General features: G+C 32.7%; 1 protein-coding gene across 1 annotated transcript; it reads right to left on the minus strand.

Moving 5' to 3' along the window:
- Positions 1 to 675: 675 nt before the first annotated feature.
- On the minus strand, positions 676 to 33163 carry LOC126773598 (atrial natriuretic peptide receptor 2). The gene is made up of 12 exons (XM_050494574.1): positions 33049 to 33163; positions 22091 to 22204; positions 20736 to 20861; positions 18888 to 19016; positions 16620 to 16749; positions 10290 to 10412; positions 8751 to 8840; positions 5265 to 5388; positions 2940 to 3028; positions 2129 to 2258; positions 1885 to 1976; positions 676 to 834 (listed from the first exon to the last, which is right to left on the minus strand). The coding sequence occupies exons 1-12, from the start codon at positions 33144 to 33146 to the stop codon at positions 676 to 678; spliced, it is 1404 nt and encodes a 467-aa protein (XP_050350531.1). The 5' UTR covers positions 33147 to 33163.
- Positions 33164 to 53743: the final 20580 nt, after the last annotated feature.

The following is a 53743-nucleotide window of genomic DNA, read 5'->3' on the forward strand; positions in this document are numbered from 1 at the left end:
TTTTTATTTCTTTAATACTATTTAAATGATTATTTTACGTCACAAACACTGATGGTACCTACTGTTAGTATTAGAGCCATCGTCGAAAAAAAAACTAAAATATTCCTTTCTTTATTTACAGATTACATAAACTTAAAATTAAACTAACGAAAAAACCCCAGACGACTTGAAGCGTCGTGCCTGAGAAGAGCGGCCAAGTCCGCGTATGAAAGCATCATCACATTTTAAAGATTGTATTTATTAATATTGATGGAAGTTATCTTTTGTTTGTATATATATTAAAATTATTTTGAGAAATGTAGATACGCGTTATCTTGTATATATAAGTTGTATTCATGTAAATACTATATTTATGTTAATTTATTGTAAATGTACAGTTTTTATTGTCAATGTGTTTTCTAATTACAATGTTTATTACTCCATCTTTAAGGCTGATTTTTGCTCAAAAAGTCAATAAAAGTCGCGTTTCATATATCTCTGTTTTTTCATTAAAAACAACCATTTATACAAACCGAGGCTTTACGTACATTCTGAGGCACAGGAGAGTTAGAACTACCGATCTCGCTATTAAGGGAGATTTTCAAGGGAGAGAATCCAATATCACCTAATAAAAGTGAAATCAAACAAAACATTTTGTCCATTGAATTTAATGTGTCCTTTTAAAAAGTAAGCAATTTAGTGATTTTTCATATCGGGCTGGTATCTTGGAGAATTTCGGCCCTTGGAGTGAATCCTGGAGAGGAAACTGGGTGTGCAGTTCAGGGAGGCTGTTGGCCTCACTGGCGATGGTCCGTTCCGACCTTCTAACCAATAAGTCGTCATTTCGCCTTTCCCCTGGATTCATAATTTGATTAATTACATATTTATTTATAATTTTTCAGCAGTGATGCTGTTACATTATTCTTATTTATGCTGTCTTTACTAATTACTTTATATGCGAAAGTGTCTACAACGCTTTCACGGATAAACCGATGCTCACAAAATTACTTTTAAAAACAAATTTAACTTTTAAAGTTATAACCCTAAAATTAAAATATATTAAATTAGACTGGTGATTTTGAGGAATTGAAATACGAATATTTTAACAATGCTAAGGCTTTACAGGGTAATCATAAGCGCACGCATGATATTTGTCAATTAATTCTATAAATATTACGTCGACTATTTATTAATAAATATATTAAACCTGTGTTATTTTTTATGTTAATCCATGTATGTAATCACGCCTAGTAATACTGCGATATTATTTTAATTAATATTGGATATTATTTTAATTAATATTTATAGCCGAGATGGCCCTGTGGTAAGAACGCGTGAATCTTAACCGATGATCGTGGGTTCAAACCCGGGCAAGCACCACTGAATTTTCATGTGCTTAATTTGTGATTATAATTCATCTCGTGCTTTACGGTGAAGGAAAACATCGTGAGGAAACCTGCATGTGTCTAATTTCACTGAAATTCTGCCACATGTGAATTCTACCAACCCGCATTGGAGCAGCGTGGTGGAATAAGCTCCAAACCTTCTCCTCAAAAAGAGGAGAGGAGGCCTTTAGCCCAGCAGTGGGACATTCACAGGCTGTTACAGTTTAATTAATTGTAATAATATAATTTGTAATTCATAACATATAAATTTAGTCAATTGTGAACACATAAATAATGACCTGGCTTAATTTTTAAAATATCAATATAAGTTCTTAACCTTTTAGTATCTTATAGAATCATACTAATTTAGCATCTTATTTAGTAGTATAGTAATAGTGCCTGAATTTGAATAAGAAAGAGATCTAGCATGTTGCAGTAAGCCGTTTTCCTAATAATATAAAGTGACTTTTTTATGGAACAATTAAGAACATTAATGTAGATAAGGTCCTTGGAACCATACCTTAACATCAACTACTCCTCGTGGCACCGTAATGAAGAGTCCGGTCTTGTCTAGAGCTCGCTTTACGTCTTCTGATATTTGAATCCTCATTGCTGAAGAAGATAATACATATAATTAGTATGCGTTGTTTTAAATATACTTTATTTGAGAATAATTTATTTATATTCTTGGAAATATTAAATGTTAAAAAAAATAGAATAGTTGGGATGTTAATGAGTTGGTAATAATATATATATAATATAACGTTCTCCCGTGCTCTCCATCCTGCTGGCAGTATTGATGGTGTCCCCGAAAAGGCAGTAGCGCGGCATCTTCGTCCCAACGATGCCAGCAACGCATGGACCGGTATGGATACCACTTCGCATACAGAGTGTCTAAGATAAAAAATAGAATAAGATTTTATGTTTTGATATAAAATGTCTGATTATATGATTGGTGCAATTTAAAGCGAATCTAACATCGATATAGCGCATGCATTTTACAATAAAAGTTTACTTGGTGGTAGGGCTTAGTGCGAGCCCTTTTGGGTAGGTACCACCCCACTCATCACATATTCTACCGTAAGCAGCAATATTTAGTATTATTGTGTTCTGGTTGGAAGTGTGAGTGACTCACACGGGTCATAACACCTCAGTTTTCAAGGCTGGCGGCGCATTGGTGATGTAAGCAATGGTTAATATTTCTTACGGCGCTAATGGCTATGGGAGATGGTGACCACTTACCATTAAGTGAGTAAAACATAATAAGGATAATGTGTCATGTATCGAATGAAATTCTGCTACATGTTTATCCACCGAACCACAATGGAGCAGCGTGATTAATGTAGCTCCAAACCTTCTCTCGCTCGAGAGAACAGAAGCCAGAAATGGGACTTTTACAGGAAGTTACTATATTCACTATTGTCAAGTTTACATTAGAAATAATTGAGCCCATCTTTTTTACGATATGTATGTACATTGGAAATCATTACATAATATGTTGTTGTTTTGTATTTAAAATGACATGTATAAGCTTGGCACTAAGCGTAGACACAGAGACGAATATTACCTAAGTACCTGATCGGGGCGGTGCGGCAATCGGCACATTGACGTAGCTTCCAGTAATTCTAGTGCCATACTAGCAATTTCTGTCGCATGCTTGTTACCTGCAACGATATCATTCTATTATTTAGAGCTATATTTGCGCACATACTTGTGCACTATAATATCTCCTGCGCAGTTGGCTAATCTCTCTAGACATTGGCCACCGTAGCCGAAATCTGTCTGGAGGACATTATTATTATTATTATTTGGACATATATGTCCAATAGATGCCAGAATTCAAAAGCTTCCTTATAAAATGTTAACGGTATAATAGTTGATATCATAATACTTGCGTGGAAGCCCCTACTATTTCTTATATAATCAGCTTGCATTAAGATATCTCGATTAAAAAATGACAAAGTCAATGTATAAACAAAATTTAAATTAAATCTAGATTATCTTTTAAGAACACCATTTTACATATTGTTCAAGTTCAGCGTATATAAATATGGGGAAAACAAGCGTTTGTACGAGCCGGATTCTGGTTGCTTTGGTAATGTTTCTGTTTCTCCATATTTTCTTCAGCCACTCCATTGCAGTTCTCGTAATTGCGATACGTCACTATGCATCCGTCGTTATTCGATATTAAAGCTCCCAGATATATATAGGATTAGACGACCTCAAAGTAGCAATCTGAGTGATCTTGGGCGAGTTTCTTTTCGCCCGGTCTACTTTCATCATCTTCGTCTTACTGCGGTTAAGCTTTAATCCGAATTCTTGACATATGCGCTCCATTTTAAGAAGCAATTCTTCCATATGATATAATCTTGCGCCAACCAACTGCAACACCGTCACTCCAGTTCTCAAGCGCAATGCGCATTACCAGTTCTGTGTAAGCATTGAACAAGAGCGATATTATGCATCCTTGGCGGACTCCAGCGCCATTGGATGAAAGTGTTCAGATAAACGCCTAAGAAGATGGACTGAGTGTTTCGGTGTACCCATGTCCAGCAACACCCTCCATAGTTTGGGCCATTTTGTTGAGTCAAATGCTTTTGAGAAGTCAACAGAGCAAATATAAGTAGGCTTGTTAAACTCTGGTGCCTTCTCTATTATCTTGCGAACAATGAGGATCTGCTCACGTGTTCCTTTTACAAAACCGGCTTGTTCTGGTGCAATTTCCTTAGATAGAAAGTTCTTCAGTCGTTCATTGAGTATGTGTAGCAGGATTTTACTAGGATAAGATATGACAGCTATAAGGCGGTAGTTGCTACACTTCTTAGTTGAACCTTTCTTGTACAAAGGAATGAAAACAGTGTGAGATCATTCTGTTGGCCATGTTCCTGAAAGCCATATCTTGTTGCATATGTTGTGGAAGATATTGACACCTATGGCGCCTAAGGCTCTTATCGTTTCGATCGGTATTGCATCTCTTCCTGTGGCTTTCCTCTTCTTTAGATGCATAATGGCGACTTTTACTTCCGATCAAAGAATGTCTGGCTCTTGGCTTTCATTTCCGGGCTCTGTATCAGGAAAGTTTTTTGACTGGTTGTCCAGAAACAAGGACTGGCAGTATCTCTTCCAAACGTCAGTTTTGTGGAATAGCTCATTGACTACTCTACCATCGCTATCTTCAGTAGCCCAGGTCTTGGAAGGAAGTGTCTTTGTGATGGATCGAATTTTATGATAGAGATCTCTAGACTCATGTCTATTTGCATGAGCATCGATTTCGTCACATATTTTGCAAAGATAGGCATTGTTATCCTTCCTAAATCCTGCTTGAATTTGTGCTGACAGTTTTTTCAAGTCAGTAACGCCTGCACCTGTTGACTTTAGCGTAGCGTAGTAATTAAAGTTAAAAGCGGCTTGAAGTCACCAAAAGCAGAGGAGAATTGAAGTTCAGGACAACTCAAAGTTTTACGCTGCTGCAAATCGGAACTGGGTAGAATGGGCGAATGCAGACTTTGCCCGAGTGGTTGTGGGACCGAACCAAAAAACTAATAATAGACTCTATTCTTATCATCAACTGCAACATATAAGCGACAGCACTGAATGCCAGATAATACCTTAGAACTAGTCGAACGGAGACGTATACGCAGGTATAACAACAGGCAACAGGTACGCTAATCAATGTAGAATTAAGAATAAGTTTATATTAGTTTTAGTAGCAGAAAATATTAAAACAAATTCTTGAATGACTTTGCAGACAAAAACAATTTGTAATGTAGTGTGTGTAAGACAATAACTTCTAATAAACTGTTCCTTGTACCCAGTTTATAGAAATCGGTAACAATAATGTTATCTAAATCAATTTACCATAGATTTTCATCACCAGAAATAAAATACGTGTGAACGAACCATTTCTCACAGGCAATCCCGAAGCCACCATGTACGAGTCACCAATAGTTTCAATCTTGTAGACGTCATAGCATTCAATTCTTTCATCAAACAACTTGTACACGGAGTTCAAGAAGCTAATCACCTTAAAAAAATAAAGAAAAAAACATGACACACAGCTATTTATACATGCTATTAAAAAACTTTTTTTTTATGTAAGAGCGGGCAAATGGGCAAAAGGCTCATCTGATGGTAAGTAAATAAGCTATGGATATCTGCAATAGCTTGCAAGTACGTTGCCGGGCATTAAGGAACGAAATGAATGTTTTGATTGGATGTATTTTCAACCACGTTCAGAAGACATTCTATTCATTCGGATTTCTAATTAAATTTGTCATAGACATACTAGTAGATTTGGTATGGGACATATAACGTTTTTTAACTGACGGTAAAAAGGAAGAGGTTCTTTGCAGCTATATGTAATTTAACGATTTCTTCGCTAATAATGGACCAAATATATTTTTTTGTTTGAAAGGGTGACTCTCGAAGTGATCCCAAAGTTACCGTTACGTCAGAATCTGATGAGTCTGTATGTACAGTGAGTTACTTAGACTCTCTTAAATCAAATTAAATCTAATAATGAATCAGTTGTCTGAGTTTGAGCCATCACTTCAAGCTACTGATCTACTGAATTGTTAGGAGTTAGTTAATAGTTAGTAATCTTTGGATAGCTGTAGACATGTACGACAATCGTCTTTATCTTTCAATTTCTCGTAATGTAATGTAACGGAACAAGGCTTTTTGTCGAAAGAGCTTCTAATATTTGTTCAGCAACAAAACTGCTTATCAACCTATATTTACACAAAAAATGGTAAAATAAGGCCACTTAAAAAATCAACTGACTTCCACACACAGATTTTATCCAAATACAAACAACAACAACAATATTGCACAAGTTAGTTCAATGCCCTACCTCCTAGTAAAGTGAATCATCAATAGTATACATCAAAATATATTACATTTTAATTTTAATCTAGCGAATCTTGTGGTTACATCAGCAGCTCGTATTTTAATTAGCATAATAACTATAATTAGTTGTTTATTGATATTGTTTTTTCCAATAAATGTTTTTGTTTTGAATAATTTAATCGAAGTTACTATTAAGTATTACACCAAAGCAATGTTATCTGTTTTGTTTACAAACAAACAACAAATAAATTATGTTTGTAATTAAATATCAAATCTTCAAACGTTTGAAACAGTAAAAAAGTACTAATAATTAAACATTAATAATTTTAGTTTTAAAAATAACGGTCTTATATTTTTCAATAGCAATATGTATATAAATGTATATTGGAATATAAATTTCGAATGTTTTAGACATTTAAAACATAAACATATAGTCATTTTAATGATAAACTAAAACATAAAGATCAATATTTGACAAATATTGCCGATAGATTGCGATATGCACCTATATATGACGCATGATTATTGGACACGACCATATAATATATAGATGATTTTTTTTATATGCGCCGGGATGACAAATGACTCTACTCCACCTGATGGTAAGTGGTAGTAGAGTCCAAACGCGACGACGGCCAGTACAGTCGGGAAGAATGTTCTGTACTAGCCGTCCCCGCCTTGCCAGCCCGCAAGATGCCTCTTCACGCCTCGTTTGAAGGAACCCGGGTTGTAAGAGGAGGGGAACACGTGAGTTGGTAAGGAATTCCATTTTTTGGAAGTGCGACAAAGAAATGAGTTGCCAAATTTCTTTGTGCGCGATGGAATTGATGTCACAGTTAGGCGGTGACATCGAGAGCCAGCACGCGTAGACTTATGATGGAAGGGGGAAGCAGGAATTAGAGAGAATAATTCCTCAGAGCACTCGCCGTGATACAGTCGATAGACAGCGCTCAGCGCTGCTGTCTCTCGACGCAATTGGCTCGAGGGTGTTTGTGACCTTTACATCGCCAATAATGCGGACTGCACATCGCTGCAACCGGTCCAAGGCCTCCAGTAGGTACTTAATGGAGCCATCCCAAAGGTTCGAGCAATATTCAACGAATGACCGTACCTGTGTTTTGTATAACAGGCACAGTTGTTGTAGCGTGAAAAAACGCCGCACCTTGTTCAGAACTCCGAGTTTCCTTGAAGCTGTTTTTATAACAGCCTCGATGCAATCCCTTGGACTAAGGTCGCAGCAAACGTCCATCCCCAGCATGGCGATTTTGCTTTGTATCACCAGCGGTGTGCCACAAAGGGAAGAAAGAGGGGAAAATGGTGACTTTTTCGCTGTGAGAGCGCATACCTGTGTTTTCTTGACATTAAACTCAACAAGATTATCAGAACCCCATTTGGCGATGAGCTCTAACGTCCTATCGAGTTCAATGACAAGATTCTATGATATATAAGTTATTGACGGTCGTCTTATAATTTGTCTGAAAAAAATGTATTCATAATGTTCTTCGTCTATATGAAAATAATATAGGACACAGTGAGAAATTTAATCATAATAATACCAATAGCCGAACTAATACGCGATAGAATATCAAGAATTTGTTTGTGTAATGACACGTTAAAAATCATGTCACTTAAAGTTATTGTGTGTTTAATTAGTAATTAATCGTGTGCTCGGTAACGAAGCCACACCACTGTGAAGCTTAATGGTCGTTTTATAACCCTTTACCTTGACAAAGAGGGCATCGTTGCCCAGCCGTGGATGGTATGGCCAGCTGTATTTTAAAAAGTATGTTAAAAAGATTATTAAAATATATATAGTAAAGTAACAGCCTGTTAATGTCTCACTGCCGGGCTAAGGCCTCCTCTCCCTTTGAGGAACTTATTCCACCCCGCTGTTCTAATGCGCTTTGGTGGACAAATAAAAAATAAATTAATAAGACACATGCAGGCTTCCACATAATGTTTATATTCATCACCGAGCACAAAAAAAATATAAACATAGGTAAATTAAGCACGGGTTTCCCTGTACCCCGGGAACCCCATAGATATTTAAGGCCCGCATAGGTTGGCCAACCGTCGGGCCGTCATGGTAGCATGCGGCCCCTTGGTGCATCCCAGTAGACGGAGTGGACGCGTAAACACATTTTTACAGCGAGAAAAAAGAAGGTTACCGCGTACCCCACAAACATATAATGTAGAAAGGCCGAGGACTAATGCGAGAGATATAAAGAAGTCTATGTGGGCGGTGCAGCTAAATTTATATAAATTATTATTTAGGTAATAGTTTTTAACCAATTAATTTTTATATATTGATTTCGAAGCTTTTATGTTTTCTATTCAAAAATCATAACACAATAATTAGGAAAAAATGTAGGGAAAATGGAATTCGTGCTAACCATACAGGGTCAAATCCACATACAAATGGGGATAATTCCAATATGTTAGGGCCTGTATGTAAAGATATTATTAAAAAAAATGTTTTTAAGCGAAGGTATTTCGAACTAAATTTCCATATGATAGAAGTATTTTAAAATATTTTACCTGGTATGGCGTAGAAACGGCCGCGATGGCGGTAAACCCAACGATGTCACTAAAATATACTGTCACAGATGCAAAGAACTCCGCCGGTACCTATAAAATACCAATTTATCTTTCTAAATTATTTTATACAATATAATTTATACTTTTTTTATAGGGTAGGAAGTCGGACGAGCATATGGGCCACCATATATGGTATATAGATCTTAAGTAGCCACCAACGCCTATAGACATTAGCATTGTGAGAAATATTAACCATCGCTTACATAGTCAATGCGCCACCAACCTTGGGAAACCTTGTGTGATAATTAAAAGACGGGCCAGTTGGCATGGTTGGCGCCGAAGGTTGTGGGTTCGATTCCTACCCAGGACAGACATTTAAATGTTAAAATAAAATGTAATGACTAATATACATATTACTATCGAATCAATTAAAAAGTTAAAATGAATTTATCATCATTGGGTAATCCCAATGATGATAAATTCATTTTAACTTTGAACAATGGCCGCAACAATATATACAAACAATATATTGTTGTATTAAATTATTTTGTATAAAGTTAAGAGACTTATTTGTTTCCTATTAAGTCTTATTTCTTCTAAGAAATTTAAACCATTATTGGACAAAGGAAATCTTTCAAAGTTTTCACAACTTAAGATCGATGACTTACACTTTATAAAATTAAATTAAATTAAGAGTACGTTGACTTGACAATTTTGATACTTTACTGTTTTGTAAAAATCAAAAGCAATTATGCAATTATTGAGTCTCAATTGTTACGATTGAACTCTAATTTCTTTGTTAATTTAAAAATTTGTTACTTTTTTTATATTAACTATATGTATTCATAGCAATTATAGTAATTATTACTAATTCCGGTTTATTAACGGAGTTATGTATGAAAGGTTCAATGTACCGGAAAGAGCATTGTTCCCGTCGCAAAGGCAAAACAGTGACGTAACATCGACTTCGCAGACTTGTGCTTCGTCAAACATAACAAAAATTTCTCAAAAACAATGTATGAAAGTAAAATCAGAATAGGTTATAGTAATATGAAATAGTATGGTTACTCGTTTTTCTAATTCTTGATAGTAAGTGGTAATCACAGGCCATAGACGCCCTACCACCAAGTAAAAGAAAAGATATGAAGAATAGCTTACTGGTGGTAGAGCCAGTGTGAGTACAGGCACAAGGGACATAACATCTTAGTTCCCAAGGTTGGTGGCGCATTGGTGATGTAAGCTATGGTTAACATTTCTTACAATACCAATGTCTATGGGCGTTGGTGACCACTTACCATCAGGTGGCCCTCCAGGTACCACCAGGTATGCTCGTCCACCTTCCTACTCTATAAATATGTATATGATCTAAAATAACTAATTAATATTCAGTATTAATTGGTATGGCGGTGGTGACTCACTATCAAGTAGCCTATTTGCTCATCTAACCTATTAAGAAAATCACTAATATTATCTGCCCGCGCGAGTGAAGTCAAGACACATCAAATTGAAAATTAGACAATTTAATGAATATGTGATTACCTGTTGAGTTTGTTTCAATTGCTTGGCAACGCTCGCCGGTAACATTTGGTAGAGCAACGAATCACTCAACTCCTTCTCGTACTCCAGCTCTCTCGCCTTTTCTGATAGATTACGAGCGTATACCTGAAATAAAAGAAAAAAAATCATGTAAAGGCCGATAAATAAAATTGAAGTGTCTGTCTGCGATTTGGAACTAATTGTCTCATTTTAATATTTGACCAAACAAAACCAAAACTGAACTTCACGCTGGTCAAGCCAAAAAATTTGCTAGTATTACAAAACTGTTTGGTATATTTGATAATATCAATATATGTTCCTACTAAAATAAGTAAATAAGAAAAAAATATTAAGTTTTAAGCTGCACTTATATAATATATTCTTGAAAAGAAACTTACACATACTTTAGGATAAAAAAAGCAATTGTCTCATGAATATGTCTTATATTGCCTTAATACGATCTTGATGTCTGTTATTTCGTAATTATTATGTTAATATGTGATCGAATATGGCAAGAACTAATAGTTGATTTAAAGTCTGTTTTTGAGAAGTTTATGAGAATATTAGAGGTAAATTTATATGTGAATAGCAAAATAATTACAGTCGCGAACTTCCTTACGATATCCATTGCCGAACGATGGCGGTTTATAGATTAAATGATGACTTCATTTAATCTATAAAACCCCATCGTTCGGCAATGACCTTGACCTTTCATGTAACGGATGACCACGTAATAAATCATAATTTTAGGTTTATTAGAAACAGCCCACTGCTGGGCTAAGGCCTCCTCTCCCTTTTGAGGAGAAGGTTTGGAGCTTATTCCACCACGCTGCTCCAATGCGGGTTGGTAGAATACACATGTGGCAGAATTTCAATGAAATTAGACACATGCAGGTTTCCTCACAATGTTTTCCTTCACCGTTAAGCACGAGATGAATTATAAACACAAATTAAGCACATGAAAATTCAGTGGTGCTTGCCCGGGTTTGAATCCACGATCATAGGTTAAGATTCACGCCTTCTAACCACTGAGCCATATCGCTTATACACTATTTAAATGCATTAATAATTATTAAGACACAATAATTATTAAGATATTTCATTTTTATATTATTCGTTCCAAGAATAGCTGATGAAAATTTACTTTTAAGCCGGTTTGTCAAGTTTACATACACACTGTTAATAGAATTGCTTATAATATGTTCATTTATTAAGAAGGAGTCTTTGCAAGATATTCTACTGGCAAACATCAATACTTAACTTTGTCGTATTACTGTTTGAAGGATTAAGATAACTAGTCAGAAAGGGGGAGACATACTTCTTAGTTCCCAAGATTGATCAAAATAATGCTTCATACTTCTTACAACGCTAATGTCTGTCAGTTGGTGATCCAATCGGGTCGGAAAGGTCCAATTCACCAACATATAAAAAAAAGGAAAGTTAATATTATTCCCCATAAAAATATTCCCCGATGAGAGAAAAAGAGATGAATATAGGCAAATACGCAACATTTTAGCTTTAGATGTTTCCTGGATACAGAATCGTGACTGCAATTTAGATTATTTTCGTAAAACTGGTTCTCAGAATTCAAAGGTCGTCTTTTGCTATTTCAGATGCAATTATCGCGTCCTATATTAAAATAATAAAACATGTTTATTTAGAAAAATAATTGGTACAATGTACGTCCGAATAATATATGGAATCCTCCTGAGTGATTTCAGCCACAAAGAACATCCTCTTGTGAGATTAACATACGCATAACGTGTGTGTCGGAGTATCAATCTTAACTATATATACCCTAGCTTACATATATTTAAATAAATGAGGCATTATTCTTACTAAAAATAGTCGTTAGGCTATTTCTTATTAAACATAACCTTTATATTTAAAGAAGACCCTCGTAGTAATGAAGAGTGCAAAGAGAAAAAAAAATGCCAAATATATAGGTCATGAACCCTCTAATCTTTAACTTCATGACTAAATAATATCTATTCATTAGCAGAATTGCAAGCACTGCTACTCAAATCGTTGATTTCAGTTCAAAGTTCAAATGTATATTTCGTAATATTTATATTTCTTTAATTCATTCATTTTATGATTAATATTCAATAAAAAAAAATAACTCATAACATAACATAGTAAAAATACAATAGCCCCGGTTGTTGATGCACGTACAAGTCTTATCAGATTGGCACTTTATCAAACATTAAAAAGTTGACCTCGTTCTTACACTTACTGCTAGTGCAATTATTATTAATCAATGAAAAGAATCAGATGCTGAGCAAAATTTATGAATATTGAGCTTCCTAAATACGATTACATTTTTCTTAATTTAGGAATTAACAGAGTAAGTTTGGAAACCTTTCCGAGTCGCTTCCTTCCTTTATTTAGGATAACTGCCCTGACTACAATTACACTTTCCTTTTTAATACCTTCCTAAATGGAGGCTCTGAAGTGAGGAAAATGTAATAATTCTTTAATACTATCGACATAAAATGGTGAATTGTGGAGAAGACACTCCATAATTCACCATTTTTTAAACATTATTGACGGTTTAAAGAACTTTAAGGTTATAAGGTAGCGCACATTTAACCGTCGTCGATCGATAAAATACACAAACGAGTAAGATAATTATTTAAAATAAATATATAAGTTGACAAGACTAAAAGTAAATATATACAGAACAAATATAAATAATATTTAATAAAAAATATTTAAAGTTATACACGAATATTAGAAAATGGTTTCGAAAATCTATCTTAGATTGTTAATCAATATAATTAGTGCTCCGCGCGGTTCACCCGCGTTAAACGTGATTGAACTCCTGGTGTGCTTTTATATAATAGTATATAATCCTCCTTTATAAATGGAGAATTAAAACGCCAACTGTTAGTATAAAATTCGATTGTTAAACCCACTCAACATCAATATTCTAGTACATAAATACCAAACAAGCATTTAACAATTTATCGAAATAGATTATATTATATTGGTAATCATACGTTTTTTTATTATAATCGTTATAGTACCGAGATGGCCTAGTGGTAAGAACGCGTGAATCTTAACCGATGATGGGTTCAAACCGGGCAAGCACCACTGAGTTTTTATGTGCTGAATTTGTGTTTATAATTCATATCTTGCTTGTCGGTGAAGGAATACATCGTGAGAAAACCTGGATTTGTCTAATTTCACTGAAATTCTGTCACATGTGCATTGCACCAATCCACATTGGAACAGCGTGGTGAAATAAGCTCCATACTTTCTCAAAAGGGAGAGGAGGCCTTAGCCCAGCAGTGGGACATTCACAGGCTGTTACTAATCGTTTAATCTATTTAAGCCTTTAATACTCAATTCATTCAAAACACAATACTATATATTATGTTCTGCTACGTAATATAAAACAGGCTTTTTACGTTAAATTTAAGTGATAATATACTTTCGATTTATAAATAACATTAAAAATGAAAAAAAAAAGATATATTTATAGGACTGTATAATTTTATAGTATTAAGTAAAGTACAGTTTCGTTAAATCGTTTCATTACTCACCAGTGAAATACACTTTTTTGATGCGTGCATTCTTGAAATATTATATATTTATTATGGTCGATATTCAATATCACTTTCTGATATTTCACGACCGTTTTCTGTGGCGATTTTTCACTTGTTCTTACAGAATTGGTTTTAGGGATTATGCAAAAATTTTTTACCCTAGGTTCGTTTGTAATTTAAAAACTGTGAATAAAAGTATTGCAAACAAGTATGAAATCTTTCAAGTATTTTATTTATTTTAAGAGATAAAAGGAAAAGTTAAACGCATAAATCAAAGTTGGATTGAAAAATGAGTGAACCGTCGTGTTTAATTTTAAGAAACCATTACATCGGTGCAACTTTGATGAGATGAGTGATGAGAAAAAAAAAACTTTTAACTTTAGAAATATCTTTCATCTGAACGAAGAATCAAATTACAAAATGTAATAAAGATTTATTGATGGTATATAAGATTATATTTAATACTGTAAATGTTATATAAGTTAGTGCATGTGCACATGCAAAGGCGATAGTACAAATATACGGTACTATACCCATACGGTACGGTATAACTATCAGTATACAGGCCTTATTGGTATAATCATCATGTAGATCTAGGGCAAATAGCTAGTTTTTGATATGTTGAGATCACGTGGCCACATACTTAAGCAAATGATGCTGCGCTTTAACTCTTTTCGATCGTGTCAAATATGCTGTCATATTAGATTATGTGAGTAAGCCAATAGATAGTATACTTGAGTTTGCACCTAAGCTTGTGCACTATATATCTTGTACAGTTAGCTCTTGAGAAGCAGCTGTGATCTAAGTCAGTTAGGAAGATATAGTCATAAAGCAATTGCTTTATATTGAAATTGAAAATAAAAGAACTGACTGTGAAGTTTAGGCATCACCTCTGTGAAATTATGGCACCGCAGCTGCATAGGCATTACGTGTACTTACATAGTAAATTTCCGCTTTAATTATGAATCACACTACACTAAGGTAACTTAATTGTAACCGTGCTTAGCTTTGTTTTAAATAAATATATTATATATTCGAAATGAAACTTACGTGTGTCGAATGTTACTGAGTCCTTTTTTATTTGTAATAGATAGGTAGACTGGCGAATGAGCCACTTGATGGTAGGTGGTCACCGCCGACCATAAACATTACACCACTAACCCTACATGTATATATGATAACAATGAAGTTATATATCTTGTGTCACGCTTCAAACCGGCAAACAACCGTATAAAGTTAAAGCGAACTGTACTGGTAGAATTAGTGAAATGGTGGTGGTGGTACCTACCCAGACGGGTTTTCACATCCGTCAAGTAGATGAGTATTTACATAGGACCAAACCTTTATGAGTACAGTACATGTATTCTTATTTATTTTAGCGATTAATTTCTCCGACTTTGGCTACGAACAGACCTTTTTAATAAAATTCATGTTTACTTTCCCTTCCAGATATTGATATTAAACACATATTTCTGGATATAAACCGCCAAATTTCCAAGTGCCATTCAAATCCTATGGTTTACAAAGAAAAACACACATCTCTTCAAATTGAATCTTAATTGTTTAAAAAAAGATACATTACTAATGATTAAAATATCTGTATACAAACATTAAGGTCATGGGTGTGTCAAGTTTAGTTTTGCGGATTTTTCCAAAACAACGCATTTCGGGTGTCGTCATGTAACCTTGATAGAGCAAAGGATTCAGGACCTGAATTAAGAGAAAGTGCAACCTTTAGATGGGTTCATTGTCATTAGGAAAGACCAAGAAATATGCAAACAAGAATTGCATCACGGTCTTTTTTTTAAATATTAATATAAATTATTATAACCTTAGCAAAGGAAATGTTATAATAATCTTTATCTTTATAATACACTAGTTAATCGTCCCGACTTCGCACGGGTAGATAAGAAGAAAAATGTATTTTGGATAGGATTTTCGTTTCCGTTTTTAGTGAGCGTCTACGTCGGGGAACGAGCAACTATGGCAAATTTCAAGTCAATCGGGTGGATAGTTTAGGAGATCTCGTGATGAGTGGTGTTTCGCTTATATTTATAAAGATAAATAAAACACGGTGTGCGTGTATTCGTTATTATTTTTAGCTTCACCGATTTTGATAAAATCATGAGTCACTTCTTAGCATGGCATATTCGAACCCGGTAGTGCTAGTTGCTAACACACTTTTTTTTATATTCCCAACAATTTTATTTTATCATTATGTTCACATATTTTTTTTAGTCAATCATATTTATCAGCCTTATATTTTATTCATTCTATATGACTCATTTCCTCTCAATTGCTAAAAATATTTCGGAGTTTAAAAAAATTTTTACCAGTACGAAGTCAGGATGGGTTACTTAAAAGTAAATAACGTAATCGTATTGAGTTGTTACAATTTATTTTAATAATTCATTTTTATTTAGGTTAGGTACCATTACGGTCTATGTTTCATACGATTTTTTTATAGAATATGAAGGCGAACGAGCATATGGGCCACCTAATGGTAAGTGGTCACCAACGCCCTTAGACATTGGCATTGTAAGAAATGTTAACCATCGCTTACATCACCAATGCGCCACCAATCTTGGGAACTAAGATGTTATGTCCCTTGTGCCTGTAATTACACTGTCGCACTCACCCTTCAACCCGGAACACAACAATAAATAAATATTTAGTAAGTTATGCATTTACAAGAACCTTGTCATCATATATTAGGTAGGAGTATGTTTTTGTAGTTATTAAATAAACTATTACGTAGTTGGTTTTTTTGTTTTATATTTACCTGAATAGTGTTGACCGCATTTCGCACCAAAGCAATGATGATGGGTGATATCACGCAGACTAGAACCAGGATGCCAGCGCAAACCGCCTCACTCCTTCGTGCCTCTCGAAGGCTTTCTGTTACACCCTCTCTATAAAATTAATATATTGCAGTTATTTAGTTATATCGTTTTTAACTGGTAAATATGATATAGATGGAAAATTCGGAAATCATTATTTTCGATTGTTGATAAAATCCATATATCGTACACTTTAAAATTTACAAAACAGTTGCATTTCTTATAATTTCATAACTATAATAATATTACATTACATAGACAATTATATACAATTAAATCTATACGTCATCAACTATTAAAAGGTTTTTATCATGTATTTACTGGGCTAAGGCCTCCTCTCCCTTTTAGACACATGCAGGTTTCCTCACGATGTTTTCCTTCACCATAAAGCACGAGATGAATTATAATCACAAATTAAGCACATGAAAATTCAGTGTTGCTTGCTCGGGTTTGAACCCACGATCATCGGTTAAGATTCACGCGTTCTTACCACTGAGCCAACTCATCATCTAATTTATTTTAATATTCCTGTTCTAGGTGCTGCCCGCGGCTTCACTCGCGCTTATTCTGTATCTATACTCATAGTATAAAGAGGTAAAATTTGTTATTTTTAATGAATAAACTATATTTTATATATAAAAATAATTGACAACGTTACCGTTCTCATCTGGGTAGGTACCACCCACTCATCAGATATTCTACCGCAAAACAGCAATACTTAGTATTGTTGTGTTCCGGTTTGAAAGGTGAGTGAGCCAGTGTAATTACAACAATTACAGCCAGAAGGGACATAACATCAAAATTTTAGTCGTAACGTTTATTAAATCCGTAGTATTATGTTGTACTCTACTTATTTAATGAATGTCATTAAGCTCCCCCCCACACTCTTTGCTAGTGCGTACGTCAGCACAAGTCCATCCCGACTACCGTCGTACTTAAGGCCATCTAAAATAGAATACACGAGGCCCATACCTCACGCATCCACAGCCCCAGGTTTACAACCTTATCTAATCTTATACACCTTTATCTTAGACCACTTCAAGAGCATTGGAACCAAGACGGTCTCACAGAAGGAGGCAACGGCCCTCCACGCCGATCCGCTGTAGACCAGCCTAGACGATCGCTCTTCGCTTGCGATCTTACACAGGTATTCTCCAAAACAACCTTGACATTTGAAGTCGGAAGGTGACTCGTAGATATCGTCCCACCCAATTGTATTACAGATCTAGTTGATGGTATTTAATGAGCAACATAATTATGTGAATATAATTACAATAAGTGCCAAAAAGATTTGAGCATACATTTGTGTTAAAATAAAACCCACTTATTTAATTTATATAAATATCCATTAATCTGGAACATCTAAGTTAAAGAATATCTAATCTAGATTTATTAGCAAAGCCAAGCTAGCTCAGTCACGTTTCGAATAAAACTCTCACTGTTTGCTTCCAACCGATTGCGAAGAAATGCAATGAGAAGGAATTTAAAGGAGATTTTAATCTATAAAACGTATCTCACTAGCTACCCGCCCCGGCTTCGCACGAGTAAAATAACTACATAAAACGTTTAGATATTAGTCTAATGGCTTACGTCAGTAAAGCTCCCAGTCGGCGTGATTTTTTTCCGACATCTTCAAACTTTTCATCGTATTTCAGTCAATTTACACAAAATATCATTTATATGTATATAAATGATATTCTATATACATATATATAGTATATATATGTATATAATATAAACAAATAAAATATATATACCTTAACATTTCTCATGAATCACTCCGTCCATTAGTGAAAACCTTATCAAAATCCGTTTGGTATATTTTGAGTTTATCGCGTTCAAACAGACAGACGCGGTGACGGACTTTGCGTTATAATATTTAGTGGTTTAAAACTTCCAAGGTTACTACACTAGACATAGTATATATATATAGTTAAATAATTGTCTTTAAACATATACTGTCCTAAAAATTATTAATTTCAATTACACACAATATTTTAATTTAATAAAGACTTTCAACTTTTATGTTCCAAATTATTTATTGCTTATTTAAAAAAATATATCGAATAACATTGATATATTAATGTTTCAAATTACCTATTAAAATTGAATAACCTATTAGTATTGTTGCATATACCCGACAAATTTATAAAATAAATTTATAATATAAATAAATTTAAAAGACTTTGGAAAATATACTCCTTTCTTACCTGATATATTCTCGCAGCTGTTTCTGGACGGCTCTCAGCTTCCCTAGTAGTGTTGCGGTCTGGTCGAAATATTCTATCGCCTCGATCACGCTGCCTCCTTGTGGCCTGTTATCTACTATTTGCTGATTCCTAGGAACATAAATACTCCAAGTTAATTATACTTTTTTATGCAAGTCTTTAACTAGAAAGAAGCTGAGACTATTTTATAAAAAAATTGGTCCAGTGGCTTCAACACCTACATGCTTTTTTTTCTCGCTGGAAAGACGCTCATCCATATGTTTGTAATGAGGGGTGTATATGGGACCCACTGGTACTGAGTGCACCGGAATACCCACTAAAAAACCAGTGGGACCCTCTTCGTCTGTTCGGGGGCGTCCTGCCTATACGTGCCTTCATTTCTAAGGGGATTACCGGGGGTTGTACAACGTATTTGGCTTAAAGTGATTATTAATAACTAATTTAATTATCAAGAAAATTAAAATATTTACTAACTATTCTTTGCTTCTAGTTAAGTTAACATTTCTCCGTAATCCGTAATCCGTAACAGCCTGTGAATGTCCCACTGCTGGGCTAAAGGCCTCCTCTCCTCTTTTTGAGGAGAAGGTTTGGAGCTTATTCCACCACGCTGCTCCAATGCGGGTTGGTAGAATTCACATGTGGCAGAATTTCAGTGAAATTAGACACATGCAGGTTTCCTCACGATGTTTTCCTTCACCGTAAAGCACGAGATGAATTATAATCACAAATTAAGCACATGAAAATTCAGTGGTGCTTGCCCGGGTTTGAACCCACGATCATCGGTTAAGATTCACGCGTTCTTACCACAGGGCTTACATCTCGGCTTACATTTCTCGAAGCTCACGAATTCAATCTGATTATTTATAGTCAGAGAGAGATTGGTCCATGCTTTGAATTAATGTGTTTGTTTGTCCCATTTCCACGTGCGAATAGATCTGACATGCTTACGAGTACTCTATTGTATTGGAATTTAACTATCCGTTAATAGCTTAATAAAATTAACGTCATAGATGTTTTTATTTTCGCTTATTATTCAATTAAATTTTCACTTTTATATAATTATTGTAATTACAGTAACAGCCTGTTAATGTCCCACTGCTGGGCTAAGGCCTCCTCTCCCTTTTGAGGAGAAGGTTTGGAGCTTATTCCACCACGCTGCTCCAATGCGGGTTGGTAGAATACACATGTGGCATAATTTCAATGAAATTAGACACATGCAGGTTTCCTCACGATGTTTTCCTTCACCGTCAAGCACGAGATGAATTATAATCACAAATTAAGCACATGAAAATTCAGTGGTGCTTGCCCGGGTTTGAACCCACGATCGTCAGTTAAGATTCACGCGTTCTAACCACTAGGCCATCTCGGCTTTTTTTTTATTATTGTAATTATATCGAATCAATGTAAAATTAATAAGTATGCAAGGTAATAAAATTATATTTATGTCGTTTTTTATTAAGTCACATTTGAATATATTTAACATATATTACTAATTTTAAAAATAAAGAAAACAACTAGTATTTCATTTTTATTGTTATATTTAAAGATATGAACTTAGCTGTTTTTCATATAGATAAATAAAAATAGCAATTTATTAATATACATAAAACTGTATCTTCTTAATAATAAACGCAAAAATGAGTGTTATAAAAATGATTTCTCTTCGTCTTTTGAATATGAAAATACTAATAAAATAAATACAGTAATCGGTGTTTAACTTACCCACCCTATTTTTTATATTTTTATTAATTATTATATTAATATATATTAATTATTTTTTTATAGTTAGATAAAAAAATATCTATGTCATTGCTAGGATTTTGTACTTACTTTTTTTCCAGAACTTGGTATTCTGGACTATCTTCCTTGATGTCCATGTGCAGTGGTATCAGTGATGGTACCAGGTTTAGAGTATTGTCCAGAAGATCTCGACCCAGTACCATATGGCTTATGTACCTTTAATGAAATGGCATATAAGATCATTGCAATATTTTTACTTTACTGGTTTTCGCACGTGACTTCCTCCACGTTTTAGGAAAGGTGTTAGGTGCCTTATGACATTTTCTATACGCCTGACACCAAGTTTGCAAAATTTGAACATTGGTTCGGTAGTTAAAGCGTTATAAGCAAAAAAACAAACAAACAAACTAACTTGCGTATTTTTAATATTAGTAAGGCTTTAAGTAAGACTTAATAATAATCTTTTACAGGACACGGGATTATATTTAATGTAATCGTATAACCGGAAAGTAGATTATGTAGCAAGAAATTGTTCAAAATTTGAGTAGTTACTCTTTTTTCAAATTAAATTACATATTATTTTTAATTCTATTTTGAAGACTTAGTTACTTAAATGGAAAGCAATACAAAATGCCGTATCTATTATGTAAAATATATATCATTATATATACAATTATATATATAACTTCTCACGTTTTTATTAAAATTTTTGTGCTGATAAAAATATAATTGAATATAAAAAATATATTGATTTCAGTATATGGTAAATAAATAATCGTTTTTATTTTAACTTAAATATATACTTTTTATAATACTAATTTACTTGGAAAGAAGCGATTTATTTTTAAGACTTATTTTACTTAGGCTTACATTAATTTTTTCATATACAAAGACATCCATTTACATATTAATCTTTTATTTAGTTTAAAATAATATCTCGAAGAATATATTTAAGAATTAATATTTTATTATAGAAGTATATATATACGTACAAATAACAAACACTAATGTGTTCAGAAAAACTTTAAAATCGATGAGAAAAATATAAAAAGGAATTTCATAATTGGTATATATGACAGATGTTTGATAAACACTTCATATGCAAAGCGCCATAATATCATTGAAAATGTAAGCAATCATTTACTGGTGGTAGGGCTTTGTGCAAGCTCGTCTGGGTAGGTACCACCCACTCATCAGATATTCTACCGCAAAACAGCAATACTTGATATTGTTGTGTTCCGGTTTGAAGGGTGAGTGAGCCAGTGTAATTACAGGCACAAGGGACATAAAAACTTAGTTCCCAAGGTTGTTGGTGCATTGGCTATAAGCGATGGTTGACATTTCTTACAATGCCAATATCTAAGAGCGTTTGGTGACCACTTACCATCAGGTGGCCCATATGCTCGTCCACCTTCCTATTCTATATATATAAAAAAAAATCGTACCTTATATGAGCTCTTGGTTGGAGATAGCCGCGGGCAAAATAATTGATGCCTAGAACAGATGCAATTCCTTTGCACTCAATACTGCGTAGAAGATTTTTGAATCCAACGAGATATCTGGTTTTAAAGAAAAATACATTTGTAACAACACATACATATTTTTAATTCATTTAAAGAAGTTGGAGTTACTCAATTCAGTAGATAATTTCGTAATAATGAAGGTTTTTTTTTTCATAATCATTTATATATCACTTGCTAGTAGGGCTTTATGTAAGCCCGTCTAGTAAGGTACCAACCACACATATTCTACTACCAAAGATCAATACGTTGTGTTGTTGTGTTCCTTTCTGATGTGTGAGTGAGCCATTACAACTACAGGCAATATTTCTTACAGCGTCAATGTCTATAGAGGAAGCCCAGTTGTTCGTCCGCCTATTTTATATATAAAAAAAAGGTATATCAAGAACATAACGGCTATTACTTTTTTGAGCACATTCATATTAGAAATTTTCGATTCTTTGTCATCCAATATAATTTAAGTTACCAAAACCTTACCCTCTCTAATATTAAATCATTAAAAATACTTCAAAGCTTAGCCGAAAATCAACAATAGATACGTTTTTATGTCCTAAATATGTAAATGGTTGACTTGATTCAGCGTACTGGCCTAAAATGTTCTAGATCTGAAGATCTTGGGTTGGAACCTAGGCAAGCACCATCGAATACTCATGTGTTTAGGTTCATAATTAATCTCGTGCTCGGCGGTGAAGGAAACATACACGTGTTGGGCGAAAATCTATCACGTGTGTATCGGAATTGGAGCAGCGTAGTGGAATAAGCTTTAACCTTCTCCTCAAATGGAGATTAGGCCTTAAGCCAGGCTTAGGCCTTAAGCCAGCCTTTATTTACAGGCTATTAATATATGATACTTTTCGATATGCAATTAAAATTCACGAACATATGAATATAAATAGGATTCTAAGTGACATGTTGACTTGCCCGGTAAAAAATTTAAATCTTATGTTAAAAAAAAAATTATGAACTAAGGCTTGTTATAGTAAAAGATGATTAAAAAGCAGGTTCGTATTAATTCATTTCCATATAGGATATCTTACAATATTTATTGAGCAATTCTTGTGTTTATATTTATTTCGCGTATATAAATACAAAATATACGTGAAATCGAAAATATGAGTTTGTTTTAGTTTTTAAGTGTACAATTTATATATATGTGTCCTTCCTAAAAGAACACAATTTTCACAGAAAAAAGAACATTTTTTATAACATACTGTAGTGGAAGCTGGGTCGCCCAGGTCAAATATAAATTTAAGAAAAGTAATTTGTTTGAGAAAAATGCATTCTAAAATTCTTGTCGGTTCTTGCTAGACTTGATTTTTCGAATATTTTCAGTAGATTAACATCTAAAATTGTTTATGAGATTTTAAATTAAGAATAATTATATTGATTTTTATTTTTATTGTATCTTTTAATCAAACGGAGAAACCAAAAAAAAAATTCAAATTTATCATTGGATCAGATGCCTTACTATAAATCAATGTAAAAATAATGTTACAAAATAAGCTGAAGCTTATAAACTTAATGTTCCGAAATTATAATATGTTAAAAAATATATTTAAATGCTTATCATTATTTTGTTATCTCCTCGTGCACTTTATATCATCAAATTAAGAAAGTAAATTTTAGAGTATATAATATATAATCGAAAACATACAATGGACGAAAATTCAAGTAAATTAAGTAAGGTGGCGAACACAACATTAATTAAAATTTATGTTAGACTTATTATCAATTACGTATTTTTATTATCAAATGCTACAATGATTTACAATCTACGTAAGACACATGTCATGCTTTTATTCACCACTTGAAAAGCAATTGTTATTAAAACGCGTTGACTAATCGTATTTTGTGACCAATTTTTTATCATCATTTGTAACTAAATCAAACAGTACTGTGAATATGCTATTGTACGACACGGCTACGACGCGATTATTACTGGATGCAACTTGGTACGCTTTTAAATATCTTAATACAAAGATTTTTTTTATATATGACAAGATAGATGACTAGCGTTTTACCTTCGACTTCGCTCGCGTTCATTTTATAATCATTTTACCAATTTCCATAGCTCTTTTTTCTCTTTTATCTCTAAGTTAGGGGCTAAATTTTCTAAAATCTGTGCGTAATATATCAATCAGTTATACTTTTCTATATTTCACTATTCTATATAAAAATAATAATAATAATAACGTTGACGATCTCTCTCTCACTCTCTTTCTCTCTCTATGTCTACCTTATTCTAAGCTATATTTAGTTATTATATAACATTGAACTTAGATATATACATATACACTTCTATCTCGAAAAAACTTTTTTTTAACGTAGGTAGACGCGCAAATGTGGTGCAACACCCACCAACATATAAGTTAATAATGCCTACGCAGCTGATTAGTCAATAGGGCAATAAAAAAAGTATTCGTACAAAATGTAACAAAGAGCCAATGCAATCAGGTTGATTTTTTTTAAATACTAAAATTATTAACGTTCACATGCATATACATTTACTAAGCAGCATGTTTCTCAAATAAATTCAAAAACAATTACTTTGAGACTAGTCAGAATATTTCATTTAATACGCGATATCTAACAAATTATACTTGCCACTGGAAAACAGCTCTCTGCTTAGAGTTGTGACCGGTATAAAAATCGACATTATTCAAAATTCCAGAAAATATTACACAACTTGATTGACAAATGCTTTTACTGTGTAAAATAATTCCTGTGATACATATCACATTTATATTTGTCAATTTTATAAGTGTTATTTAGACGAAAAATTATTATCATATATTGCTTTGTAATTTAATAGTAAAATTTACAATACAAGTCATAATACTTGTACTTTTATAATATATTGTAATGCCTTTTAATATTTAATTATAAGTTATTATATTTTAAAAGTTAATTTTAATTAAAATATTTGCATTGTTTGCATTAAATTGAACTGAATTAAATAATTATATTTTATGATTATTTTAATAGTCAACAAATATAACTTTTATATCATTTTTCATGACTGTTATCGTATAATGTAAATATCATCGTCCCTGTTAGATAATTTATTCGTAAACTGATGACATGAGTCACAGCCACTACTCGAGTCCCTTCCATGAGTCATAGTTTCGGTACCCGGGATAGCAACAATATTATAGCATTTTTGCATGTGTCACATTTCGATGAGTTCTGACCATATATGACCATATATGACCATATATGACCATATATGTCAATGTTATGTCACCGTAGTAATTATATTTCTGCCTTTATATATTTTACTTATGTAATTTCTTCAATTTCGTCGATTTATACTTTGTAATAAAATAAAGTAAGTCTTTTGACACCATCTGACGTTATAATGTGAATTATAATTAACACAAATTAAATTGGACTGCATTTAATTACCTATGTAATTTATACATATATCGGGAAAAGTAACTACTTTGTTTTATGTATAATTCTAAATAAAGTAGTAGTTTGAAATATATAATGGTATCTTCTTTATCTATCGACTCCATGCTTGATCTCCAGCAGGCGTGGGTGGCAGCAGGGTGGCGCCTGAATGGGCGGGAAAAATACTTCTAGTATTTCAACAATTAATTGGATAAGCACCACCAAACGCGCTCTTCTTGACATACGCTGGTCGCCTAATCCTTGCATAATGGTGGTCTTAACAGTTGTTACGTATCCGTTGGTGACAGGCCGTTTACTTTCGTAATCAAATACGCCGTCAAATTTAAAAATGACGATCCATAATTCTCTTATGTTATCTCTTGTATTGTATAGTTTATCAGGATTATTTCATAAGATAAATGACAAACTTAAGTATTTTATAAATCACCTTCTGTCGCTTTAAATTTTCTTCTGACAAACTATTAAAATGAAATGAACGGAGACTTCGATGGAAATTTTATTTCCCTTGGCTCAGAACCAAAAACCATTTCTGTTGAAATGTATTTTGACAGTGAGAAGTACAACTTCTTTATTCTATACATTACTGAAAAATATAACATAACTTGCTCGGTGTATCTATAAAACTATAAATACTTTTAAAAAAATGTTGCTGAATTCCTCTGTCTGTATCTTCGCTAACATCTTCTAAACCACGCAATGGATTTTAATACGCTTATTTACCATTTGCAAGACCATTAAACGAGAAAGGTATATACATAACTTGTAACAGTTGTAAAAAATTGTGTAATATGTCAAATATTTTGTCAAATAAAGTGTTTTCGTACGCTAACTAAATCTTAAGAGATACATCAAAATAATCTACTAAAAAATTGTAGTTCTTAAAAAGACTTCCACAAAAGTCCACGATAGCATATATCTATTTCCTAAGGATAATCCAGAGTATCCAGTTTTATCTTTTAAATTTTGGTCAAAATAAAAATTTATTTGCCAATCTTTTTTTAGATAAATATGTTTATTATCTTAAGAATTTAAATTACAAAATATTTATCAAGAAAATAATAATTGTGGCGATCAGCGGTGCGATAGCAGGGAAGCCAGCGCTGGAAGCCTAGTTACGCGACGCAAGTTGCTCCAATTGCTTAATATTTATTTTTGTATATATACTAAGTATGGGAATTAATACGTCTATATACGTATATTGCTTGAACCCCAAGAAAGTATTGATACAAAGGCTACTTTTTAAAATATACGTTACGACTTATGAGGAGATGTACAAAATTGATAGCTAAGTAAATTTAATGAAATCATTATCATTAAACTAATAACCGTTTCAATTAATCCCAGTCGTTCATGAAGACTTTAGTACTTCCGTGTTACATAAACCCATCGTGACAGAATACTTCAATTAATGGTGAACGGAAACCAGATGGCAGTTACGAGCAGTGGAAACTTGCCAAATGCAACCAAGCTTACCTGGCGCTAAGGGTAATTTAAGGCTCATTTTAAGTTATGTGTAAGAAGCGAATATCCCTTGATAAATGTTATCGCTAGAGGCGAATATCGCTTGACAAATGTTTTTCTTAATATAAGGTAATTTATCATACATGAACCCTTGGGCAAGATAATTTGACGATAGACCTTTAATTTTGATTTTTTCATTGTTTTATTTATAACATTTTATGATATTAAGTACTACTATTAAAAAAAAATATCGTGCCTCCGAAAGCATGTAAAGCCATTGGTCCTGCGCCTGAACTCATTTCGGTCGTGTCGATTCTGCGCCCCATAAAATTATAAGAGTGATAGAATAGAGAATACACCTGTGTTTGCGCACACACTTATGAACTATGATATGTCCTGCGCAGTTAGGTTGTTTTGAGATAGGCTACCCTATGTCAAAACAAGCTAACTATGGCCTACTGGTGGCCTAAGTCATTATATTAAATATATATATATATATATATATATATATATATATATATATATATATATATATATATATTGATGCCATTGTGATTTATTCTATATTAGTAATCCATTATTAAAATTAAGCGATGATTTTCGATGGATTCTTTGTGGCTTTGTCGAATCATGGAGAATAAGTGATAATGTTTTGTTGAAACGGTATGAATGTAATCCTTTCAAAATAATGCAGAATTTGTGCAAAAATTCGTCCTAGACTCGTTTTTTTTAAATCCGCCATCCATCAGAAATTACTATTATTTTTTCCACATTTTGATCGAAGAAAAAAAAAAACAAAAATTTTAGATATAACATAATACTATTTGCAATAAATCTGAATTTGTTATTTTTATATTGTATGTAAATATATGCAATATATATGTTAAAATGCCTCACACCGGAAATTGTGTACAATAAATAGTTGTACATTTTCCGAAGAATTTTTAACCTTTTTAAAATACTATATAACAAAGTCCTTCCCGGCCGTGTCTGTCTGCCTGACCGCGATAAACTTAAAAACTCCCGAACAAATTTTCATATGATTTTCATTAATAGAGAGACTTATTCGTGAGGAAGATTTAAGTGTATAATTAATTATGTTTTTTGTAAATAATCTTCAATAATAATATTATTGTTGAAAATGTCGGAAAAAATCATGTGGACTTACTGACATGCGCCGCGTTAGCCAATAGAGTTATATGTATTACGACATTAACGTTTCATGTGTTTAGTGTTATGTAGATCCGTGGGAAGATGGGAGATCATTTACCACCATGTTTTTCACAAGACTGCACGAAAAAAGAGGTAATGTTTTCAGTATTATATGTGTGTTTTTTTATTCCACCATTACATTAAAGGCCTTTAATTTTAATGTTATTTTTAATATATATTTGCTTTTGATATATCATTTCAGCCTCATTATTATTTATTTTTGAAAGAAAATACGGTCTATTAGACAAATTATAGTCATAACAAACGAATTCCTCGTACTAAGTCATGTCCTTTATAATTAAAAACGTTATTTATGGTGTTTATTTTTTCTCTAAGTATTTCCAAGTGATCAAATATTTAGGTTAAGTAGACAAGACATCGTGCCTCCTAGATTTATCCCTAGTTATAGGAATGACGTAGTATTGAATCCAGACGAGTTATCAACAGTCTTCCGCCTCTCCGCCTTTAATTTGCTTATTTAATTATGTTATTCTCCTCTCAATTATAATTTTAATTACACAAAGATGAAAGCGTTTTCTCGAATAATTCTCTTTGAATAAAAAACCGAATGTATACATAAATTATTGTTGCTATTAGCCATCTCTATACATTTATAAGAAAAATAACGTTGTAAGCCAATTTATAAATTTCAAAACTCAAAAATGTATACGGCCTCGGTATTTAGTTGACGTAATAGTTTCCTTATAAGGCCTGCCTCACATAAGCTAAAATGATAAAATAAAGCCACTGCGGCGTCAGATAGCTGGTGGTTTGGAACATCCCATATTTTTTTAAGCTTTGAAAATAAAATATTACTAGTTGGTAGATTTTCGTTCAAACCCGTCTGGATACCAACCATTCATAAATTATCCTACCGCCAAGCAACAATACTATTGTTGTTTTCAGGTTTTAAAGTTGAGCTAGACAGTGTACAGGCATAAGGGATATAACATCTTAGTAAGTGGAGCATTGGCGATGTAAGGAATGTTACTTACAATGCTAATATCTATAGTCGGTTGTGGCCACTTATCTTCCGGAGACCCATTTACCTGTCTGCCTAACGTAGTACAATAAATAAAACGATGTTTTTTTAAATAATTACACTCTTACAATTACTATAAAAAAACTTAAAGAGCATAATTTGACGTCATAGAATCTATGACGTTCTGGGTTCAGTTGTTAATGACTATTTAAATATCACGATTGCACTAATATGTACCATGCAATTTATCAATTCTATAATCGTATCAATTAATGGTTTTAGCGATGTATGTACACTGACGAGTAAATTGATCCTCCAATGGTATAAAATTATAAGAAATATACTGTAATTGTCCTACTGCGAGCTAAGGCTTCTTTTCTTTTTGACGTGAAAATTTGGGAGTTTATATCATCTCGCTGCTAGAATTCGGGTTGGTGAAAACAAATAATGTAGAATTTTCACAAATTATATAAGCATAAGAAAAATTCAGTAATGCTTGTCCAGACTTGAACCCGCGATATTTGGTTAAGATGTGGAAATACGTCGTTGACCTTGCTTGATTTAGTGTTACCGACAAATATGACGCGCGGAGATCTAGTACCTTTTGTGCTCTGTGTTTGAGGAGAAAATTGTCACAAGTTTTCTTAGCATAACGTATCGTCTCGAATTGAATTATAAGCGAGATTTTAGAGGATTTTTTTTCTTTGCATATTTATTTCTGAAAGCCGAGATGGCCTAGTGGTTAGAACGCGTGAATCTTAACCGATGATCGTGGGTTCAAACCCGGGCAAGCACCACTGAATTTTCATGTGTTTAATTTGTGTTTATAATTCATCTCGTGCTTGACGGTGAAGGAAAACATCGTGAGGAAACCTGCATGTGTCTAATTTCATTGAAATTATGCCACATGTGTATTCTACCAACCCGCATTGGAGCAGCGTGGTGGAATAAGCTCCAAACCTTCTCCTCAAAAGGGAGAGGAGGCCTTAGCCCAGCAGTGGGACATTAACAGGCTGTTACTGTTACTGTATTTATTTCTATTGCTTTTAATTTTAATCAAGAGGAAATGTTTTATATGATCTAGATGAACTTATATTTTATTTTAAGTTTTTTTGCGATAACGATTATCGAGTTAAAGGAATCAATGTAGCACAACGAAAGCCATATAATTTATATCCACGCCTGAAGATTCACGTATAATCATCACCACCGAGGGTATTTCGAGGGTATAACTATTGACAATACTTGAGGCATTAATGATACCTTGCGTAACTTATGCTAATTATATGACTTAAGTTACGTATGTTGGGTCTGTTATTATATAACACTGGCTCACTTATAACAATTCTAATTACGTACATAGAAGAAATTGTTATGTATGTAAAAAAGCTAGGGGCACATTACTAACAATTATCAATTAATCATATTAATTTTCAATCATTTTCAAAAATAAATTTTGTTTTATTACCATATAATTCACATACATAACTGTGGAGGATTTATGTGAGAAAAAACTCAACTATGAGATTTTGACTATACTGATCGTAACTTGAGGGATACACAGATACATGAAAAAAGCGTATCACCTTATTTCTATTTTCCACACTTCACGAGTGAAATAAGTTCTTAAATAATAGAATACAAAATAGAACAAATTGTAATGTTGATGGATATGTACGGCACTTTAATTTAAGTACTTCGTTCGAGCTTTCTAAGCTCATAATATCGCATAATTATTTTTATATCTTACTCAAACAATGTTCTACCTTAATATGTTGACGTAAAATTTACATCAGATTTTTATTATCTCGTAAAAAGAATGAAATGTTCTCGTTATTTTTTTATTGGTGATATTGATGACTACATAAGTCTTGGCATTGATGGAACACCTGACAAATAAGATAGTATACGTAAACAATGTTTTTGAAACTGATTTGTGGTGATACTATAATCGATCGGCTTTTATTTGTTCATACAATGTTATGGTGGTGGAGAACTTCTGGTGATAGAGCTTTGTGCAATTTTGTCTGGGTAGGTACCACCCACTCATCAGATATTCTACTGCAAAAAGCAGTACTTGGTATTTTTGTGTTCCAGTTTGAAGGGTGAGTGAGCCAGTGTAATTACAGGCACAAGGGACATAACATCTTTGTTCCCAAGGTTGGTGGCGCATTGGTGATGTAAGCGATGGTTAACATTTCTTACAATTCCAATGTCTATAGGCGTTGTTGACCACTTACCATCTGGTAGCCCATGTGCTCGTCACCTTCCTATTCTATAAAAAAAGTGAAAAATACAAATATTGAGTTCTAAAAAAAATCGGTGAAATCGGTCTGGAGGACATTATTATTATTGTATTATATATTAAAGGGAATTCATTAATCATCTCAAATTTTCCAATATATTAAATATGCTGTCTCCTTTTGTGTCTCTGTTTTGAGCTAATAATCTTCAAATGTCTTGACATATTTTCTTATCTTTAATTAGTTTCACGTTTGACAACAACAAAGCTTCATTAGTTGGTAAAGAGTCGTTCGTTGAGCACTAACTCTTCAAATGATTGCGCAATGCATCTTCAATGTTTTTCGTCATCTCATCAGTTCGTCTTTCAACAGAACTATTAATAGGTCAAAGGAATTTTTTAAATAACATCTACCACTGGTTTATAAAGCACAGTACTTATTATTTCTTTTGTGGTAAAATTAACTCTTTTTCAATAATGTTTGGTATGTCTGTCTGAGCAAGTAACGAAGAGATATTATACGAAGCTTGAATTCTTATTTAGAAGTCACTGACAAAAATTAAGCTACAGTTGGCTGAGATACGCCACAGCTATGATATTGGCATCTTTTCTTTTTCTGCTTTTGACTGTAATACATGATAAGTATCAAGATGATAGATGTAACCTATGTGCCCTTTTTTACAACTTACAACGTGTATGCAAATTTTATGATGATCAGCAATTGAGTAGTTAAGAGTAACAAGTAAACTCACTTTCAAATTTAATATATTATTCAGGATTAATTACCAATTAAACTGGTGAGACAGTCGCTCCGGGTCTTACTTGGTTCGAAGGTTGCCCATTGCGGTAATGCGTGGAATAGCGGCGTGTGTTATGGGAAGCTTTGCGTCGGGTAGGGATCGGGGGGGACTTATATACTCAAATTAACCATCGCCCCTAAGCAGCTTTAATAACTTTCTCTGAGCTCTTAACCGCCCCCTGTAGGCCTCTAGCGCCTTCGAAGCGGCGTTATCGCTCACTTTTAGAAAGACTACTCTAAGATATGTCAGAACTTTATCATTGACTGTTCCCAGTAGGCCATAACATATTTAGTGCACTTACGAATTATAAGTCAAAAACTTTCGCAATAAAAATCCTGAATAGAGGGAATAATTCACAGAGGACAGCTTTATCGGTTTGCTATGGAATGGAACACATTGTTCAATTAAATTTATTGGTCACGATATGTTTATTGAACATGTATTGTCACCGATATTTCGATCGATTATGATATGGACCAGCTGATGGTAAGTGGTCACAGGCCCATATATATTAGCATTGTAAGAAATGTTTGGGAACTAACATGTTATGTCCCATGTGCCTGTAAATATACTGGCTCATTTAGCCTTCAAATGGGAATACAACAATACCAAGTACTGCTTTTATGCGGTAGAACATCTGATGAATGGGTGGTACCTATCCAGACGAGATTGCACAAAGCCCGTCACCAGTTATGTGACACCGTTCCTTTATTCAACGTGAGGTATTTTTAATCCATCACAAAATATATTATATATTAGGTTCAAAACGTACCTCCATATTGTACTGCTATCAGTATCTTTAATCTCTTTAGTCAGGTGTGTCAGCAAGGCGGCGTTCGCGTTCGTGTACCACTCCACAACTTCCGTCATTGAAGTTCCGAGTTCGATTTTCGCCCTGAAGATAAAAAAAATATTACAAAAATATAAGCAATTTTATGATACTAGATACGTATATTAACAGCAGCCTGTAAATACAGAGATAACGTAGTGAATATGCCAGTTGAATCCTAATCAAAGGTCAGGAGCATAAAAGTTCGATGTCAATTGAATTAAAAACTTATTACGCAGTTCTCGTGAATTGGGAAAAGCTGAAGATACGTAATACTAGACAATAAAATCCATAGTAAGCTTTACTGCTCCACCCAAATTAGTCTTTGTGTAATGTTATAGAATATCAAATATAAGAAAATGAAAAAACGTTTCCTTTTATTCAATTATAACAATATTTTGTAAACAGTATTACAAAATAGCTTCGTTTCAGGGACTCACAATGATTGACAAAAGGTATCTTAGATCTCAGAATATATTCTAAAAATATATTTTATTACGTAATTCTAACTTTTTAAACTACATATGTGTACAAGTGCGTCAATTCGTATGTGAGTGTGTTTGTGTGCTTGAATGTGCATAACTGAATAATATCTGTTATGTGCATGTTTATTTTTTTATGGTCTTTAATTTGTACCAATTTGGACTTATTTTTTTTTTTTTTTTTTAATCTTTCTACTCATGTTGCTATAATTACGTGTTAATGTATTTTTAAAACAAATATTGTAATTGTTGTGGCTACTTTAAAAAGCTTCACATGTTAGCTATTTTCACTAAATTGTTTTACATTTGTCATTAAAACATGTAGTAGCTACTAGTGGTCCTTAAAATAAATAAATAAATAAATAAATAAATAAATATCTGCTATTATTGTACTATGATATAATGAAGAACATCTATGACCTTTCTCAATAAATGAGTTATACTGCAGATTGTTTTTAAAACTTTTTTAGTATTTTTTGAGACTTTTTTAACTAATTTTTGAGATTCTGAGATTAACGCTTTCAAATCAAATATGCTGACAGCTACATAAAATTACATACTAGTAACAGTCTGTGAATGTCCCACTGCTGGCCTAAGGCCTCCTCTCTCTATTTGAGGAGAAGGTTTAGAGCTTATTCCACCAATGCGATTTGGTGGAATACACACGTGGTAGTATTTCAGTGAAATTTGACACATGTAGTTGGAATTCACATGTGGCAGAATTTCAGTGAAATTAGACACTTGCAGGTATCAAGCCATCTCGGCTTTTTTTAGACACATTGTATTAATATACAATACTTATTTTTATTGAATGATTCACTCGCATGCTACGATGACTTTAAGAATTTACGACTTTCTTAGTTGTTACTAAAGAATGTGTTGTTATTAGTTATTATATTATACTACCGGTCTAGTCTCCGTGGGTAAAAAAAAACATTACTATTTGATTACACGGCTCATGCTAGTAAAGCTATCAGTTGCCTTATTTTTTCGATATTTTCAACAATGAACGCAAAATTTCATCTAATTTATACGAAACCATAATTAATTATACACCTACACCTTCCCCGTGAACCACTCATTGACGTGAATTGTATGAAAATCTAACACATAGACACGTCGAGGGGCCTTTGTTTTATGATACAGAATAATAATTTATTTTAAAAACATTTTTCGGCTGAAATTTTTTAAAATTCAATAGACTAGAAATGTTTTAAGGTAATCCTTTTTTCTTGAAACTTATTTCATACAAACGAGCTGCTTTCATATAAAACAGACATTATTCAATTTTTAAAGAAATATATTAAGTGGATTGCCTTGTACGAGTTACAGAACGACGCTTTGTAAATTGACTGAATTTGCATATTGCATGCAACATTCATTTCGTGACAGCTACTAGCAACGAGTATCTATCTTATCTTCGAAGAATCGATTATATGAAGGTGCGCTCTAATGGAGCTGTATTTAGGACATTTTTATTTCGCTTGTATATTGTCAATAAAACCTATAACTGTTTTATGATACGATGTCCTGTATGAAGAGGTTTTGCTATAAGTAACGCCTCAAAAATTTTCTCTCTACTTTTGTAAGAATATAAAGTAAACATACATACAGTAAACAGTAACAGCCTGTTAATGTCCCACTGCTGGGCTAAGGCCTCCTCTCCCTATTTGAGGAGAAGGTTTAGAGCTTGTTCCACCACGCAGCTCCAATGCGGGTTGGTGGAATACACATGTAGTATAAATTCAATGAAATTAGACACATGCAGTTTCCTCACAATGTTTTCCTTCGCCGTCAGCACAAGATGAATTATAATCACAAATTAAGCACATGAAAAGTCAGTGGTGCTTGCCCGGTTTGAACGCACGATCATCGGTTAAGATTCATGCGTTCTTACCACTGAGCCATCTCGGCTTTTTAAGCATACATAATGATGAGTTATTGTTTAGATTACTTCCTTGCCTAAGAGATTGCATTACAAATTCGGGAAATTGAGATGGTATATTAAGCATGTAGCTTGAGGAAAAATTTCGTAAAAAATACACCTATAAATTTATATTTGTATTCATACATTTGTAAAAACGATCTCGTGGACGGTGTGGCTTGCTTGGTATTAACCGGTTATTTCAACATTATCAGCTTATTTATTAGAAACATTGTATGATATTAGAATAGAATATGCATTATTGTACAAAAGAGTTACAAATACATACAGTTATAAACATAAACAAAAAACTATTAATGTACATAAGGCGGTATTACTACCGCTAAAAGAGCGATCTCTTCCAGACAATATTTGGGTTGAGGACATCTGATAAATGAAGCGGTAATGAGGTGCACAGATCAACTTATAAATATTGTATGTGTGTTCTGTATAATCGGACCGTGTGTTTGTGTGTGTGTATGTGTGTGTTGCGAACAAGAAATATTGATCGTCGTTAATCCCAGGAATTAATTGTTCTCCTCTAATGACGGCAACGGCATACTATAATATTGTATCTCTGCTTTACAGCAACATGGTGTAGCTCCAAACGGACAAGAAGCCTCCTATCAATAGGACCTTAGCTCATATGTGCTAATAGAAATTAACTGAATTTGTTGATTTCCAAGCAGATTATGTATACATTTAAAATTGAAAAAGAGTATTAAGTTTCTTGCCTGTCCTTCTCGAAAGAACTTAGATTTCGAAACAATACCGTAACAGCCTGTGAATGTCCCACTGCTGGGCTAAAGGCCTCCGCACCTCTTTTTGAGAAGGTTTGTAGCTTATTCCACCACGCTGCTCCAATGCGGATTGGTGGAATACACATGTGGCAGAATTTCAGTGAAATTAGACACATGCAGGTTTCCTCACGATGTTTTCCTTCACCGTCAAACACGAGATGAATTATAATCACAAACATGAAAATTCAGTGGTGCTTGCCCGGGTTTGAACCCACGATCATCGGTTAAGATTCACGCGTTCTTACCACTAGGCCATCTCGGTTTATATTTCGAAACATATAATACATTTATTATTGTTTTGATTTCGAAACAATAATTAATGTAATACTATTATATGACGATTTAAAAGTGCTTTTATGAGTTTACACGAATATTTTGTTAGTATTTAGAAATTCATTTGCCTGATATTTATTTAGGATTGAAAAAAATATAATATTTAAGCAGCGTAGATCGCTTTATAAAGCGATTGTAACGATAAATCAACAATTTTTTATTTTATACTCATGCAGTTTTTTGTGGTAAATCGTATTTTTTAAGCGTTTAATAGGTTCAGTAAAACTGATTATAATATAATGTACAGTAACAGTAACAGTAACAGCCTGTTAATATCCCACTGCTGGGCTAAGGCCTCCTCTCCCTTTTGAGGAGAAGGTTTGGAGCTTATTCCACCACGCTGCTCCAATGCGGGTTGGTAGAATACACATGTGGCAGAATTTCAATGAAATTAGACACATGCAGGTTTCCTCACGATGTTTTCCTTCACCGTTAAGCACGAGATGAATTATAAACACAAATTAAGCACATGAAAATTCAGTGGTGCTTGCCCGGGTTTGAACCCACGATCATCGGTTAAGATTCACGCGTTTTTACCACAGGGCCATCTCGGCTTCAAATTTAATAAAGCTAAGCTAGTATTATAATATATATCATTTGCTAAATCGATCATGTGAAAATCGTATTCTTTTGTTAATAAATATTATCTTACCACGTTCGAACCGTTCGAATTTTGACATTAAACATAGAAAAACAGAAGACGTTTCACGATCGGCGAATACACGGATAGCATTAAGACGGAAAAAAACGACTTGTCTCCTAAAAAAAATACAACGGTCCGTTGAAAAGGTTGCAATTTTATAAAACCTGTGAATGTAATTAGTGAAGACTGCTTATTATAAGTAAGGGTCCAGCTTAATATAAGTTTTAATTTGTGGTAAGGCTCTGTGCAAGCCTGTCTGCACTCATATTTAACCGACAAATAACAATACTTAGTATTGTTGTATTCCGGTTTGAAGGGTGAGCTTTTTTTTTTTTTATAGAATAGGAAGGCGGACGAGCATATGGGCCACCTGATGGTAAGTGATCACCAACGCTCTTAGACATTGGCATTGTAAGAAATGTCAACCATCGCCTACATATCCAATGCGCCACCAACCTTGGGAACTAAGATTTTATGTCCCTTGTGCCTGTAATTACACTGGCTCACTCACCCTTCAAACCGGAACACAACAATATCAAGTATTGCTGTTTTGCGGTAGAATATCTGATGAGTGGGTGGTACCTACCCAGACGAGCTTGCACAAAGCCCTACCACCAGAAAAGTGTAGCTACAAGCACAAGGGATTACATTTTAGTTACCAAGGTTGGTGACGCATTGTCGATGTAAGGAATGGTTAGTATTTCTAACAGCACTGATGTCTATGGGCGATGATGACGATTTACCATCAGGTGGCCCACTACGGGTTCCTATTTAAAAAAAAAAGTTATAATATTTCCACTGTTTGTAGTATAAGTAGTTATAAGCCGAGTTCCGCGACTATTACTGCCTAGACCACATTTGCACGCATTTAGAGGTAGCTTTCGATTCGCTGCTTCTTGGAACGATATATTCGTTGGAACGATATCCCACCTCTGATTAAGCGCAGTACGTCTCAAAATAAGTTTAAGGCACAATGCAAGCAATGGCTTCTATCTATGCAAAAGACGCAATGTGTCTGGACAGATGTGTGTAACTAAACTTCAATATTTAATTGTTACTTTAATTGTAATTTATTAAAACATATATCTCTATTTGTTTAAACATTTTAAATATTTTATTATTATTTTTTTTTCATTTTTTAATCAATATGAAATATTTTCCTTTTTCTAGAATTTAAAAAAAAACCTCACTGATTTAGTAACTCTTGCATGTTTTCTTTTATTTTGCCTATTGTGCGTGTTATAAATTGTATTAACTTTTATTATTTAAGTAATTTTATCTCCTTTTACCTTTTACTGCACTGAACGTAGCGTTTGTGTTGGCAGCATATGTACAAGTCGTAGACTGTAAAGCAGCCTAGCTGAGACGACGACCTTTTCACCAAATTATGATATTGTTAACTCTTTTTTTTTTATGGTTTTGTACCTTATTTTTTTTTTGTCTTTTGTATTATTATATAGTACATTAATATTAAGCAAGAATGATTTTTTTACTGTAAATATTAATACTCATACTATGTCTCTTTTTTTTTTTCTCTCATGTTTCGTATTATAAAATTGTAATCATATGTGGCTTTTAGTTTAGAAATAAGTAATAACTGTACAATCATTTCTGTAACGCCGTTGATTACAAGTAAAAATAAATAAATAATGTAAGCCCAACAAAAACTCCTTTTAGAATCCGATCAAATTTTCTCGTTTATTTTTATGTACAGAAACGAATACTGTTTCCATATTCAATTATGGCGAGCTTTAGTTATTTCAGAACGATTATTGAAAACGTTTCAATTTTAGCTAAGCTACCTAAACATTTAAAACTCAAGCGATGAGATCTAAAAACGGTTATTTTTTCTAGATTGTGGCCATGCATTCTTTAGAATTTTTTTACGCTTGAAAAACGTATTACGCGTTCTACGGGAACAGTGGGGGGGTATGTGGGGCTCGCCGATGTCCAAGGCGCCGAGTGCGCCCTGAACATCGGAATACCCACTAAAAAACCAGCGTTTCTCTTTCCGTCTTTACGAAGATCACGGGATCGCTTGCGCATGCTACCGCAACATGCATTCTTTAGGAATACTAAACGGTGCTTAGCTTCTGCGAATTCATTTTTCTGATGACGATGTTCGAAAATACCATTCTTTTCTTACATGTATTTAAAAATATAAGAAAAAAATTAACTAAATCCATTGTTTATAACTTATACAAATATATTTATACAAAGATATAACAAATATATTTAATTCAAAGTATTCCGTGCACGTCACCAAATATCTGGTTTAACATTCGTTAATGGAGTTAAGTACATCACCTAACTAACCGTCACACGGTTGATATGGTTAATTTGCATCCACTAAGTAATTAAGGTCGACTGATACTTTTGAACAATTCTGACGTAGGAGCTTATGATAGTGTGAATTAAATTCCCTATTGAGGAAATTTAGGAATGAATAAAAAAGCTGCCTCTACGTGTGGATTTTTATATTTTTTAATTATTTTGTTTTTATTTTTGTTTTTCTTTACCGCAAAGCATGAGATGAAATACAAATTGCACACGAGAACTCCTTGTCAGACTTGGAACACGTAATCGTAAAAATAATAATATTAATTCTCGTGTTTTAACTAACAGGCTATCTTGCTTTATCAGAAATGTTGTGAACTAAGAAGAACTATAATATTGTATGTATGTGGAATCTTTATTGGTCATGATGTTCAATTTTGTTTTTATCTATATTTGTGTATCAATTTAGTTTTTACCCGATTTAACAAAAACATTAAAATATTTTATTTTATTTAAACAATAACACACACACACATACACACACACTCACTCACACACACACAAAAGCGCACACGCACTCCCAGCACGCAAATATTCACTAAAATCGCTTTCTTATTGTTTCTTTTTTAATAGAAATATTGTTATTAATTTAAGCCTTAATTATAAATATTTACATGTATTCACACTACGGTTACTGTTTACCCATTCTGGGGGTTGGTAAATTACTATCATTAACATAGGTTATTGAAATAACCCATGAAGGAGAGTGAGTTCCAGGCACATTATATTACTGGTGGTAGGGCTTTGTGCAAGCTCGTCTGGGTAGGTACCACCCACTCATCAGATATTCTACCGCAAAACAGCAATACTTGATATTGTTGTGTTCCGGTTTGAAGGGTGAGTGAGCCAGTGTAATTACAGGCACAAGGGACATAAAATCTTGGTTCCCAGGGTTGGTGGCGCATTGGCTATAAGCGATGGTTGACATTTCTTACAATGCCAATGTCTAAGGGCGTTTGGTGACCACTTACCATCAGGTGGCCCATATGCTCGTCCACCTTCCTATTCTATAAAAAAAAAAAAAAAACGTAATAAAATAAAAGCAAAATTTTTATCTAATGCTACTTGTAATGTTATGCCTTAGTACATAAGCTTACCAGTTTATAATTCATGTATCAATTTACGTTTATGTGCTTAAATAAATAAACGTATTATTATTACTTCTACTGAAAATACGTTCCTATTCAGTTTAAATATCTTGGTTACTTAACAAACAGCTTACGGCATACCAAACGTATGTACAGTGCTTACTCGTATGCGTAGATAAAATAATGTAATCGAATTTAAATACTGTTCTCACATATTTCACATATATTTGTTACTGCGGATAATACAATAATTACTATTTTTATAAATGTTAAAGTTTGTTTGGTTGTTATACTAACGTCTTAACTACTCATGTGTGTGCAAATGTGTGTGACGCTACGAGCGAAAACTATTCTAATTTTAAATTATTATTCTAACAGTGACGCGACTAAAATACGTTCCTATTTCAAAATTTTGACTTAAACAAGGATATAATAGAAGCCCATATTATCGTAACGTATGTGTCAATAGCCGATGTAATATTAAAAATACATTAACCTAAGTTATGGAAAGTAACGACATAGGGAAACATTTGCGTAAGGAGTGCCGGTGATTATGATCTGTGAGTAATACAAAAATTCCATGACCGCGCTAAAAAGCATTACGATAAGTGTTTGGGGATGGGGTGAAGTAATGTACTCGTCGTTTCAATTTCATACCATCACAAAATGTCAATTTAATAACATGTTTCGCTGGTAATTTAGTGAAAATTATCCTCTTGGGGATGTCAGACTTGCTTAATGTAATGAGTAAGATTCCATAATTGATATTAAGTGGTTTTTTTTTATATGTAACGTTTAAAAAAAATCACGTGCAGTTGCACGTGTTTATTTTTATTGAACATTAACTTTTTCTCATAATAAAAGGTTAAAAAAAAAGATAATTCTCTATTTGAAATGTCGAAACACATCCAAACGTAAGCGCGACTTAAAAACTTGTTTCTACATTAAAAAAAAAAAAACATTTGACAGCTTTCAAATATTTACCTATTTCCGTCCAATAACGCTAGCTAAGTGAGGGTATAACAAAAAGCCAGACATCGGCGGGAATTCAACCTATGACATCGCTGCACGGCTCGTAGCAGAGCTATTAAACTAAAAATATTTTATTATTTTAATAAAATATTTTATAATTATTGTATATATTTTTGTATATTATATATATGTTTATGTATTTATTATTTATTTATATGTATATATATGAATATGTAGGTATAGTATTGTACTTATATATATATATACATATTTCAATTTATATTTATTTAAACAAACAAAAGTTGACTTTATCAGTACTCCTTATATCCTTTACTCCTTACCGCTTAATTTATTTCATTTCCTTCACCCAAAGCTTGTCTGGAAGAGATCGCTCTTTTAGCAATAAGACCGCCTTTTGTACACAAATAGTTTTCGTTTTTTTTTATCTTTGTGCTTAAAATGGTTCTGTAACTCTTTTGGTGTACAATAAAGCATATTCTATTCTATTCTATTCTAAAATATTTCGTTTATCTATTGCTCTATCTTATGCAGATTAAAACTATAACTACCAGATATATAGTTGTAATTGATATATCATGTTAAATAATACCTTTTACCAAAGATGAAAATTTTCGGACTTCGGATTGTTCGGACAGATTTATCAATAAGCTCCAAACGCAATGTAGAAATTATTTCGATAGTATTGTTTAAAACATTGTAAAATTTCAATGAAATATACAAAATAAAGTAATAAAAACTAATTAAACATTAAAACGAAGTTTATTTTTATTACGTTGGAAAACTTTCATAGCGAGAGACAATGATTGATGATGACTGTAATCGCTTTGAATAAGATAAAAAAAACTTAGAATGAATAATGTGATTTATCTATATGAAGAACAAATGAGTCATAATTTTGTAAAGAGGAGAAAAGAAAATAATTAAAACAATTATATTTAATAATAATGCCCTCCAGACCGCTTTCGGCCACGGCGGCTAATCTTAAGAGAGATTAGCCAGCTACGTAGGAAATATTACAAGTATTAAAAATATATAATATTTTTAATACTTGTAATTTATCTTTAATGGAATAGTGTGAAGAAAATTTAATGTAATGTAAAGGTAAATGAACTTGATTACTTCCATAAATTCGGAGTTAGACAAATCGCATTGATAAATATACAGTACAATTTTCGCACGAAAAACGGAACAGAAAACGATTTAGGTTTATATAATTTATTTAAAGTAGAAGGTTTTTTTGTGATCACTATGACTTCTATTAACTTAATGTCTAGTGGCTTACAAGACTACAGTCCACAAGTTCTGGGTTCAAGTCTCGGGCAAATAGAAATGTTACTGTGTTTTACAGAAAAAATGTCAGCAACTTGGGAGTTGATAGGAATCTTAAGTAAGACCCTTGGCCTGCGCCTGTATTTTCTTCGGTTGATTAAGAGGTTGCGCGAACAATGCACATACACTCTTGCATTATATGTCGTTTGACTGTTTTTATCATAGAAGCTTAGATGCAAACGTTTCGTTGATAATGTGCATCTGCCTAAGCTTGGTTCTATAGTACTATATATAATAATACCAAATATATTATATATATATATAATACTAATTACAGGCAAAAGGGACATAACATCTTAGCTCCCAAGGTTGGTGGCGCCTTGACAATGTAAGCGATGGTTAATATTTCTTTCAATTTCAATATCTTTGGGTAGTGGTGACCACTTAACATCAGGTGGCCCTTTTGCTAGTACGCCTAACTATTCTTTAAAATATATCTCAACATCGTATAAGAGAAAAGTAAGTAAGTCACTACTGTCTTGTTGAAACTACACAGTTTATTTCACATTGTTTCCGATTCGATTAAGATATTCATCTACGAATGAAAATTTAAAACGAATTACGACACTGTATTGCTTTGCCGAGGGTCTGTAGATAATATAATAATACTCTTAAAAAATAATGAATACAATTTATTCTGTTGAATTATATATATCTTTCATATAAATTAAATAAATCTTTCTTAAAAATATATTTTTTTAAGATATGTATATGTTTTATTTATCTATTTCTAATATTTTGCTTAGTTTATCTTAAAAATTAAATCTATGTTCTTATCATTAACACTCATATTTTACACTTTAGCGTTTTAATTGAACTCAAAAAGAGATTACAAGGCAATACGCAGTTTAATATATCTTGCGTTTTACTATCCCTCGAGTTGTCGTGTGAATTTAGGAAAGAGCCTTATTGTAATATAAAAAATATATTTATAAATGCACTTCAAATTAAAATTCAAAGTATTTTTTTAAGTCATCCAGTCAATACGCAGTTTAATATATCTTGCGTTTTACTATCCTTCGAGTTGTCGTGTGAATTTAGGAAAGAGCCTTATTGTAATATAAAAAATATATTTATAAAGGCACTTCAAATTAAAATCCAAAGTATTTTTTTAAGTCATCCGGTGAAAAATAGACGCGTATGTATTTATTTTAACACCTTGTAAAGATTAGCCGAAGCGTTGTACTCGTACTAAATTGAGATTGATTATTCGAAGCCGTCGTTACTCCTGTTTGTTTCCATGAAGAAATTGAAAGTAATTGCGGCGGTATATCACCAGCTGGTCTCAACATTGATTTAAATAAATGCTTATGAAAAAATGTACTTTATTTTTTTAGTAGCCCACTGTTTGAACAGAAGTTAATGAATAATAAAAAAATCAGCCTTATTTATTTTATTTATCTTACCCATTGCTTCGTTATTTTCCGTCATGCTTTTTCTTTTCGAACCTCTGGTAATTTTATTTTGACTATCAATAAGTAAATATCATACTTCTTCATTGAATAAAATTAACTCGAATTGTGGCTTGTGGTTTCTATACTTACTTACTCACATTTCAAACTAGAACGCAGCAATATAGAGTATTCATATGCAGGCGACCATATTGAAAACCCTACAATGAAGTAATAAGTAATTGAACAAGTTGCCCGTCCCGACTTCGTTCGGGTGAAAGATTTTTGTTAAAAAGTAATCCTGGAACCCGATTGTGGCGCTACCTACCGAATCTATATCATCCAGAAGACCGCTCAAAAACTCAGAATATAGTAGCATGCGCAAGCGATCCCGTGGAGCTCCTCGTTAAGACGGAAAGAGTACCGCTGGTTTTTTAGTAGGTATTGCGATGTACGAGGCGTATTCGGCGTTTTGGACACCAGCGGCTCCACATACCCCCTCCCATGCGTTTTTCTAGCAATAAGAAAGGGCTCTAACCACTATGACATCGCGGCTCATTTACTAAACTTAAAAATTTAAATAGTTTCAAGCATTAAGCCCTACCTTAAATCAGATAGCTCTTCGAGAAATGCTTCTCCATCCACAGGAACTGCACGGTTCTTGAACATCAGGAAAGGGAGATCACCCATCTGTTCTATGGCACTGTCGGTGCTGGCGAAGCGTTGGGTTAAATTTGACCTGTGTGAAATATTCGGAATGAAATTAAATATAAAATAAGCCTTTAAGGTTACAGGTAACTGATTAAACATTTGATAATTATGACTATCGTATTAAGTTCCGATAAATCCGTTGGTTCTAAAATTATTAACAAATATTTTAATTGAAAGCCCTTTATTTTGAAGTCACGTCAATACTTTGAGTTTTTTTTTTATTGTTTAGTATACGTTGTTTGTGCTTATGTAAACATTTTTTTAGTTCTAAGGGTGACGTGACGTATAAATATATCATTTTAAAAACATAAATTAAAAAAACACCTAATATCTTTATACCTAACAACTTAGGCACTTTAAATCCTTAACGTGCGTCAATACATTTTAAATTATGATTAATTAAGCAAATAATCCTGAATTCCAGTTAATTATTACGTTATAACTACTAACATACATGCTTTGTTGTTCTTTGAAAGAATGAGCTAATTTGTTTATAAATTAAAATATACATGACTGGACAAAGTTACGTAAAAGCCTTTAGGCTCTACAACTCTTGGGGTCGAATAAGGGCATATTTAATTTTCTGAAATATGTTTACACCCCTGAGAAAACCTACACGTGTCATGAACTTATGCCTCATTTTGTTTTTAGTGCTGATAATGTCCAATTATACTTATTATCATAAAAATAACATAACTAAAAGGAATTACAAATATTATTCCTAGTTAGACATTTGATGTAATATTTTTATCATATTTAAATAAAATTCGTAAAATATATATATATGTATGGGATTAGAAATTTATTCAGTACAGATTTACTTTCGTGCAATTTTAGTGAATGAGGATTATCATTAAAGTAGGTCTATCAGTTATTTCAGTAGATTTTTTAATAGCTTATTCGATATAAGACAATTATATATAATATCTCTAATCATTAAAGTAAGTCTATCAGTTATTTCAGTAGATTTGTTAATAGCTTATCCGATATAAGACAATTATATCTCTAAATTAAAAAAAACATCGTAAAATTACTTTTAAATGTTGTTATTATTATTGTAAAATACTGGTGGTAAGTGGTTACCATCACTCATAGACATTTACGCTATAAATATTAGCCTTACATCACCATCCGCCCTGGGAAATAAGATAGTATGTCCTTGTGTCTCTAATACACTGGCTTATTCAATCTTCAAAGGGGAACACAACAATGCTAATGCTGTTTGGCGGTAGAATGTGTGATAAGCGAATGTTAGCCATACGGACTTGCACAAAGCCAGCAATCGAATAATAGAATAAATCTTAGCCAGAAATAGGATGTTTTTTGAATATGATGAATATTCAAAACGAAGCCAACAATTCTTGGAAAATATCCACAAAAATTCTTCATTTATTACGATATCAGAATTTTTAAGTCAAATCTCGACCGGTCACGTCTGAAGTACGGAAAACAAAAAATATAATTATTTTAGTACAAGGGACGCCCACGCTTATTGGAGTGGGTGTTAAATACATAATTCTAACATAACTTCCATTACGTTTACAAGTACTATGTGGAATCAAGTACAAATTAAGCAGGAATAATGCTCTTTTTTAGAGATTTTTACATAACACAACAGGTAAGGTATTTATAGTTGATTGCATTATTGAATCAAAATGTATAAAACCAACATTATAGTTTTATTTTCCATGGTATACTCGTATATGTGTTTAAAAATGTGTCTTTTTATATAATATATGTAATCCTTAATTCTGAAATATACATACATAAGACGTATTATAATTCATACTTATTCATTTAATATCAATAGTTACTTTCGTTCCAACTCGCACTGGAGCAGCGTGGTGGAATAAGCTCCAAACCTTCTCCTTAAAAAGGGAGTGGAGGCCTTTAGCCTAGCAGTGGGACATTCACAGGATGTTACGGACGGACGGATTTTCGACTTTATTTTAGAATATTAGTATGTTTCTTTTTTAAATGCTTAAATTATATTCAAATTTAGATTGCCAGAAAAAAACAATGTGAACAGGAGTTGCGACTATAATAAATCTCGTAGACTATAATATGTAATTCAATAATCAATATCAGGATTAGATGACTATTACGCATTATCACAGCCTAAATCATAATACATAGAAGCTTTGTTTATTAATGTTGCCTACATTGTACACTAAGAAGAGATTAACTTGTGTTAATTTTGATGAGGACTTCATAATATACATTCAAAGTTTTTGCGAGTGAGTCCGAGACAGAACTTACTAGTGTTAAATATAATTAAATATATATCACATTTTAGACGTAGTTTTCTTTCATTAAATACTCAAAAAGGTAAAGCAAGCTGGCTAGTAATTGCAATTTTGCAGCGTAAATATATATCTTGTAAACTCTACTAACTATGTCAGTAATAAGTTCAAACTTTGAATAAACCCAAAGCTCCACTGGTTGTTGATTCACGTCTCTAAAAGTAAATATAAAACTGAAATCAAATGTAAGTATAATATATTTTGGTTAACATACCTAAGAGTACTTCCATTAGTGAAGATAAAGAAAGCCACTTCTGATCTTTCTTGCTGCAGTCTGGTAACCAGTTTCCCCAACTCCGTCGCTCGGCTTACCTAAGAACAATTATGTGATATTATTATAAGCTCTAGGGAGAAATCTAATCAGTTAAAAGAAAATGTGTCAACGTGGTGTGTTTGTCAAAGAAACTGTTTAAAAAAGTAGTTGAAAAAAACATTAGCAATTTAAAAGCAACCCAACTCATACATAACCATTCCTAAATTCAATACGTCCTAAAGACTAATATTTGAGATCCCGTTTTTTTTTAATCACATTAACTTTAAACTTTCAAAACTGATCATTAATACAATTTGTTGCTTAAAGTAAAGTAAAGTAAGCGCTTTATAATGTTTGAGGCTGAGCCCTCCCCTTATTCTACCATGCCGCTCCATTAGTGGATATAAATGTGATATTTCACCCAATATGTAGTTTCACAGTGTTTCACAACCGAACACAACATCAATTATAAAGAGATATTAAAAAAAATAATAACACGCTCATCTCGGCTCTCAAATTGATGTTGAACGGTAGAATAACTGATGAGTTTGGTGGTACCTATCATGGGTTCGCACCTAACACTGCTATTGATTTTAAAAAATTCTAATAATATTTTTATTAAAATCCATTTATTTGGAGAAGAGTTACATGTACAGAGTATCTACGATACAGAGATTTAAATGATCATTTTTATATAAGCACAAATTTTGACGCTAAGACATTGCTTTGGAATTTTAAAAATTAACAATTCTTGTAAAATTTATAACAGTACAGTAACAGCCTGTTAATGTCCCACTGCTGGGCTAAGGCCTCCTCTCCCTTTTGAGGAGAAGGTTTGGAGCTTATTCCACCACGCTGCTCCAATGCGGGTTGGTAGAATACACATGTGGCAGAATTTCAATGAAATTAGACACATGCAGGTTTCCTCACGATGTTTTCCTTCACCGTTAAGCACGAGATGAATTATAAACACAAATTAAGCACATGAAAATTCAGTGGTGCTTGCCCGGGTTTGAACCCACGATCATCGGTTAAGATTCACGCGTTCTTACCACTAGGCCATCTCGGCTTTTATTTAAAAATTTATAAATTGAACCGATATGGCCCACTGTTTCGAACACAAGAATCAGAATCGAATATTGCGGTTAAATTTTGCAAGCATTACTGAATGAGCTTGATAGATTTTTATAATTCATCTCGTGCTTGAATTGAAAATGAAAATAACGATGAAACCAGCACCTTTCAGTGAAAAATCTGTCACGTGACGTGTATCCACAAATCAGTATTGAAGCAACGTAATGGACATTAACAAATTGTCACTTTACTTTATGTCTATACATATGCGTCGTTCGTTATGTATATCGCAGAAGAGCTTTCTTTTTGTCGAGTTTCAATTTAAAAACCAATATTCATGTAAATAATAAACAAATTTTGTCTATTATTTCGTTCATCTATGAGATGTTCTATCGTCGGTTGGACGCGAGTGTTGACACCAAATAATTACAATTTTATTCCACGCTGAAGTGACAGCGGAAAAATATTAACACATTTTAACGAGTTAAGGGAACCGTTGTAGACATTTTGTTTATTTTGTGTAGCTGCTGTTAACCGTCGAGTTGTTATTTTATTTTCGTTTTAGGTAGATTTTAAGCTTAATTATCGGAGAATGGTAATGATAAACTATATATATTAATATTTCTTGTTAATCTATGCTACATAAAATAATGTTTAAATTTAATCATCTATGTATTTTTCAAAATACATATATGACGAGCCGGTTGGCGTGGTTGGTAGATACTTGCCTTTTACGCCGAAGATTGTGGGCTCGATTCCCACCCAGGACAGATATTTGTTTGCATGAACATGTCTCTTTGTCCTGAGTCTGGGTGTAATTATCTATATAAGTATGTATTAACAAAAGAAAAGTAGTATATGTAGTATATCAGTTGTCTGGTTTCCATAGTACAAGCTCGCTTAATTTAGGATCACATGGGCGTGTGTGAATAATGTCCCAGGATATTATTATTATTACATTTTTATTCCTATTTCCAAATTCATAGTCGATCAAATGATCCAATAACTATGAAAAATGTTATTTCAATAAGGTTATTCTTACTATTTAAGTATTTATGCCATTTAATTTAAATTTGTTTCAGTTTTTTTTTGCAACTATATATATAATATAGCTGTAGAAGCTGTGTGTTTGTACATTGAATACATTTATCAAAATACGAGTGTGGACGACAAACAAAGAGTAACAGAACACTAAAATGCATTTATTTAAGATATCGTAATAAACATCGGTTCACGCGTTCTTTCTCATCACAAGGAGAGGAGGCCTCACCCCAGCAGTGGGACATTCACAGGCTGTTACATACATACGTCGTAATAATTCACGGGTACATAATTACAATATAATATAGTTAATAACAATATAGTTATTTTTTAATATTTTTGCTCTCTCGTCTCCTGTTAATTGAAAGACTTTTTTTATTCTTTATTTAATTTAGAAACTTTTGTCCTACTCAGGCAATTTAAAGGTTGCGTATTTAGTGTGTATCTTCTTGAATACTCGTTGAATGAAAATGATATCCCGCAGCCACTTGAGCGATTCAGGCCAAACCAAGTCATTTAGTCAGTCGAATGAAAAATGTCAATGTTATTACAATCTTTATTATTTTTATGCTATAAATCTTTCTATTTCAATCGAACTTGATTAATGGCTTGATAAACCAATGAAGTGAGTTGTCTCTGTTTTATTGGATTGGCTTAGTGAATTGGCTCGGCTATTGCAGTGTAAATGCGCTATTACTCCAACAAAGTTTAGCTAGCTTGCAGCAGATATATTAGTGTACATGTAAGTGCTAAAACACAGGTTCGCTCTCTATTTTCTTATTTAAATAATTCGATTGGCAATCCAACACAACTGGAGATAGTTCAGACTTGGTACCAAAGTATTTATAAGGTATACGAAGCACAGAAACTAGGGGCTATATCTTATGTATTTTCTAAAAGAAAAAAAAGAAATAACGAAAAAAAAGTAAAATAAAACATACTAAAAAGCAACATTAAAAAATTAACAACGAATGAAATAGTATCCTTCGTGCCTCTGACAATATACTTAACATAATATAAGTTCAATATAAATAATAATATTATATTAAAATTATTTTAAAACAAGACAACGATTAATACACATTACAAAAAGATAATAAAGTAAGAAATATTGGAAGCCGGCGGGAAGTAAAGTCCAATATATATTGTAAAAAAAATAATTAATTAATAGCCAAACAGCTATATGCACCGGCAGGGAGAAAACGCGAACACGTGTTAATCGAAGTGATTCTTTCATTAATATTTTTTTATTAAATAAATTTAAAAAAAACTCTATATACATATACCTATTGGGAAGTAGTGAGTATTGATTGTTTGGTAAATACAATAATATTTCTTAATATTAACTTAACCTGTTCGATTTAAATACATAAAAAGAGAAAGATATTTTATGATTTCACTGAATCAAGTCAACTAGAAGAACGCGAGTAAGTCAGCCCCACCACACACATCCTTTTTTAAAACATTTGTTGCTATGACGACAGCAATCGAATGCAAACATACTGAACATTCTACTTATATTCCACATTTATAATTTAATAGTATAACAATTTCGCATTATGTACTCGAATCTTGTATTTAATATTATTAATTCTAATATTATAAAAGCGACTCTCTGTGTGCTATGCTTTCCCGGCTAAAGCATTGAACAAATTTTGATGAAATTTGGTAAAAAGTTTAAACCCTAAGTAAAATTTGTTCTGACTTTTTATACCTTCCAAAATTTATTAAAATATAAAGTGATTTGGATATAAGCCGCAGATCTATATAATATCATGTTAAATGGGAACTGAGAACAGTACAACAATATTGAACATACGAAATACAAGTTGAATAAAGATTCAAATGAAATATATATACATGTGCATGTATGTAACCTTTGCAGCTGCGCGGTATAATGAACCAACCTCACGCATGACACGGAGATACACCAATTAGGTAAATAATAAGTATATAATAAAGTTAAATAAATAATAAATACCCGTTCATGGTTCTATTTAAAAAAATATATATATTAAAAATAAAATCCGAAGAGAAGTACCTATAAAGATAAGTAGATTATGCAATCTATATGAGTAAGGTTATTAAATGCTGAATAAATAAACAAATGAGTTATAGATAAGTAGGTAAACATACTTAAATCTACAACGAGAATATTTAGAGATAGTAAAATAATAATATGCACAACAAACGAAAAAAAAAAACTATGACTGAAGCAGTTTATTATATAAATGTTGTATTTAATACAAAATTCATTGTTTTCAAAGGCCGAAGTGGAGGCAGCAGGTTTTTCAAGTTTCGTCGCTGCATATCGGAAGCTATCCAAAAGGCTGCTGATCAATGCAAAAGAACATGACATGTATGCAGGTTGACGCACTTTTTCGGTAATTTTCATTACTTTCTTCAATCCAGCTCAATGTGCTTGAACAGATATATAGGAACTTTATTCTAAACAACGCCTTCAAATATTCTATCTTAATCATTCGTGAATTAAGGTAGAGGTAACATGTGCGCGGTGGTATTAGAAAAACCTGACGCGCGCATTTTAAGCTGTATAAAGTTACCCGTGCGCGTAAGTAGTCTAGATACCGTGATAGAATCTGCGTTATTAAATTTAGAACTAGAGCATCGCATATACCTAGTGAGAGCCTTATTTATTTTATAAAGTAAGTTTTAGTCTACAAAAGCATGTACGACCTCAAAATATTATCATTAACTATTTATTCCATTATTTGTTTTTAAATTAAAAACTTTGCGGGATAAATCTATATCCCGAAAACTACTATTTTTACCTAATTTATTTTCTCATTGTATTTTATTTAATTTGAAACCAAATACGCATTTTTTAACTTAATAATATTTGGTAATAATAATAATAATAATAATACTTTATTTCAGATTAAACAATCCATATTAAATTAAAATTAACATGAAATTCAAATAAAATTAAAAAATAATAACAAATAAATTAAAATAAATAATTAAAATTAAATAGATTAGTAACGAATGCTTAAACTATGTTAGTATTTAATCCTAGTAATGCAGGCTTCGAAATAATTTGAAAGGTATATTACACAAATTTGAAAAAAAAAGGAATTATGCAAGAATTTTCATTGAGTGTTAAAATTATAACATATTAATCATTATTAAAATAGCAACGGTCATAATCATAACCGTGTATAATGGTGGGAAGACTGCTCGCAGATTTTCCCGTTAAATCGCAATTCCGATCCTCTGGGAGAAAAATAAACTAGCCTGCCATCAGAAGAGTCCTAGAAGATGGGTAGTATATTATATAAAGGTACTTGGACTCTAAGGTCCAAGTGTTAAGGCTAGAGAGATAACGTGAAACAAGAGACGAATATTTAATCGAAAAGTTGTACTCAATATCAACCGTGAAATTTTACCCTCGAACCAAGAAATTGACGATCGTTCGAAGAACTTACACCGAAAACAAAAATTAACAACCATCATCAAAAGCGATATTGTTTATTTTGTTATACTGAAATTCGAAACGTTGTCAAAGAATTCTTACAAACTTCTCCATAAAACAAAGTTGATTCGAATGAAGCAAAGCGTTTACTAGCAAGGTGATATTACTTACGTTTCACTTCTCGATAAAATATTTATCAGAATTTATAAATAAAACAAAATAAATAAATACTTGGGCCTTTCGCAATGTATTTCTCGATATTTTTTGGTTCTGAGAAAAGAAATAAGTTTAACTTCGACCATTTAATTCTGATCTCCTGAGTTGCGACTTTGAATGTAAATTTGTTGTCACTTAAATTTCATACGAATCCCTGGAGATCAACATACTTTTCTGGTTTCTTTTGAAATGAAATAAGTCGATATATCTTTAAGATGTTAAATCAAATGTGTATATAAAATATAATTTATTCCAAATTAATCCAATAGTTCAAAAGTACATGTATA

Source organism: Nymphalis io, chromosome 15 (assembly GCF_905147045.1).
Source record: "Nymphalis io chromosome 15, ilAglIoxx1.1, whole genome shotgun sequence".
Lineage (NCBI taxonomy): Eukaryota > Metazoa > Arthropoda > Insecta > Lepidoptera > Nymphalidae > Nymphalis > Nymphalis io.

Bases quoted from the DNA above. Each gene is read 5' to 3' on its own strand.
- LOC126773598 (XM_050494574.1), bottom strand. From the start codon at position 33,146: ATGACGGAAGTTGTGGAGTGGTACACGAACGCGAACGCCGCCTTGCTG. The intron at 1,977-2,128 runs GTTATATTATAT...TATCTTCTTCAG, and splicing joins GATGGAGAGCACGGGAGAAC to CAATGAGGATTCAAATATCA. The intron at 835-1,884 runs GTATGGTTCCAA...TTATGAATCCAG, and splicing joins GAGGAGTAGTTGATGTTAAG to GGGAAAGGCGAAATGACGAC.